The sequence below is a fragment of the Prosopis cineraria genome, unplaced genomic scaffold (genome assembly GCF_029017545.1).
Source record: "Prosopis cineraria cultivar Desert tree isolate PC_DT_omini unplaced genomic scaffold, ASM2901754v1 PC10, whole genome shotgun sequence".
NCBI lineage: Eukaryota > Viridiplantae > Streptophyta > Magnoliopsida > Fabales > Fabaceae > Prosopis > Prosopis cineraria.
In genome coordinates this window covers 24,813,358-24,885,446 of record NW_026555341.1, presented here as the reverse complement: position 1 = coordinate 24,885,446, position 72,089 = coordinate 24,813,358, and the positions used below count along the sequence as shown (strand labels likewise).

At 32.8% G+C, this 72,089-nt stretch overlaps 2 protein-coding genes across 5 annotated transcripts; one reads left to right on the top strand and one right to left on the bottom strand.

Moving 5' to 3' along the window:
* The first annotated feature begins 3,018 nt into the window (after positions 1–3,018).
* LOC129321410 (agamous-like MADS-box protein AGL30) lies at positions 3,019–8,533 on the top strand. Of its 4 annotated transcripts, none has more exons than XM_054967169.1 (12): positions 3,019–3,120; positions 3,969–4,154; positions 4,962–5,021; positions 5,118–5,136; positions 5,255–5,319; positions 5,427–5,442; positions 5,521–5,582; positions 5,895–5,991; positions 6,382–6,429; positions 6,511–6,632; positions 7,070–7,436; positions 8,210–8,533. In XM_054967169.1, exons 2-12 carry the CDS (start codon positions 3,970–3,972, stop codon positions 8,273–8,275), a joined length of 1,107 nt encoding a protein of 368 aa, XP_054823144.1. In that variant the 5' UTR covers positions 3,019–3,120; position 3,969; the 3' UTR covers positions 8,276–8,533. The 4 variants fall into 4 exon arrangements, with proteins under 4 accessions (XP_054823144.1, XP_054823143.1, XP_054823142.1 ...); XM_054967168.1 differs by having other exon boundaries at positions 3,023–3,446; XM_054967167.1 differs by having other exon boundaries at positions 3,023–3,446; positions 3,913–4,154.
* Positions 8,534–26,756: 18,223 nt separating this feature from the next.
* Positions 26,757–35,432, bottom strand: LOC129322928 (uncharacterized). Its single transcript, XM_054969398.1, has 5 exons — positions 34,917–35,432; positions 33,468–34,816; positions 30,555–30,959; positions 28,888–29,120; positions 26,757–27,269 (listed from the first exon to the last, which is right to left on the bottom strand). Exons 1-5 carry the CDS (start codon positions 35,084–35,086, stop codon positions 27,006–27,008), a joined length of 2,421 nt encoding a protein of 806 aa, XP_054825373.1. The 5' UTR covers positions 35,087–35,432; the 3' UTR covers positions 26,757–27,005.
* Positions 35,433–72,089: the final 36,657 nt, after the last annotated feature.

Here is a 72,089-nt window from a genome sequence, read left to right as displayed (position 1 = left end):
TTAGCATGTAGAACTAAATGTATATTCATGAGTACTAAACTACACGAGAGAGCAATAAGGTACCATGCGTTATTGAGCACACAAAACTGAATGGTTACTTAAAAGTGTAAACCATGCATGAGAAGACAAGGTGTTCACATGTGATTTGTCATATTTAGTTTTATGAAACTCCCTTAGTGTAAAATCACATGTGATTATACCAGTCACTCACAAGAAAATACACCAATGGATAGAATCACTATTTCAACAGTCTATCAACTTCTAAAAACTATATAAGTTATTCATTTTGACCCAAACCAGAGACTAATGATCTTTGAGCAAACAAATTATCATTTGTACATTTAAAAAGCTTTCAAATTTTGATTTTACACATTGCATTCATTCATTATTCTCGAAAAAAATTGTGAAAAGCTCTTAGAGTTTTATAAGCTTTCATTTGTATTCTTATCTCCTCTTTAAGAGAGTTCTCTGTAAAAAGCTTTTATTATCATCTCAGAAATCTTGAAAAGGAATTTTTTCAAGTGTTGTAATAACTTGTTGGATTGTAGCAAGGTGTGTTAAGTGAATCAAGATAAGATTAGTCTTGAGAGTTAGACTATGGTGGCAAGTACCCATTAAAGCTTGTGATTTTAGTTGAAAATCTCAAGTATGATCTTAAGGACTGGATGTAGGCCAATCTTATGGCTGAACCAGTATAAATCTCGAGTGTGTTGTCTTCTTAAAACATCCTATGACTTATGTCTTTTGATGTCTCTTTGTAACCTAAAATGAATTTGAATCTCAAACTTATTCTATTGATCTTAGGAAGGCAAAAGACACAAACTAAGCTAATGTTCCAAAAAAGCCCAAAAATTATCAAAATAACTAAAATATCCCTAAGTTAATAGTGAATCCTAATTGATTCCAAAGGCTTAGAAATGCCTAAGTATGCAAGATTTAAGCTTCCAAGAATGAAATAATGCAAGAATATCATCATAAAATGTATGCAAATAATGCAATATGTCACATAGTTATGTGTGTTGATCCTCGGCTAGACTTAAGAAGGTTTTCATAGTTATGGAACCTTATTAAGCATACTGAGAGTCACAGTTTTGGCAATAGAAGAGGGCTAGGAATATTGGCAATTCTAGACTTAATTAGGAATTGGAACTAAGACCATTAGTTGATGGAATTAGGGAAATGAACTAGTTAAGAAATCTAAGTTAGTTGACTTAGACATAAATTCATCCATTGAGAGAAATTAACAATAAACTCATAATTTAGATTTGGATTCCTCCATCTTCCAAACTCTAAGGCACCATACTCATTCATAAGGGTATCATATTCACTTTCACACACTTTATTGCTTTTCTAGTGACTTAGTTTAATATTAGCTTTGAATCACTACACTTTGTTAACTTGTAACACTTAAAATAATCTCATAATCAATTGGTTTAGCTCTTTGACAGAATGATCTAGGTTGCACCCTAGATTACATTTAGGTTATATTCTAGTATTTGATTTTGAAGCACAGTGACATTGCCTTTCACCTTGTGCATCACTTGGTTGGGCTTCTAACATTATTGCTTTTCTAGTGACTTAGTTTAATATTAGCTTTGAATCACTACACTTTGTTAACTTGTAACACTTAAAATAATCTCATAATCAATTGGTTTAGCTCTTTGACAAAATGATCTAGGTTGCACCCTAAATTACATTTAGGTTATATTCTAGTATTTGATTTTGAAGCAAAGTGACATTGTCTTTCACCTTGTGCATCACTTGGTTGGGCTTCTAACATTATAATATTCATTTTTAGACCTTTTAAATATATCTTCACAGCACTATTGCACGTTCATAAGCATGCATGGGCTATTCGAGCATCCATCTAGGTTTGAACAAGTTTCATTCAATTATAGAACTCCTATAGTCTATTACACAATGCATTTAGGCGCCCATTTAGCATATTAAGCTCTATTGGACTCCACCATATGTATATAATAGCATTGGGCCTTTAACTTATTAGAAATTGACCTGTGATGGTTTTAGGAGTGGCCTACCAAGCACTATGTCATAATCCACACATGTAATCATCCATGCAATCATCTATGTCATCCTTTTATGTTTTTGGGCCATTTATGGATTGTGGGGAACTTGGCCTTTTTGGGCTTGTTAACTTCAGGACTTACTTTATATTTTATATGAATTGCTTCAAGATTCATGAAAATTTTGATAAATAAATTATTTTAATTGTAAATAATTTCAAAATCTACTTTATATTTAATGTGATAATCTTCTCGATTCACTTTATATTATATGTGTATATTTTTAGAATTCACCTCATATTTTTTATGTGAATAATTTCAGAGTTCATTGTATATTAAATGTGGATAACTTTAAGATCCACTTTATATTATGTGTGGATAATTTTTAAATTCACTATTTTAAAATTAAACTGTGCCTTATACTTCTAGATGTAGCACAAAATAATTAATCCAGGGAAGAAGAAAATAATTGAAAAAATAAATTCAATAAATAACATTAATAACAAAAGTGCATAAATGATAGAGATTTGCTTAATATTCAACCGAGCATGCCTCCATCTCTATTAAATATGTTCATTAGTATGAGCATTATTCTCTAATCCAATAATTATAATGATACTCACCTAATGATGTCAAGAGTAAAGCAAGGGTGCTTATGAAAATAGAGATTGAGAAAATAAGAAAATAGAGAGCATAGAATATAATTGAGGTGTTTTTTATTTATAGATACCAATATATTAATTAAAGTAAATAAAATATATAAGGTAATATTAATAATAATGGAAAGATATTATAGTAACTGAAAGATATTGGAAAATATGAGATAATGAACATATATATAATATCCTAATATTCATAACATTTTTAAATTTTCATAATTATTTTTATTTTTATCTTTTATATACTTATGGGGATTAAATCTAGTTTAAATATCATTGTTCAAAGCGTTTTTCTTTTTTTCCTTAAAAAAAAAACAAAAACAAAAGAAGCTGAGGCAAAGATGGTGCGGGGAAGGGAGCGATGGTTGGTTATTGCACGGGGACGACGATGTGTATGGTTCGTAAGGGTTCAAAGGGCACCACGACAAGTAAAATGGGTTCGTTTCTTTGTTGATTGATTGGTTTGGGAATCTCTGACGCTTCCTTACTCCCCGATTCTCCCGCTTCCTTCCATCACCTATTTTCCCGCTCACCCCATCATCCCTACCCAACCTATATGTTATCTCACCCCTCTCTTTCTCTTCCTCTACACTCTGTTTTCTCCTTAGGATTCTCGCTATCTACTTACAAATTCCGACTTCATCTTCTGTGCAAGTTCATTTTCCTTTCCCTTGTTTAAATCTCTTTGTTTTTCTCTCACACCATCATCCCCTGTCACCCATCCCCAACTTACACTCTACCTTCGTTGATCATTCATTCAAAGGTATAATTTATGAATCTCGTGACTGTTTTCTTTGTTAATCTTCTGCCACTGGTGTCAGAAATTTTTAATCACTTGTCGGTTTTGGGAGGTCGATGTTTCTCTGGTTGCTTATTTATGCTCGTCATGTGCTTTATTTCCCTCATTTAATGCGTTTGGTGTTGATAATCCATCCCCCTGTTTTCTTCGCCAACACTAAACCATTATTCATAAAATGGTATATACATGAATTTCATTGTTGTTGTCATTGCTCTTTGATTGAACAGTTCTAGTTTCTCATAATGGTTCTATTTCGATGGCCCCATATTCTCTTTAAACTTCAAGCTCTTTTAAGCCTGTGATTTTCAATTATTTTGTAGGTTTTTGAGAGGTGGGGTTTTCTCTAACTGCTTGTTTATGTCCTCCTTTTGTTGGTATTTGTCTCAAAATGAATGCTTATGATGTGATGAGAGTTCTAATGTTGTGGCAGGCTCTATTTTTTGAATCGTGGAGTGATTCTGGGGGACTTTTGACTGTAACGTGCAGGATGGGCAGGGTAAAGCTAAAGATTAAGAGGCTGGAGAACACCAATGGTCGCCAGGCGACTTTTGCTAAAAGAAAGAATGGAATCATAAAGAAGGCTACTGAATTATCAATATTGTGCGATATAGATATCATACTGCTCATGTTCTCTCCATCTGGCAAGCCCTCATTGTGCAGAGGAAGACGCAGGTGAATATTTTGTTGAGTTAAACCAAAAGATCACTTACATTGATTACTTGTTCAGGACATATATTTAGGCCTATTGTTCAAGCTGATAGTGACTAGGCTTACATGAAAATGTTTTTCTTAACCTTAATTTTGATCTCTAACTTCATTCTCTGTTATTGAAGAAGCTATATGACAATGGGACCGTAAATTCTCCTGAATCTTAGAAGAAAGGGGCAAAAAAGCTTAAATGCTTTATTATGTGCTCCATTTCCTCCTCTTTACTTCATAAATGCCTGGTGTTTTGGAAATAGGAGCTGTTTAAGGGGATGGGTAGGATGGGTTTATGTGAGAGAGGTAAGCTACCCCTGTTTTGTCTATTATTATGAGATCCTGCGGCTACATTTGACAACCTTTGAAATATAGATAGTTTTGGGCATTCATTAATCAACAATCATTATTGTTGAATGTCTTTATGTACTTTTGTTAATTGTGTCAATAATTGTTGAATGCCCCTTAGGTATATAGACCTTTTACCTCTTTCATACAAAAGGGCAATACTTTTTCCATTGTGAAGATCATAGAAGCATGTGGTGCAGTATGGTTTTGATTCTCTATCCACAATTCTGCCTGAGGCCTGCATTTTTCCTGGCTTTCAAGGTCATAGAAAATAATATTTTTGTTTTGTCTTTTTAGTAAAGCTGCTCTGTTGAAACTTTTACTTATCTGTGGTCTTTCATATGTTCAAGCTATTAGTTGTAGATTACTTGTTTAAAAAATAAAAATTCTTTGCCTAATTATTTTCTCCCTCTCTATGGAGGGTGCATGTAGTAACATGGAGGAGGTTATTGCAAAGTTTGCCCAGTTAACTCCACAGGAAAGAGCAAAAAGGTATGGTTTAAATACTTTCAAATATAACTAACTATTGCCATTGTTGTGAAAACAAGACAGTGATTTCATTAAATGTTTTTCTATGGATTGGAACAGGAAGTTGGAGAGTTTGGAGGTATGTCAGTTCTTACATCTTAGTCTTCATTCAGAAAATCTCCCTTGCTTTTCTTGATTTGGGAATAAATGGTGCCTGAAGTTGTTTTTATTAACAAATTGAATGTATGAAACTTTAGGCACTGAAAAAAACATTTCGGAAGCTAGACCATGATGTCAATATACAAGAATTTCTGGGTACAAGGTACACCATGCTAATGCTAAATAGTGATTGTACTTTTGGTAGATTTAACCATTTATGTCAGTTTGTTGGGATACTGATTTCCCCCCTTTTCTTTTCATTTTTCACAGTAGTCAAACTATTGAGGTATGCATGCAGTTAAACCATCTTGCAACTTTATTTCTTGTGTTCATGTTATATCTTCTGCTAACTTACTCTGTGCAGGACCTAAGGAATCAATCCAGGTTATTACAAACTCAAATTTCTGAAATGCATAAAAGATTAAGGTAGGTCTTCTTGTCCCAACATTTGTTATCTTAGAAATATTTGACTAAACCTGTATTTTTTGGGAGAATTACATTGAAGTCCCACACAAAGAAATTAGTTACTGCTAGTTCCAGTGACAAATGAACTAAGGAGATTGACAACATGAACTTTATAAGGTCCAGTGACAAATGAATTAAGGAGATTGACAACATGAACTTAGTTCAGTTGTCACTGGATCTTGTAGTAATTAATTTTCTTGTGTGAGACCTAGATGTAATTCTCCCTATTTTTTCTTCATGCCATCCTTACTAATCTTATATTGTATTCTGTAGCTATTGGATGGATCCTGACAAAATAAACAATATGGAACAATTGGCACAAATGGAAAATTCAATCATGGAGTCTCTTAATCACATTCGAATATGCAAGGTATGGCCGAATTTCTCTATAAAGGATTGAGAATCTAAACTTCTGAAGTTGAGTGATAATATAATCTTGTTATGATCTTTTAATTCATGCATAGCAAGTTTATTTTCCCCTCTTAAAGTAACATACGGTTTTCTAGCAATGAATGCCACTTCAGTTTCTAATCTTGTCTGAAACTAGTTGCCTGAAAGGATTTGAAATAGAAGAGAGAATGATCAAAAAGTCAAATGGGTAAGAGCTAAACTGGAAGAAAAGGTACCAATATGAATGCAGATGTGCCTCAATAATGATATGCTTTGTATGTAACCAATTGTTGAAGAAAATAAACTATCTTCAATCCTTGCATTTAGTGCATATAGAGTTTGATGTCTTAAAGAATATCCCACTGTGCAGGAAAATGTACAGAAGCAACAACTTGCGAAATTGGAATGCACTAACCAGGTAAGAATTATTTAACTAGCATTTAATATGATCTTAAGGCTGTTTTTTTTTTTAATTGTTTAACTAGCATTTGTCTCCCAGTTCAATGAGATGCAGATTCCCTGCAGAATCAGTACTGATCAACATCTTCAATCACTTTCATGGATTCCTAACAATGACGGTCACCATATATTACCTGAGGACTCAGACTTGCTTCTTCACAAGTGAGCGCTTTTCTTGAAGTGAATCTATTGATTGTGGTTTAAACCTTGTTTTACACTGACTTAGCTTAACCTAGTTACATCATAAGTTATTGTGAGGAATCTTCTATCGCTAGAATAGCACAATACAGCCACATTCTAATGTATCGTTAATCCCTACAGGTTAATTAGAACAAAATAACATTGTTTTATGAGAATAATTTTCATGATCATATTCCTTCCCAGTCCAAATCCTCTACAAGAAATAAATAAATGAATTGATCCTATACACCCCCACTTCTTTCTATCAATCTCTCTTATAACACTAAAGTACTATTGCAGAGGATCCAAAGATTCCCTCCATATAAGATTTCACAATTCAACTCACAGGTGGTCCCATTATAGATAATTTGGCCAAACATAAGTGACTCTGTTCCCAAATTGATTTGTCTGTACTACAGAGAACTTGAGTGCTCTGCAAGCTCTTCCTTTGGGAGTTATGCCAGTTATCTTGGCTCAAGTGCAAAAACAGAAATGTCTAGTTCTGGGCAAGAAAATGGTGTCATCACTGAATTGACCAGTAATGCTCCCCTGAGACTTCAATTGAGCGGGCAGTTTCAATATGGACTTCCATACAATTTCAATTTACTGGATGATACGAAGTTCCAATCAGCTGTGGACATTATTCCACATGAAAACCCCTCAGATTATCACGTACATGGAAGCATTGAAGCGCCTCGACCTGGATGTGACAATAACCACCGTGGATGGGCTTCCACATCAGGGTCCAGTGCTATAACTATGTTTGATGAGCAATTGTATGCCCAGGCAAGTTCCTCTCAACTTCACTTTGGATTCTTGTAGCATTACCATCCCCGCTTTTGGCTTGCACAAGTTCCTTTTGACCTGCAGCATTGATAATCTACTGGAAATTTGAGTAATTTGTTACTGTGTTGCCAAGTCTCCAAAAACATTCAATAAATCTGTGTTCACTATAGCATATCAAGAGTTGTTTTGATGTTATTGAGACTTTGTATTGATTTCTCAAATGACTTTAGGAGGATGGAATTTACAGGATCTCTGTTGAGTTCATACTTTTATTGCAACCACCTTATGGAGTACTTTTAGAATACTGGAAAATACATTTTTTTTTTAATAACTAATTCTTGGACTGCTAGATTGTGCAAAGCGTCATTGGTAGTTAATAGGTTAAGCTTGTTTTGTGTGTAAGAATACTTCTCCATGTCCAACTTCAGTATTATGAATCTCACGTCCTGACAAAAACATGATCGTTTTGTGGATTGAACATCAGCAGTATTTGGAAGAGTTTTCATTGTATCACTTCCCTTAAATTCCCAAGGTTTAGTAACATATGAAACTATATTCTGAATGTTTTCTTCTTTGTGCGCTTTTTTTTTTCGTGTCTTAATTACTGACTTTGATAAATAAGCTTTATTATGAATAATGTGGTTGGCTATGGATTTTATATCGTATAACAATTTAATTCCAGGATTTTTCGTTTCTCTTGCTAATACCATAAACTGTGCCTCTGCTACTTGAAGCTTTCTAATTCCTATAAACTGTTCATTTTCTGGTTGCAGCAACCAAACTGGTCCCTCCAGGCATCCGCTAATGATGTTGCTAGAGAACTTCAGTCATGCTTGTGAAGCCTACACTTCCTGCAAAAAATAAAAAATAAAAAATAAATAAAAAAAAATCTCATTAGATGTTGGTTTTAGGTATTTTATCAAGTTTCTCTTATTAAGTGTAACAAGTGGATATTTTACGTTGTGAAGTAAGTACCACATAATTGGGTTTTAAAAAGAAGGAAAAAAAAATCAGGCTTAGGTGGCAGATCTCTTTTACATCTGAAGTTTGATGTATGATTTTCTAATTGAAATATAACAAGTATATAGTTTAGTTAAGGAACTACATATTTGTTTGCAAAAATATTTCTCATTTTATTATGTTATTGAAAAACTACATTTTATATATTTCAATAGTAGGATCATTAAGAATTGTAAATAATGTAAAAAATATCCTGCTCTTGTGATTTTAAAAATTTCTTGAAAATTGCATTTGAACAGGCTACAATATATATAATTTAGTGGGTGATTCAAATTGTATGAATCAAAGCACGCCATTGTATTACTTGAGAGCCATTTTTTTTTTTGGTTTAAATTTTACCTACAAAGATCCTAGTTTCCATTAAACACGGAACAAACGAAACAAAACATAGTTCAGCCATCAAAGGCATGTCCAAAGAAACTTTCAGAGAAAGAACTTACCAGAACCCCCCCCCCCCAAAAAAAAGTCTCTAATCCATTTTCAAATTATTAGATACCTTTTATTTTCATTTATTAGTATTTAAATAATTTATTTTTAAGATTTATGGCTATACATGAAACATTGAAAGAACTATTAGATGCATTAAAGGTTCACATTACTTTAGAGCACTTGGTGGGCATGATTTTTAGCCATTTAATTAATGTAAATGAGCCTCAAACTTAACAAAATAATCAGAATTTCGTGCATTAATGGCCCCGTCATTCATATTTTTTACTTATTTTTCACCTCGATTCATCTTAATCTTTTCTTTCAAGATGAACTGTAGAACCTCTTCCACCATATTTCTCCACCTTAAAACCCTCCATTTCATCATCCAAATACACCATTTAACTCCCCTCTAAGATTGAAATAAAACTCATAAATTAGATTATTGATTCCATTTCATTTTCATCTACACAATTTCTCTAGTGTTCTTCCATTGTGGTTTCCATTGATAGTTTTCAAGGAAGGGCCATAGAGGTTCGAATGAGAAGTGGCTGGGCTTGTTTTCTCTTCCTAGAATGTATGGATGAACTCTCTTTGAGTTCTTGAATTTTGGGAGTCTCTCTTATTTCTTACCTCTTCTTTAATTCCTCGAATTTTGATGTTTATGACATTGGAATGACAATGGTTCTTAGAATTAAACTTTATGATACCTAATTGAGTATTATATAAGATTATTATGTTGTTTATTTGCCAATTGAGGTGCTGTCATAGTGATTTTGGTGTTATCTAAATCTTTATTTAATTCAATCCTGTGTTGCATTAAATTTTTAGTCGCTTTTTGTGAGCTTGTAAGTCACGATTGCATATTAAGCACATTTAGGGTTGGCTAATCATGGTCTTAATCAATTTGAAATTATATTTGGTTAAGGCAAGGGCTGGAATTGATAATTAATTTCATAATCAATTAGTCATTTTTAAGTATAATTAGTTAAAGGGTTAATTTAGGGTCCTAGTTAATCTAAAGAATCTAAAAGTGCTAAATTTCTAGTATTTATGAGAATGATTTTAAAACCAATTGGGGTTAAGGTTAAGAAAAAAAATTAATTAGATAGATTTAGGACAAGAGAGGGAGTTTATGTGCCTAGGAAGACCATCGTTTTGCATTTTAATCACACATTTTTCAAACCTGTCCAAAATCTTGAAAATACCAATAAAAATTAGGGAGAATTGGTGAAAAGGACCAAGTTGAAAAAAAAAATTGTATCCAAGGACCAAGTTAAACCAATGAAATTGAAAAAAAAAAAAAAGACTGTACGTTCAACACGTGCACCCCAAACCAGATCCCTTGCACCCAAGTCATATCTTTTGCACCCAAGCTAGAAGTTTTGCACCCTGAGCCAAATCTTTGTACCTTTTAGCTATTGAGTTTACATGTAATCCTTGATAATTACATGTAATTAAGGGGTATTGAATTTTTTTGATGAAACTTTCCAACTATCTTTCACCTATCTTTTAGAGCTCTGGCAAATGCACCGTTAATTGTTGGAGGAGTGGCTAAAGCTCCTATAGCTAGAGGTCACCGAAGCACTAACAATTAGAGCTCTGATAACCAGATTTTGTGCCTTTTTCTTAACTTCTTTTTAGTTGACATAGAGGGGCATTTTGGTCTTTTAATATGGCTTAGGGCGTAAGGCTTTTGGCTTACGTGCAAGGGATTTATTTTAGGGTGAAGTCTTCTAAATTGGGTGCAAGAGATCTGACTTAGGGTGCAAGGCTTTTGGCTTTGGATGTAAGGCTTTTAGCTTGAGTGCAAGGCTTCTGGCTTGGGGTGTAAGGCTTTTGGCTTAGGGTGCATGTGTTTTAGCTTAGGGTGTAAGGCTTTTGGTTTGGGTGCAGACTATTTAGTTATCTCAATCCTTTTATCATAAAAAGGTTACCTGTAGTTTGTGTTCACCTCAATCCTTTAGAATTTAATTTATGTTTTGCATGCTAATTCACGACTCATTAACTAAGTTAATGTGTCATGCACTATGATAAAGCATGCACATGTTGCGGCACATGGCACAAAATGTGCCACAAATAATTTCTCTTCTAACTTGACCTTGATCGCTCTAAACTCTTTCCTATCCTGACTTGAAAGATGCCCAAAGGTTCAAAACACCAATTAGATATATGAAAACATGATTGATCAAATTAATTCACTTATTTACTAATTCTACTCTTAATTAGTAACTAATTCAAATTAAAAATTTTAGGATGTTATACCATATTGTAGAATTACATAACTGTAAAGGGGTTCTAAGGTAGGTTTATACATTACAGCCTTCCAAAACTCTGTCAAAGACCTCCTAGCTTTTACAAGAACATTAGACAGTTCAACCATGGCTTGCTTAAAAACCATATCACTTTGTTCTTTCTAAATTTATTAGACAATCAAATAAGAGAAATCACCCTCGTCTAGTGCAATCTTTCCAGTGAGTATGTAAACTAAACAATCTACAAAATTAGAAGTACCTTGTAAGTCAATTTGAATAGAGAGAGGGCTCTTGAACTAGATGTAGCGAACCCAACAATAGTTAAATAACAAATGCTATAAGGTTTTAGGTTGAGCTTTACAAATGGAACATAAATCAAAGGAACACATTTCTTTGCGTGCAGGGCTACTAGATTAGGTACTATATAGCATCCTAAAACATTAAAATATATTAATTAAATGGTTAAGTTGATTAATTTACATTGTAATCAGATTAACAAGAGTAATTGGATGACCATTAGGTCTATTAGACCTTATATTGTAGTTGATTTTGGACCCTAGTTGTAATCAGTCCACTTTAGGCTCAATTTAATAGGCTTAAGTGAGAGTATCTAAATTAGGTCATCTTCCATGGTGAAAGGTATAATTTTCCATGACAAATGTGTTGAATTTTAAAATCTAAGTTTTGCATCTCAGACAGAAGTAGAGGGAGAGTTTTGGGAGAGAAAACGTGAAAGGGACAATTAGGGCTTATAGGAGGTGAAGTTTGGATGCCTTTTTGAAGATCTAGATCAAGTGGGTAAAATTTTACACACTCTCTTCTCCCTTTCCATATCTTTTTCTTCATTGTTTTAGGGTTTCTCTTAAGTAGTCTAAAAATAGGGAGTAACCCCACTTATTTTCTAACTCCAATAGGCTTGATTAGTAATTATCTAAGTGTCTAAACATTGGGTTTTAATAATGAGAGTGATTTATGGTGTTAACAATGGATTTAAAATTAATCCTAACACAAAGTAATCAATTTTAAGCTAGTAAGTTAGTGTGACAATGAGGTTTAAGCCTATGGGAGATTAAATAATCTAATGAAAGCTAAAAATGGGGTTGTTTATGGTTAATGGCACTATTGGGGGTCTTAGGCCTTAAATATGATTAAGAACTATTTAATGACAATTAATCATTAATGATGTTTAATGATTCTAATTGTAGGTTTGAATACTCTTGGAGCTTGTGCTTAAGAGCTCCTTTGGAATCCAAAGTGTACTCTTAGAATGGTAACCTAAGAGTAGAGGTAATCAGGAGTTAAATTCTTGAGGACAATTGTTTGCAATTATGAGTTGCATGTTGTTGATTGTAATAAAATTGATTATATGAATATGTAAGCATGTGGGCATTGGTTGCTAAGAGTTATGTGATATGTGATCATGAGCTTGTTTGATGATGAAATCAAATGTTTGACTTGATTTAGGTTGTGTAATTATACCATGTTAAAATGTGATGAGGGGATGAGTCATATGGCATGATTTGATGAATTTAAATGTGGTTATTAAGAATAATGTGATGATGGAATTGTGACCATTACAAATTTAATGACCATGACTATGGGTATCTGAATAAATGAGCAGGTGATTGAGTTGTATTATGTGCTTAAGTGGATACTTGGTATCATGACAAGCATGAGCATAAAGTTTTGGCATGAGATTAAACATTAGTTTTTCTATTCTTGACTTGATAGCATGTGCTTGATTATGAGATAAGTTAATCACTTTTTATTATGACACGTCATTGAATAACATGAGTATACTGAATGATTAGGGATGGGTGAGAGTCTACCCAAGTAAGGGCGATATAGAATTTTTATGTGGTGTAGCTGTAAGGTTTCCCTTACTAAACCACAATTAACTCCATAATCGAGGTAATTAAGGGACTAAACCTTTAAAGGATTATCAATTTTGTAAAAATTATATAAATGTGAACAACCCTCAAATCATTTATAATGGGATCCCAAAATTCAATATTTTCAGTCTTAATCAAACACTTATTATACTCACATTAGAGTTTTAAAATAATGTGAAAGCTTAAAAATTGACTGGGACCCAAAACCTTGAGTTCCAAAACTCAAATTGTATTTTGTGTAGAACGTACATGTGCTGCAGCTAAAGACATATGTGCCACAGCTCCCTCACCTTTGTGCCATGTGCCGTGGTGTGAGGCACTATGCGACGCGGCTCATTGCACGAATTTGACAACAGCAGCTGCTGTCATTTGACAATAGTGGGAGCAAACTTCCGACACATCTTAAATATGTGTTTGACATTTGATTGAGATGGTTTTGGTGTCTATACAGAGCTTTCTCTTAGCTTTAGCTAATGGCACAAGTTTCACACTCAAATTGATTTTCTATAAAAAGTTGGACAACAAAACTCATTTTATCACTTTTCGCATTAAAACACATAATATTAATGTCCCAACTCAACCACAAGTGCCACAAGCCTACACTAACCCTCTGACAACACTCAATGAACATTATCGAACCCATGTAATGCACCATATAAAATACAAGGGGGAGGAAAACTTTTCTCAAAACCATCATTTTCATTTTAAATCATTCAAAATACACATGTTCCTACTTGCACAAGTATTTTAGCCCTATTCACGGGTTTACAACCAAAACTTACTAACCTAGGTACAAAATATAAAAGTTGTATGATACCATAATGCAAGTAGTGTAAAAAAACATGTGAATCCTTAATTGGCAATTTTACAACTTCTATACACATAAATAGAGTAAAAAGGCATAAAAATAGGATTTTTACCGTAATCCTACGCTCATAACGCTTTTCCTAGAATAGATCCAATGAGCTAGGCCTTGAAAATATTGAGAATTGAGGGGTGATTATAACTACTCAAAAATCAAGTTTCACCTAATCTATACAGTTGCATATCAATTGTAAATAAATGCAAATAGGCAAGAACACCCAATTACAACACATATGAAGGACTTGGCCATAGTTCACAATACTAACAATCATATGACCGGGCCTAAAAACATATATATATCCATATTAAAATACAATGCACAATATAAGGTCATAATAATACTAACCATGCATCTCTAACACATGTTAGACAACAATAATAATAACCATATGGTCAGATTCTAAATCCATGATCAAATGCCAAACTTATACCCTCTTGTTACCTTTGACATGAAACTAATAGCTATCAAGTGGTCGCATCCTTCACAGACTAATCTAGCCTTTCACTTGTGAGGAGCTACCGAGCTAAGGTCAACTCACTCACTTGATAATCTAGTTTCCTTAAATACTGACAACCATATGGTGTCGTACCCCTAATCTAGCCTCCTTATGAACTAATAAAGACTAGTTAGGCTTGAGTTTCTTATAAAATAAGTGGAACAGTCCTGAATCAACCATAGGACAAGGGCTACCTCCTAATTCTAACGGTTGGTGCTAAAGTGAGTTATTCCAACAGTCACTACCAATACCACATGGATTTAACCATGTACTCCTCTCCATAGATGAACTCCTATCAATGATCATGCTATACATGTATATCACATATTTATGCATTCTAATCCACAATGTATCTCACATGAAATCCATATCTAAAATCATGAAACCTATATATTCCACAAGTCAAACATCACATTTTCAGGAATTTCACAATGATTAGACATTTATCAAATCATTAATTTCAAGAGATGGATTGCTAAAGTTTTTTATTTTCAAAATCATGCCACAATTCACAAGTTCATCATTTTGCCAAACATTGCATGAATTTTTAAAATTATCAACCATCATTCAAACCAACCATTTCCAAACAAATAAGCAATTAATATTTAACTATATAGAATAGGCTTCCCCTAGTTACCTCAAACCTTTAAGAGGTTAAAGGTTTATCTCTTACAATACCAACTTTTAAAGCTTCTCACAAGCATGAATACTGCCAAATTAAACCACACTACAATCATAATATAAGGATATCATAATTGCCCCATTTTTAAGGATTTACCAATACCAAATTCACATTCTCTATTATATCAATTTATAAATTTACTACCCATTCATACTTAATAGGTTCACTAGATTTCATTGACCCACATTAACACTATTGAGTCATTAAACCATTATTAATAAGCCACCAACACTCCCAACAACCATATTAATTGTAAAATTTGCATAAAAATAACTCACCCTAACTAACTCTTGATAAAATCATCAATGTAGGGTTTAAATATCTCAAACCACTCCCATTTTATCCATTTTAACTAATAAAATCAGATCTACAACTCCTATGGAATGAAAATCAACCTTCCAACTAAAACCCTAACTTGTCTCTTCATAAATATGGTGAAGAAAGGAAGATGAGGGTATAAATTACTTATCTTGGGTGTTTGAGAGCCACAAAATGTCACCAAAGGGATCTAATGTTATGCCCTGGCAAAAATGTTTCCTTGCATAGACACGAACTAGATTTATCTAATTTTTAGCCATGTATTGCGGCGCATGATACATTTTGTAGCTGTGCATGGCACAGAGAGGCACATTAAATTTAAATCTACCTTTGTGTTCCACGATGGATTGACTACATGCCATGGCATGTGGCATAGAGGGCTTCTCCTTATTTTTTCTTCCTCTTTCCTTGCCCGGGTGGCCCGTGTTCATTTTGGATCCACTTCTAAGGTTGAAATCACAATTAATTACACCAATTAGGCCCTTTGGCCACACACCTTATCAACTCACTAATTATACTTATTAAATTAATTAATTATGATTAAATTTTGTAGATGTTACAATAGCCTCTACCAAGATTTACACATAGTGGTTGGCATAATAGATTACAATACATTTATGCCCATTATTGCTTGAGGATGGCATATGTGAGCACGCATGCCTAGGATCATAGGTTTCCTACAGGGGATGGCATGGGTCATGGAAACTTTGACACCCTAGTATTTGAGAAGGGGGAATCCTTAGTTTGAGAGTGAGGAGTAGGTACCTTGGCTAGGTAATCCCTCACAATTAGAGAGCAAGCCTAGTTTAATCACAAGGATTGGTCTTATATGATTTGGTAGCCTATGGATTCAATTACAAGATATAAGAAGATGAATAAGGATGGATTGCATATGATCATGTATAATTGTCATACATTGAATTATACATTGTGTTATTAATTAATAGTTTTATGATGCATATTGAGTACTAATAGTATGTAAAAAGTTATTGTTTGCCTTATGTGATTGTATTTGCCTCACCTTTATGTATTAGAATTTATGTGCCTTGGTTACTGAGATTGTATAATCTCACTCCTGTTTGTCAACATGTTTTAAGCAGATGTCAAGGCGAATGGAAAAGGGAAGCCTCTAAGGCCAAGGACTAGATTTTGTTGTTGTACAGCTTCTAGTTTTCTTTTAGTGCAATTGAATGCATATTTTGCCAACATAGGGGTTAATTTTAATAAATTAACTATTTATCATTGTAGCCTTTATTGTTACACTTGGGAAATTTTTGGTTATTGGGCCTTAGAATTGAGAAAGGCCATTATTACATATTTATTCTTATGATAGGAACTTCTTTTTTTTTTTTAGATTTACTTTGTAGGTTATTATGATTATGAGTATGTACAATTGTGAATCATTTATAAGTGGTAAATTATGATGGTTCAAAAGGGGCAGTGAGCTTGTAGCATTAAAAGATTGTTTTGTATTCAGTGTTCTAGGTTCCTCATATGGTACCATATTGAAGTTAAACCAAATCCATTAGGTAGATTTTTAGATTACCTCTATGTGAATATCTAGATTACCTAAATTGGTGATCTAGGCTATTTATTAGGTGATTTAGAAGTTATATTTTTAATGCTACATATTTCTATTCTATCAAGAGGCTTCTGCCGCAATGAAATATGCTATTAGTTGTGACCATCAGTCTCCGTACCATTGCCCACAGTGGATAGCGAGTAAGCCATGGCAAACATGCATTATTTTGTAGAAATTATTGTTTCATCCCTGTTTAATTTGTTTTTAAATGTTAAACTCTTATCCCATGTTTTTTTAGTCTTTTCTATTTTGATTTCAAGTATTTTCAAGTGTTATATTTTGTTGTTTGCTTTCAATAATTTTTTAGATCTTCTTGTTCTTAATGCTTTCAAAATCAATTGTTAAAATTTATAGTAGTAAAGTTGATCCTTAGTTTTAATGTCTTATTTAATTAAATGGGTTTAAGAAGGTTTAATGATGTAGGTTATTACAAATTTGGTATTAGGTTCCTGAGTTTTAAGAGTTAGTACTTGTGAGTCATGGCATTAAACATTGAGCAAATAGAAATGTTGGAAATATGTGTTCTTTACACTTATGTCACCTTTTAGTTTGTGTAACACCCTAAGAAAGGAAACCTAAGTGATAACCATAATCCTGAAGGTTAAGAAAGTTGATTTGGAGTTTGAGTGTCCTTAGGCTAAGGTAACGACCTTAGGATTGGACTTGAATTAAGTGGGATTAAACTGTAATACTCACCGAGGTGAGTGGCATAGCTCGCTAGGGTAAGAATGGAAGGACTCACTGTGGCAAGTGGGACATCTCGCCAAGGCGAGCAGTGCATTTTGGGAAATCTATAAATAGACATCTCAACTGAAAAATAAAACCACAACTCATTTTTAAAACTTTTGAAGGTGAAATTTTCAGTAGAGCTCCGCTAAGGTTAGTCTCTAGTAAACTAAAGAGCCTTGATTGAGTCAAGTTTCACTAAAGTAGGTTGTCTAGGACCAATCTACACCTTTTACAACTCTATTTTATAGATTTAATGTCTAGGGTCTTACCTTAGGGTTGAATCCTATATCTAATTTCTTAGAGTTTATCCATGTGAGTCTTAAAAAGAGTTCTAATTAGTTCAGTCATTGATATAAAACCTATCTATAGTGTGAGTTCATTCTAGAAACTACCAAGACCTAAGTACATTATAACTTAAGAGTGAGAGATTGATCCTTTGATCTCTTAAATGTTTGGGGTAATTGAAAACTTAAATTGATATATATTATAGTCTGTAACACTGTTGGGAAATTAATTGTGCTATTTAGAAATTGATTCTATGTGTATTACATCTGAATAGTAAAATCCAAATATGAATGAGAGGCATTGATTCAGTGAGATGCTTTGAAATTTATATGAACATGTGTAGTAGGCTTATTTGTTATATGGTATATTAGTAATTAATGAGATGTGTGGTATGTAACATCTTAAGTTTTCCAATTAGTAATTATCAGTGTTTCCAAGGCTAATTTGGTCAATTTAGATAAATTATTGATTAATGAGGTTTATGAAAGACTAATTTAGTTTTTGGATCCTTGAATAGCCTTAGAAGAAGGCTAGCTCGATGTTTAAGTGGGCTATAGCACGGAAGGAAGTTTAAATTTTTGTGAAACTTTCTGTGCCATGCGTTATGGCGAGTGTGTCAATGCACCACAGCGCACGTGCAAAATTTACAATTATTAGATCACGAATCAGACTAAAAATCAGAAGACTAGAAAGGGTGAACTCAAGAGTAGTGATGAAGAGAGACTTGTGGCTGCTAGGGCTTGCTTCCAATGTGATTTTTTAGGCCTTACAAGTTTCATACACATTGGGTAAGCTTTCCTTTCTTCTCCCTCTCCCTCATTATGCAAAAATCTTGACATTTAAGGTAATGGGAGCTTTGATCTCGATTTCGTTAGTTTTATACCAAACCCATTAGTCCATTTAAGGTCTTAGGGAGTTAAATCAAGCTTATAATCCTAAGTTTATGAGTTTTATGGTGATTGAAAATTTTTGTTGAAGGTTTGGACGAACCTTAAGTATAATTTGAAGCTTTTAAGACAATATAGAATATTGGTTAGTGATTTTGGTATATTGGGATGTTTAATAGGATGGTTAGAGTGTTTGAAAATGGTTGATGTTGTTAAAAAAGAAATTTGGTATTTTAGATACTTAGAACCTAGTGAATTTAGAGTTATCCAAAGTAATAATTGATGATTGTCACTTGATTGTATAGATTGAGTATTGCTCGAGCTATCTCGTGAGTATAGAATGTGTGGAGCTAACATTAAGCCACGGTAACCCTTTTGTGTGATAAAGGGTTGAGGTAATGGAATAATTTACACTAATTAATTATATTGCTTAACTATTTGTGAGTAGATTTGTTAATTTAAACTTGAGATTTGATAACCTTGTATATTGTGAAATGTGATTTTGTGCATGAAAAATCTATTTGCAAATGATAAGAATGATGAAAGATATATATGAATGGGTTTAGAAATTCAAAGTGTATATGTGTTATATACGATGAGTGTGAGCATGATCATGTTAGGGGGTGGGAGTTCACCCATAGGAAGGAGTAGTAAAAGTTCATATGGCATATATCTCCTTAGTGTCTAATAAGGCATGGTGGAGATTTTCTCCTCAATATCCATGCGAGATACAGTATTGGAGAGTGACACTCCTTAGCATCTATAATACGGTGTTGGAGTAATGAAACCCCGATTCATGTGTGATAAGAGGAAACCGTAGTTCGAAAGTGGGATAGGACACCTTTTGCTAGGTGATCCTACTACTGAAGTTGAGCTCGGATAATTGTGAATGTGCATTTAGTCCAAGAGCCTATGGTTCCAGTCAGGGTGATATAGAGGCTCAGATGGTAGAATAATCATACTAGTGGTAAATGATTTCTGTTGATGAAAAAGAGTATGTTATAATATACAAAAGTATATTTTGGTGTTTTAATAGCTTTACTCCCTAATGGTTGTGCATGTTAATTAATATTAGTGAATTATTCTGTTATTGAGATGTTTATCTCACCATGTGGCTATATTTTATAGATGAGGGCTTCGGTAGAGGCAAGGGGAAGGAAAGGGCATATGAAGAGTGAAGAGAGTAGTTGTATAGCTCTTTCGTTTCCTCTTTTTGGGTATTCTAACAAATATTGTTAATATAATGCCAACTTAGGAACATGATATTATTTTAGGATATCACTTATATGAATTTGTAATAAATGTGCGTATCTTGGTCCAAAGTAGATATTGTGTGTGCTTGGCCAAATTACAATTACAAGTGATATAATTGAAGTGATTTATGTGCCAAAATGACCAAGTTCATATATGTGTTAGATTTTATCCACCTTTTTATGTTGTTGGAATTTGGGGTTTTGGTGGTCATTTTGAGTGTGAATGCTTAATTATGTATTATGATTAAATTTTCATGTTGTGTGTAGTTCATTTGAGTGGTTAAAGTGTCTTTGGGGCTAATGGCATTCGGCATTGTGAGTTGGACACCTTTGGGTGTATTTTGAGGTGAAAACAAACCACTTTAAATTTGAGTGTTCATCTTTTAAGTAGATGATTGTTTGAGTAAGAGGCTAGTACCATTAACTAGAGGGCTCGAATAGCTTTATGTGGATACTTGAACCGCCTAAATCGGATGTCGGATGGCAAAATGGCGCACTCCAAAATTTCAAAGAGCTATTATGATAGCAATTTGCTATCATGACATTAGGTGTGCACCGCGACGCTTGGTTGTTGCACTGTAGTGCAAGCGGCCTTAAGGGACTTGTCCCTTTGTGCCATCCACCACGGCGGGCGTGGCTTACGCCGCAGCAAACGAGCTAGATTATTGTAAAATGGCTTATTTTAGCCTATTTTAAAGTGATTTAATTTTCATGCTTCCGTATTTGTTTTAAATTGATTTTTAATTATAGTTTGAGCTCAAAAAATATTTCAAAAAGGGTTTCTTGGGATCCTATTATTTTTAACTAATTATCTTTTAAAACTCTTGGGTTGTGATAACCTTTGCTTGGGATTTTATCTAATCCTGGTTATCACAACAACGTGTAAGCGTATTATTCTAGTAATGTTAAGGCAAACATTACATGGTGAATTGCTGTACGTTGAGAATTAGATTATATATATATATATATAAACTCTAAAATGAGAAACTATTCCAAATTATCTGCATATCTATAAGTTTGATGATCTAGATGCATGCATAATGGTAGGAGTTCACTTATAGGGGACTTGTAAATAATAGAGAAAATTCATGGTTTGTCGTATTAATGTTGCCCCTCTGTAGTGATTTATATGAATATGTGTGTGCATGCGCGCATGTGTACGCTAAGTTTCACTACTTAGATTGGTAGTGTTGGTTGGGTACTTGCTCAAGTTCACTGCTTGGATTGATAGTGATTGTTAGGCATATCATGACACCTCAAAGATTGAGTAAGGGGAGTCGTGGTCCAAACTAGTGTGAGGAAGCCTTTGGCCGAGTAACCCCTTTTGATTTGGAGAGCAAAATTGGTCTAGTAATGTTAACTAACTAGAACTATAGTAAGATGCCCATTAGTTCAGTCAAAGGTGATAAGGAGGTTATAAGAGTGAATTTGAGCATGCATGCATGCATCATCATCATCATCATATATATATATATATATATATATTCTATGAATTTCCATGAAAATAAGTGGTTGATATAAACTCTAAAATTTATTTCATGCATGATTTAAGATAAATAGGTGGATTTGAATTGTATATTACCACTATTTTATATGCTAATTTAAATATCTTTGTTATTGAGATTTTGTATGAAATCTCACCCTGTTATATATACTTATTTTTAGGAGAAGAAGAGGGAAAGAAGAAGGTTGAAGCTTCAAGAACCAGACACTAGAAATCTTTGGACTTGGGGTGATTTTTATAATGCATGGTTGTTTTGCAATTTTGCCAACTATATGAAATTTTAGTTGCATGTTTAATTACATTAAACTATGTATTTTGGCATTTGAAGTTTCTTATGCCTAAACTAGTTTAAAGGTTTACATTTATACTCATTATTTAAGAGATTTGAGCTAGGTTAGCTCTATTTTAATTGTCAAATTTTGATTTTAATAAAAAGCATGCTTGAAAATAGTTTTTGGAGAAGTTATGATTTTTGCAAATGATCTTATTAATTGTTACATATGGGTAGACATCGCTAAATATTATGAATGGATGATTTCAGGTGAGAGATACATGTTGGCTGCTGAGGCGAGTGGGTACATGCCTAAGTAAGGAGTTGACTTCTCGCCAAGGTGAGCAACATACTAGTAGAGGCGAGTAGGGTTGTCTTGCTGAGCAAGGTGATAAGCCACATTTATTATATATTTTTACTTATTATTATTGACCAAAAATCATGTTATATTTGCCCAAATTGTACACTTCTTGCTTTGATTGTTATATTTCGTGCATTAGGGCCATTTTGATCATAAAATTATACTTTTGAGAAAATTTGTCAAGATGAATTTTTAGTGTAAAAGAACAATGGTGATATTATATTTTTTAAATTCATTTTATATTGAGAGTAATTCATTTCACAAGTTAACTGTTTTGAAAAGTTAAAGTTTCAAGTTGACCTATTATCTTTCACTTCGGCTATATCATTTTTGTGCATGCATGGGCTTACATTGTTAGGGCTATAGGTCACGCCATTTACCCTCTTGTGTGATGTCATAATTGATTTTTATTATTTAATTGCATTGTTCTACATATTAGGAATTAATTTTAATTGAAAATAAAATTATTATCCATATGAATTTTGATCTTATGTGTCACATTTATTTGTGTAGGGTTACATACCTTGGATTTGGCACATGAAGACTATTGGATTGGAATAATTGATGAGTCAAGGGGCAAAACATTTGAGTTTTGAGGTGAAAGTACAAGTCTTACATGGTCATGCACACATTGTATCACACTTCGAATCCACTCACTCTCTTTCTCAATTTCCCATTACCTTTAGCTTTATTTAATTAAATTTTCTAACTTTTTTATCTGAATTTTTGTTCATTTTACCATGATAAATAATAAAATTACCCAAGCTTATTTTTTACCCATTTACTTAGCACTAGAGTTGGGCCTTTCTACCCTAAACTTAATTCAAACTACCCTAATTTCATTTTGAGCATTTATTCTTTCATTCAGTCTCATTTTTTCAACCTCCACCCTTTTCCATTCTCTCTCCATTGTTCTTCATGTTCTTCATCTCCATCTCAACTTCTCTCCTCCATATCCCATGATCCAACTATCAAAATTCTAATTCGACTCCACCATTCTTTTTCTTCCACCTCACTCTTCAAACCCTAAGCTTTCTTTTCTTAGTTTGGCTTCAAAATCTTCAAGGTGTTCTTGAGTATGGTTCAGCCATGGTGAAAGGACTATGGTTAAATGGGTTCCAAGATGACTAGAGGCTAAATTTACAAGGAGTGCTAGTAGGGAAGGATGCCAGAGGAGTCTTCAAGTGTCTCAAGAAAGGTTAAGGGTTATGGCCACTTTTCATTAAACATAAGTTGATGTAATCTTGTCCTTAAAATTAGGAGCATTTTTATATCTTGTTTTTATTGACCAAATTGGTATTTAACTCATTGGTTTAGTGTTTTTCCACTTGATTCTCCTTTGTGTAGTTGCTAAAAATTTTCTCCCATATATTATAATTCATATAAATATATGTTTTATGTAATGCCCTTTACTGACATTATCATGTGCTCCATTACAATTAATCCTAATCAATTCAAAATCATTTAACTTGTAAACTTTGACAACTTTGGGATCCCAATAAAAGATTTCCAGAAGTCATTTTATAAATCACTTGGGTTATAAAACCCCACACATAGTGAAAGCATTAAGTCTAAGTACATCAAAGATCAAGAAAACATGTGCAAATCAAGAAAATTAAGTGAAATTTAGCACTGTGTGTCGCAGCTCGTGCCACATATACTACAACATGTGGCACAAAGACTATAGCCATTTGCTCTGTGCCGTGTGCCGTGACATGCGGATACATGCACTACGCTAAACACACCTAATTTTGCTGTCATTTTGCAACTTTCTAGGACGAACTTCAAAAGTGTGCCATTTTCACATCTGATGTCCGATTAAGGTGATTCAATCGCCCACACGAAGCTTATTTTGAAATCTAACTAATGAAACTAATTCCATTTCAATCTGATTTTTCTATCAAAAATTGGACACCCAAATTCATTTTGACTATTTTTTGCCAAAATTTTTCACTTAAGTGTCACAATTCGAAACCAAATGTCATTAGCCACTTTTTGAGCCTTGACCACATTCAAATGGACAATACATACCTGATTAACCATACACATGTACAATATAACACATATACACACATTTGGCCTATAAGCTACCCATATTACTTTAGGCTAAAATTACATTTTCATTCTTTCAATCTCATATAAGGCCAAATCGTCACACATACACTTTAAGCATCTCATTTTCTCACACATATACATTTATTTACTAATCCACTCTATCATTTCACCATTTACATATATACAGGGGTTAGGAGACTCAAAATCATCAAGCATATCATAACTGTAACTTAATGCACATATACTGAATCCGATAGCAACTTATACACACTCTTAGCTAACAATTTACAAAATCATTATACCAATTCTTACGAAGACTTAGGCGAGCAATACTAACTCTGCCTATGTCCTTCCACTTTGACCTACTAGTGTCGGAACCTAAAAAATATAAATAACCATAGGTGAGATAAAAATCTCAGTAACTAATATAGTTCATTAAATGCCTATTACCACAAATAACCATGTTAAAGTAATAAAAATCATAATGCAGCATTTAGATGTAGTGTATCATAGCCAAATCACTACTTTTGCATATAAATCATGTTTCAAACACTTTTAAACCTTAGCATGATCATTTATCCACCGATCTTCTAAACCTTCCCGACATGAAACTATAAGCTCTCATGAATCAACCACTTATTGACCCGAACACACTTTCAGTGGTAGAAACACCTGGCCAAAGGTAATCTAACTCGCCTATGGACTATGGTTTTCCTCTTCATACACTTGTGATAAAGGCATCGTTGACTCTTAACCGTACCCTAACAGGCACTAGGGAGTTGCCAGATTGCCTGGATATCCTATGGTAACAATCCCATAATATGCTATACCAGATTACCTATGGTAACAGCTCATATAATGCTGTATCAAATGTCCCATGGTGTCAGCTCGACCATATAGATTTTTCACTCACTTCTCCACACACACATAACCCCATATATCCTAGATAAACTCTTACCCCCTATGATCATGCTCTTTTCACAATTTCCACTACTCATTCACATTTCCACAGCATTTAATGTCATATATATATATATATATTAATTAATTAAAATCAACAACCTTTCAAATCATTCCGCAAACCAATGTTCATACTAAAACCATTTTTCAATAACCAATTATGCATAAAAGCTCATAAAACAACAATTTCTCATTTTGTATTTATTTCTACACAATTATAATATTTAATAAACATAATAAACTATATAGTTACCTAAACTTTTTTATCTGATAGAAAGATTTACCCATGTCACTTCCCAACTCGAATCTCTCTCCTCTTATTTACTCGTCACACACTAAAATCTACACAAAATTGGCAAACCAATGTCAATCTTACTATTGACAAAAGTGCCAATTATCACAATTAAATACCTAATCACTATCATTTCCACAATTCATGCTTGATTACACACATTACCACTGATTACCCCTTATTACCAACTTTAACCTTTCTGGCCAAATTTTCTCTCACTACTCTCTCTCTAGATTAGGGCAAATATTGCCTATGACTTCAAAGCTTTATCGTTCCTATCCAAACTAATCACAAAGTACTAGTTTAGCTTTATAGAACCTTTCTATTTTATGAAAAGAGTCCGGAGACACTTAGATCATGTCATTTAAATGTCAAACGGAGATTTGGGGCATGTCAAAAGTTGCCCGATTCTGCTGTCAAACAACAAAAGAATCTACTATCAAAATGTGCTACACACCATAGCGCATTGGCACCTGAGCCAGGGCGCATTACTCTGTTTTTTAGCAAAATTGATATTTTTCAATTGTTTTCAATTTTGTTTTACACATCTAAGGTATCACATGCTCCCGTAACTTATCTTTACTCTGATTTAAGAGTTAATGAATGGTTTGAACTCATTTTAACTTATGAAAACTTGAGATCCCTTATTTTGAAATTTACAACTTGGTAATCCCTTAAGGGTTAATTCCTTGATTACCATGGATTTGAATTGTTAATTGGGTTGGTAAAGAAGATATTTCAACATACTATCAAAGTGTTTCAAAAATAAAGATAAGTCTAGCTGAAAGACTTCTCTTTAAATGAAATAAGATTAAGGACAAGTCTAAGGAAAGTCAAAAACTTAACCTAGAAAGAATCTCATAGAAGTAAGACTTAAAATTTCAAAAAATTCTAACTTATTTCAGAGTAGGTAAAAATGCTTGGGTATAAGGATAATGAGGAATTAGAATTCAACAGATACTAGACTAGTTATCCTTAAATGCCATTAAATTTCTTTGTGAAACAAAATCTTCTCTTATTTTGTGATTATCAAAACCAAGGCTCAACACCTCTTTTGGTAACCACCATTATTATTTAATTAAATAAATAATTATTTAACCTTAATTAGGCCTTTGCTCTCACTATGCCCAACCAGACAATTATTATTGTTATTGTTGTTGTTGTCGTTGTCGTTGGAGAATGAAACATACTCTAATATCTCTAATTAACATTTAAACTCGAGTATTTTTCATGAATCATTATTTAAACATTAAAATTTCAAATGTCTAACCTATTTTACATAGTAGTACTGTATATTGTATAAATATCATTGTTCTAAATGGGAATGAAAGAAACATATACAATTATACATTATCCATAGATATGGAAGTGTCTCTATACCTGATACCACATTAATTTATTCCTTTTAACTTAGATGAGTAGTCCAATGGAATAAATCAGCATGGGAATAGCAGGAAAGAAGGCTCCACCACAACCTTCTTCTTCTTCATCACAAACTTAATCCTCCTCAACTTCTCATTGCACCATATAATGTGTTCTTTTCTCAGTTTTGACATATTCAGTACCCTTGAAACCAGTTTCAGCTCAACCTGAGCAAGTAATTGCTCATGATTCAGTTGATCTTCTTGTTGCTGATGCTTCTGGAACTTTCTCACTATGCAGTTTCCACTTCTCACCAGGTCTTTCAACTTCTTCTCCTTCTGCAACATTTTTATCCCCAAATTCTTGTGTAAGCCTCACATTTCAATCATAAATTGCTTGACAGCAAATAATATTTCAAGATATACAACATCAATAATGTAGTTTATTTTTCAAATTTTGTGTAATACATGGAGTAATAATGTTTTTTTTAACCAACCTCAAATAAGAAAACTATCTAATACAAGTGGTATAATATCCTACTGATCTCTTCTCACATATGCACACTTCATTCTAATGTGGAGATTGAAAGTGTCACTTTAAATAATTTGGGGTCTAAAAATATCATATTAATTAGTAGAGTCATACGCGCGCGCACTTCAGATTTTGTAAAACTAGAAAAGAATCACTATGCATTGCACGGGACACTTGGAAATTATAAATGTTTCATTTAAATTTTATTTCTTACAATGAAATTGTAGAATAATAAAATATAGATTGTAAAATATTCTTATTAATAATATGCATAAATTAATAAAGAATGATGGAAAACATTATAAAAATAACAGAATGCAAATCAATCGGCAATATAATGGGAGAAGAGAATTAATATTAAATAGAGGAGTATATCTTATATATATATATATATATATATATAAGTATTCTCCTATACGAGACAATTTTGTTTGGGGATATCTTTTTAATTATTGAATTTTAAAAATGAATAAATCTTGAAAAGGCAATTATCAAATTGGTGAAATACCCTACTTATCTACACTTACATATGCACGCTTTTAGCTTTAGTTTTTACTAGCAGAAGGAGAATTTTGATTGTGAACTTGAAGGTGTTGAGCAGTTTAACAAGGAAACGTGCACTATGATACCAAATGGGGAAACCACCGGACACAAGTGATTTCCAAGCAATAGCCCCCTTTCAAAATTATGTCAAATCTAAGCTGTTCGTATCATATCTAAATTTAATACGAATCATCCAAATTTAATACAATTTTATTTTTATATTTTTAATAAATTATTATTTTAATAGGTACAAAATTTAAAGTAAAAATAAAAATATAACTTTAGATCCCTGTACTTTACTCGCATTTTGATAGTCCTTGTACATTTTTTTGGTATTTTAGATCCCCATACTTTTATTTTTTTATTGCTTTAAATCCCTCTATGAATAAAGTGTCTCACTTAAAACAATGAAAAGTAAAAGTGTGGGGATATAAAATACAAAAAAAAGTATAAGAATTAATAGTAAAACACAAGCAAAGTGTAGAGATTTAAAGTTATATTTTTTCAAGTAAAAATAATCTTATAATAGTAACTTTGTTATAAAATATTGAAAAAAAACATAACTTCAGGTCCCTTGATTTTACTCGAGTTTTGTTATAGATGCTTACACTTTTTTCGATGTTATAACACTGCTCATGGAAAAACCTAAAACACCCGGAAAAAAAGGGTGGAGACCTAGGATATGGAAAAAAAGTGTAGAGATCTATCGCAAAACTTGAGTAAAGTGCAGTAATTTAAAGTTATATTTTTTAAAAAATATTTATTTATATGACAAATTACAAGTTAAAAATTTTAAATCTGAATAAGTAAAACAGTTTTAAATGATCTAGATTTCACCACAGTAATTAATGTTCGCTATGTGAAGTATTGGTGAAAGCAAACCTTGTGAAGATGAGCTCTAATGTCTTTCACAAGATCAAAGATTGCAGGGTCTCTGCTAGGAACAGTTCGAGTTGGCTGGGAAACTTTGAGGATCAAATTCACGTCTTCTTTATCTGCTCTCACAAATTTCCAGAACAGCCGCATTGATTCCTTGATGATTTCTGCTAATCTTGCACTGGAAACTACATATTCTTGATCCCCTTTAGTAATATTCCTTTCTTTTGCACTATCATCTGCTAAAGCAAACATAACAGTGTTACTCTTGAGCTCATCGCATGCGCATGATTTAAAAGGTTAATCAAAAATTTAAAATAAATTAAATACACTAATTCAAATATATATGAAACCCTCGTAATTTGCGCATTTTGAAGTTTTATCTATCTTTCATATTGCTATATTTTTTATATTAAGTATGCTTAAGAATAATATATTTTATCAAAATAGTTTAAGTCATTTGATTAGATAATTGTTGAAATTATATGTTTATGATTTATTTTTTAATCTTTAAATATATAACTTTTTTTATATTTTAATATTTCCTCTATTACTTTTTTCTCTCCCTCTATTTTTTTTTATTTTTCTTCTTCTTCTTGCTTGAGCTTGTACTTTTTTTTTTGTTAGTCTCAAATACCTAAAATTTATTCAATTTCTTCTTATTTTCATTCTCTCATTCTCTCTTTTTTTTTTCCTTTTTTCTCTTTCTTTTTTTGTAAGCTTTGATACCATGTTAAATTTTATATATACCAATAATTTAAGCTATTTAGTGAGATACATATCTAAATTTTACCCTATTTTCTTCAGTAGACCAACCTTTTCTTTCTTCCATTGCATAAATCTCGTTAAAATGTATCAAAACAAGTGATCAAGCGTCTAAAATGATCAAGCAGTAACAGATGCAAGAATCAAATTCTCAAAATTTCTCAAATAATTAATTTGACTTGGCTTGATTTTAGCTGATTTTATTGATTTTTGAACTGTTGATTTATTTTTTAAAAGAAATTTTTTCTTAAGTTGATTGATCTTGAAACCTCAGCTAAAAATCAATTCATTCTTTTTTTTTTTTATCTAACTAGTCAATAGTCCGATTCAAGTCAAAGATATAAATAAAAATTTGGCCCAAAAAAGATATAAATAAAAAAAAAATCCATTAAAGCACTCTTTCATGAAGGTATAGGTAAGAATGGAAAAGTGAGGCCTACATGAGACCTTCATGTATTATCTGAAAATCACTTTGGAGCCCCAAAATAAATAATCAATGATAGTTAAGTTTTTGATAAAAAAAATTTTATAAAATAAAATATAAATATCTATTTAAATAATCTGAAATTCAAACTTGTAACTGTCTAAACCTTACTTATAACTCATTTTTTAAAATAATTTTGTCAATAACCTAACTATCATTAATTAAATTTTTAAAACTTTACTGTTATTCTCCGTAAGCTCTCTGAGTTCATCTCAGAATCACTCCTATTAACAATTTAGATTCCTCATATTATTAATCATAATAATACCACACCGGGGGGGGGGGAATTAGGGATCATGTAACTTACTTGTGGAAATTCTACGTGCTTGTATGAATAGCTTAGAATATGTCTCACAAAACACCCCCCCAACACACGCGCACACACACACACAACACACAAAAAGGATGATGTTTAATAATATACCTCTAATGGCAGGAACTTGGAGAAGATTGCGAATGACACAGCGGTTCTTGACAAAGTTAAGAGTTCTGGGGCCTTGAAACGCCTCATTCTCTACGAATCTCTGCAACAGAACCTGAAAGAGCTGAAACTCACCAGCAGCTACATTGAACTGAGGGGGAGCTACTTGTGATGAATGATTTTGAAACTGTTTGATGAGTTGTAGAGCTTTCTTGTGGAGCCAACACAGCATTTCCCATGAGAGGCAAACCTGTCCTACGTACACCACTTCAAGATCTCTCTGTAATTCTTGAACCAACTTCATCAGTGGACTACTTTTTGGCTCTTTTCTTGGCCATAGACTCTGTGAGATTAGCGGCTTCAATCCTTTGAAGCTTGATTTTGCAGAGTCTTTCAGTTGCAGAAGACCTGCGTGTATTCGCACCGAAGTGTGTAAGAAAGGAATGAGTTTGTGTGATCAACTTTGCACTTACATGCAAGCTTGTTTCGTTTTTTTTTTTTTTAGGGGGGGGGGGGGTGGGAACAAACATGCTTGTTTCGCTATATATACCACTTATACCACTTGAGATGTTAGAAGTTCTTTTTCACTGTATCATGTAAGATTGACATGTTTCTTCAGGCAAAGGACAATTTCATTCTTAAAATATAAATTCAGAATTGTCTTAAATCCTAAACTTATTTTTAATATAAAGTTTCCTTTCAACTTTACAAAAGTTAATTTTGATTGGTAGTTGATGTAAAAATTATAAAAAAATAACTTAAAAATTACAGAAAATGACCAAAACAAATGCAAAAAGACTTAAAAATTACAAATAAGAACCCTAAAAAGTTATAAGAAAGGACTAAAAAAATTTGTTGACTTTTTATATAATTTTTGAAGTCTTTTTTTATAATTATTTAGTCAACTAATGGTAAAAGTTAATATTTATTGATTGTAAGGGTAATGTTATACTGTTCTGAAATATTGAAGTCAAACATTGCACATAAAACGAGCAAGATCCTTAAAACTTTGGAATATGTAGTTTAGAGACAAATTTATCATTTAATCCTATTTTTTAAAAAAGCAAACTACATTTGTAAATGAACAAAAAATTCTTGCCAAATATTAATTCAACAAAAAATACAACTAAATAGTAAATAGTTGGGGAAAAAATTGATATTTTTGTAATGTGTTTGTTTAAAGTTTTTTTTTATATAATAAGTGTGTGATTTTGCAAATAATTATGTTATTTTGCCTGCATAGCAAAGTTGAGAGGGATGAATTTGTCTAATTTCAAACAATAAACTAAACAGCAATGAGTTTATATTGTCTTTCTAAAGATTTGGAATGGAGAACATCCGACATGTTTTAATGTCTTTGTTACTAAATAATAATAATAATAATAATAATAATAATAATAATAATAATAATAAATATTCTATAAATAAATATATGCTTTTTATATTTTAGTTTTATTTCATTGGTTTGGGGAAAAAATCATGCATGTCTTATTGAAAATAACTGTACAAAAGCTTGAATTTTTTGATAGATACGAAAACTTGTATTTTAATTAAAGCAAACATCTATCATGAAGATGCAGCGTCATATCATCATCACCATAATAATCTATTGGTATTCAATGGTGTATTGATTGCCATAATAATGACAATGATAAAACACCTGCTCAAATGAATAGTAAATTTACAGTGATAATTGATTTCATTTTAATACAGTATATTATAATTCATAATTCAAATTTAATTCAAAGATCAATCAAAGTCATATTAAAAGATTCAGACAAAAAATATTAACAAAAAATAGTTAAACTTATTTTTTTGTGCCAAGTTGGTAAAATTATTTGTTTGTTGAAAATTTATTAAGTAGACTAAATCTACTCGAATTAAGTAGGTAGCACATATTAAAGATGGAGTAACATTTGGCACATTTTTGGCCAAAAAAAAATTTATATTTTTCTTTTTATTCTACTTATTGAGGCAATCTTTAAATATAAAATAATGAAATTTATTTATATGTTTATTTACACAATATTTACATTTCCTTTGCTTGGAGCATAATTTATTAAGTTCAACTTAGTCAATGCTAAAGCAAGATATACAAATCCATCCATCATCATTATTGGAAACTTTCTACGCCAGAAACGGAGTAAACTTTAATTAATAAAAAAATACCTTTGAAAGCATATTTAATTAAAAATAGATTTTTTTTTAATTGAAAATAGATTATTGTGGTTAGAAAATCTGCTTTAAAATATGATTAGATAAATATTTTAAGTGCATAAAGTAGGCCTATGAGGTGAAAGAAAAAGATGTTGAGTGGAATTAAAATTCTGCCACTAGCAATAGCTTTTTCAGGAAGTGGGGAAGTATGAACAGAACAAAGGACATGAATATCTCTTTATGAGCACATGATTAGAAAAATATGGTGGGTGTAAAATTCATACAGGTCCACCCTGCAAAAGAGAATTGTACCCCATGAATGGCCTAAAATATACATTCAATTAAATTGACCTAACATTGACAATTAATAATAACAAAGACATGTCCTGAATTAAGTTATTGAATATCATTATTATTGTCATTATTATTTTAAAAATATCAATATAAAGCATAAATATGGTTCATTTGGGATTTATTCTAATTTAATCTAAAATAGAACTAATACTCAATCTTAAACTTATTTATAATTTATAAATATTGATTTAGAGTTTGAAAACTCAATAAATTAACAAATCAATATATATATATATATATATATATTAAAATTTATAGCAAGCCTTATAGTTATAGCTTATAATAAATGTGATTCATTTATTAAATTTTATATAATGTTTATTTTGAAAAAAGTTAATAGAAAAGTGCCAAAATGGTAATGCGAGAGATTAAAATTGGAAAGATTATTTGGTGTTGAGTTCTTACCTAGTCCATGCATGGTCTGGTAATTTAAGATATCCAGTTTCCTCATTTTCTCTTCATAGATCTGATAAACTTCCTCAAGTTCATCCATTTGATCCTTAAGTTCTTCGTTTTCTTGATTATTTTGAAGATTTTGATCTCCAACTTCTTCTGCATGCTCTGTTTCCCCTGTTTCTCCTTCTTCTTCCTCTTCTTCATCATCATCATCATCCTCTTCTTGTTCTTCAATAATTGTGGAAAGTCCACCTTGTCTTGCATTTCTCAACTCAATCTTAAGCTGTTCCACTACATCATCATGTTCCCATTCCATTCTCCACTCATTTCCCACCTCATGTTCCAATTGTTCCATCATCTTCCTCCATTCTTCAGCTTTATTTTCTCTATGAACCATTTGGTCTTGTTCTTCATATGATCTTTCTTTTTCCTCAGGCTTCCCAGATTCTTCAGATATTTCCCCTCTGGCTGCAATAAGACTTTCTGATTCAAGTCCTTTCTGAGAATTATTGTTGCAACCTAGAAGCTTATTTGCTTGGGTTTGCTCTGATGTTTCCTGTTTCTGGGAAATAATTTTAGCGTTATTATCAGAAATGACAGGAACATTTGGACCCACAAAAAATTCTTGGAAAGTGAATCTCATGGATGTAGGTTCCTCCAAGAACCCACTGATGTCTCTGTCTGACACGTATTGATATTTTTGTGTGGTCGTAGCAGAATTTGCCTCCATTAAAACACAGCTTGTTTCTCTTTCTTCGCCTTCAAGATGATGAGACTGAACCTCCATTAAAACAGAACTCTTTGATTCTTCTTTTCCCTCATTTTCTTCAATATCAAAGTGAGCCTCCATTGAAACAGGGCTCTCTATTTCTCCTTCTTTCTTATTTCCTGGTAAATCACAATGAACATTCAGTGAAATAGAGGATTCAGATTTTGTTTCTTTCTTCTTCCCATCTTCTGGTTGATCAAATTGAACTTCCTGTGAAACACATTTCTCTGCTTCATCAAAATGGTCTTCCGGAACAATGATTTCTGTTTCTGTTTTCTTTTCATTAATTTCATGTGAATCTGAGTGAACCTCCATTGAAACAGAACTCTCTGTTTCTTCTTCTTTCTTATTCTCCTGAAATTCACGGTAACCCTCCATTAAAAGTGTTCCTCCTTCAACTTTTTCCTTCTCATCATCAACATCAGAGAATATGTCCTCTATGAGTAAAGAGCTCTGAGTTTTCTCTCCACCAATTCCAAGATCTTCAAAGACATCTTCATGGTTCTGAAATAGAAAATTAGTGAGCTCTTCTCTGAACCCATCAATCTCACAATATCTCTCAGTCTTCCCATCTCCTCCCACATGAAAGCTGAAACCAAACGACGAAGGGAGGGTTATCCAGTAATAATCAATCAAATTCTCGGGAATCATAACAGCAACAATAATTCAATTTGGGAAAATCAGCATACCTGGAAACGAAATTGAGAATCACCCCAAACAAACAAACCACATAGTTACACAGGAACAATCGCAGAGAACCCAGAAGCCAAATCATGTTCTTGTGCAACAATTCCTTCAGAAACCAAGTATTGATCGAATCAAATTGGGTTTTAAACAGAAACACATTTTTGGTAGCCATTTCCAGAAAATCCTAACTAAGGCAGATAAATAGATGCAGAGAAATCGGAGGCAGAGTAAGATCTGGGAAGAATTTGATTTGGAGTCCCCGAGGCAACATAGTAGGAAAACAATAACTTGTGGGTGTTCTTAGATTTTCACAGAAGAGGACTAGAATCTGGTCTCAGGGAGAAAGAGAGGAGAAGAAAACAGAAGCAAACGATAATTTAACTGAAGAACTTTGCAGGACATGGTAGTGATGTGGTGGTGGTTTGTGAAGGTTCAGATATGTGAGGACTTGGGAGAGTGAAATGGGGGTGGTGAGGTGGAATCACCAGTTTGATTTGAGAGAGAGAGAGAGAGAGAGAGAGAGAGAGTGAGTTTCTTTTAGCATTATTTGATGTTTGTTTGTTTCGTTTGTAATTTAATTAGTCGGTGGTGTTTGGATTTCAGTGGAGAAGTGGGGTCATTTCTTGCACGTTTGGCAGCTCTCAAAACCCTTCTTTCTAGGGTTGCTAGAGTGCATTTTTTTCCCCCTTTTAGTGCAACAAGCCAAAGAAAAACCTTAAAATATATTATGACACAGCATGTTTTCTTTTATTTGAGATAACTTGTTTACGGTTTCGTTTGTTATCAGATGTGAATGCATTTTTTATTAGAAATTCAAACTTTGATTTTCATTAATTTCTTCTATTAAGCCAAACCAGCTTGCTAGTAACCATTTATATATGGATTTAGATTCATTGACTGGTAACAAATTTTTCACACAATGAATGTTTTACATGACATGATTCTAAGTTTCTCAATTAATAATTATCAGAATTTTCAAGCGTAAATTGGTCAATTTAGATATATTATTAATTAATGAGGTTTATGGGAAGCTAATATAGTTTTTGGATCTTTGGATAGTCTTAAAAGAGGGCTAGAGTTATGTTTGAGAGTTTGTCAAGAGTTTGTCAATGTGCCACGGCGCACATGCAAAATTAGCACTTATCAGTTTGCAAAACGCATCGAAAATAGAAGAGAGAAAGAAGGAAAACGAGAGAGCAACAGAGAAGAGCTTGTGATCTGCTAGGGCACGATCCCTAGGCTATTTTGGAGGCATTTGGAGCTTGAATCACCATTGGGTAAGTTGCACATTCCCTCTTCTCCCTCCTTATGTGAAAAATCTGGACATTTGGGGCAATGGGGGCTTTGATTTCAGTTTTTTTGGATTTTAGACTAAACCCATTGATTTATTTAAGGTCTTGGGGAGTTAAATCAAACCTATAATCTTAAGTTTATGAGTTTTATGGTGATTGAGAATTTTTGGTAAAGATTTGGATGAACTCTAAGTATAATTTGAGGATTTTGAGATAATGTGGGATATTGGTTAGTGAATTTGGTGTGTTGGAATGTTTAATGGGATGGTTAGAGTATTTGAGAATGGTTGGTGTTGTGAGAAAAGAAAATTAGGTATTATAGGCACTTAGAACCTAGTGAATTTGGAGCTAATCGAAGTGATAATTGATAATTGTCACTTGATTGTGTATATTGAGTGTTGCTCGAGCCTTATCATACATATAGAACGTGGGGAGCTAATGTTGAGCCACAGTAACCCTTTTTGTGTGACAAAGGGTAAAGGTAACCATATAGTTTATTGTGTTTATTAACTATTATAATTATGTAGAAGTAAATATGAATGATAAAGTTGTGGTTTTAAAGAGTTTTGTACAAAATTGATATTGTAAATGATTTTAGCATGAAAAATCAATTTGTAAATGGTTATTGCTTTTAATTGATATGTATATATTATGTACATAAATTTGTGATGAAAAGTAATGAAAATTATGAAAGAGCATAATCATAAGAGGTGGAAGTTCACCCGAGATATGTGGGGATGTGTGTGTATAGAGATATGTGAGTAAAAAATCTATATGGTCGAGCTAGCACCATGGGACATCTGGTGCAGCATTATATGGGACTGTTACCATGGGACATCCGGGCAATCTGACAACTCCCTAGTACCCATTGGGGTGTGGTTAGGATTCAACGATGCCTCTATAATAAGTGTGTGAAGAGGGAAAAATAATAGTCTTAAGTGGGTTAGATTACCTTTGGCTGGGTGTTTCTACCACCGAAAGTATGTTCAGATCAATAAATAGTTAACCCAGGAGAGCCTATAGTTTCATGTCAAGGAGCATTGGAGGTTCGGTGGTTAGATGATCATGTTAGTGTGAAAATTCTGTTTTGTTGTGAAAAGATACTCTTATCTTATAAATATGGTATATTTAAAATTACTGTAGTTTTACTACTTTATCATGGTTATTTGTGATAATAAAAATTTGATGAATTATATTTGTTTCTGAGATGATTATCGCACCCTGTGGTTATATTTTTAAGTGAGGGCTCCAGTAGGAGCAAGGGGAAGGAAGGAGCGTTTGAAGAGTGAAGAGCTTCGTTGTATAGCTCTTTCCTTTTTTTTCTTTTTTGGTATTATAACGAATATTGCCACTATATATTGCTAACTTAGAAACATGACATTATTTTAGATATCACTTGTATGAATTTATGATAAGTATGTATATCTTAGTCCAAGATTGATGTTGTGGATTGAGTGTGTGTGCTTGGCTAAGTTACACTCATGTGTGATATATATTTCAAGTATTTTGAGTGCCAAAATGACCAATTGATTTGTGTGCATAATTTTATTTACCCCTTTGAGTTATTGTCAAATGAGGGTTTGGTGGTTATTTTGAGTATGTTCGCTTAATTGTGTGATGTGAATTAATTGTCATGTTGTGTGTGCTTCATTTAAGGTGGTCAAGGTGTCTCTAGGGCTATGCCAATTGGTAATGTGAGTTGGATACCATTATATGTGTTTCGAGGTGAAAACGAACCATTTGGGGTTCGGGTGTCTATTTTTTAAATGGATGATTATTTGAGTGTAAAACTAGTGCCATTAGCTAGAGGGCTTAAAGAGCTTCGTGTGGACATTTAAATTGCCTAAATCGAAAGTCGGATAGCGAAATGGCGCACTCTGAAAGTTCATAGGGATGTCATGACAACAATATGCTGTTATGATAATGGGTGCGCGCCAAAGCGCAAAAGGCCGTTGACGGACTTGTCCCTCTGTGCCATCCGCTGTAGCGAACGGAGTAGAATTTACATAAGAATGTCATTTTTAGCCTAATTTTTACATGGTTTGTTGCCCATGCTTTCGTATTTGTTCTAAATTAATTTTTTTTCCATAGTTTAACCTCAAACAAGATTTTCAAAAGAGTTTTCTTAGGATCTCAATGTTTTAAACTAATTATCTTTAAATCTTTAGGTTGTGATAACTTCTTGATGGGATTTTATTTAATTTTAGTTATCACAATGGTATGTGAGTATTATCCTGGTAATGTCAATGCGGACATTACATGTTAGAATTTATCCACTCTTTTATGTTGTTATGAATTGGGGTTTTAATAGTCATTTTGAGTGTGAATGCTTAATTGTGTGTTATGATTGAATTATTATATTGTGTGTGGCCCATTTGAGGTGGACAAAGTGTTTCTGGGGCTAATTGCAATTGGCATTGTGAGTTGGATACCTTTGTGTGCATTTTGATGTGAAAACAAATCATTTTAGGTTCAGGTGTCTATCTTTTAAACGAATGATTATTTGAGTGTGAAATTAGTGCCATTAGCTAGAAGGTTCAAAGAGCTTCGTGTGGACACTTGAATCGCTCAAATCAGACATCGGATGATGAAACGAAATGCTCTGAAAGTCTGAAGTGATGTTATGACAGCAATATACTATCATGATAGTAGATGCACACCGTAGTGCATAGTTGTTGCGCTATGGCACAAGAGGCCTTTGAAGGACTTGTCCTTCTGTGCCATCTGCCATGGCGATCGCGGTTTGCGTCGTGGCAGATGAGCCAGAATTTTTGAAAAGTGGCTTGTTTTAGCCAAATTTTGATATGGTTTGATTCCATATTTTTGTATTTGCTCTTAATTGATTTTTAACCATAGTTTAAGCTCAAACACTATTTTAAAAAGGTTTTCTTGGGATCCCATTATTTCAACTTTTTATCTTTTAAATCCTTGGGTTGTGATAACTCCTTCTTAGAATTTAACTATTTATAGATCACAATGGCGTGTAAGAATATTGTCCTGGGTCAAGGCGAAATTACATAAATCATTGATTTAATTAAATGGCTAAAATGCACTGTAAATTGGATTCACATAGGTGATATTTTTGGTCAAACTTAAGTTATTGTCAACATTTTTAATAATCAATGTTGGGGTATTTAATGTTAGGAGAAAATTTAATACGTTTTAATTACTTTAGCGGCAAAATTAAAATGTTTTAATTGCTATATTTTTAGTACTTTTTAAAATTTTGATATCATTTTTTATCATTTTCTTATCAATTAACCGTCAACATTAACTCTTGTTAAAATAGAGACTAAATTACATTATTTTTAAAAGTTAAAGTGAAATATTGTATTAAAAATGAGTTTAAGATTCCAAATGCTCTTGGACCTATAATTTAAAGGAGGATTTGCTCTTTTATCCTTAAAAAAAATATAATTTTTAGTTTATAATTGATTTTCACATGTACTATGAGTATTTGTATATATTTTCATAAAATCATGATTTTATTTTATTTTTAATTCTAGTTTTTAAATATACTAAAAGCATATTCTATTAATTAATTTCATAAATCAATTACCATAAAAAACATTAATAATTATATTTAAAATCAACCATATAAATCAATTACTCCTATATCCATAATAACTTTTATTGAATGTATCCATAATAAATTTTAATTTAATGAATGTATTCAAAAAGGTCAAATCTTCAACTTTAAGCTAACTAATAAGGTAAATAATGAGTTGAAACAAAATTCCAATCAATGTTAAAATATTAAACCATATCTTCACGGAAGTTGCGTGAACACAAATTGTATCAAACGCATAGCGGGACCTACATGGGTACAAGCAAGAAAGGGGCAGAAGAAAACATCATTTTCAAAAGACTAAATATTACTAGTATCCAAAAAAATAAAAGAGATACCAGATTTAGGCTGGCTCCAATAGTAAAAATTTTGGTAATTGGAATTCGATTCACAATTTTTATGTATAAATAAGTTAATTTGTTTGGGAGGGGTTCTATCGTTGTCTCATATTCCAAGAGAAGATTAGTCTTTCTTATTAATGGAAGATAATTCAAACTCACTAAAAAAGAATACTTACATATATATATATAAAAATAAGAGGGTGAGCAAATAATATATAGATATATATATATATATTAAATTAAAAGGAATTGACCCCCCTTAAATAAAAGGGTTAAATGGAAAATTACTTCTCAAACTATAGGTTTAGGAGCATATGAGATTATAAACTTATTTTTTATGTAATATTTTCCTTCATTTTTTGAAAACATACAATATTGCTCCTAATGTTAACAAATATTAATTTTGATTATTAGTTAATTAAAAAATTCAACAGGACACCAGAAATTGGGTTAAGTGCATTTTTACTTTTAAATTTTTTTTTGAAGGAAAATTTTGCCCCTAAACTATTTTTTGGAGGAGTAAAAAATCGTTTCTACAGAATGCTAAGTGCTTCTCAAAAAAATAGTTTGGAGGTAAAATTGCACAGCTTATTAGTATAAGGGTAAATTTGCTCTTAAAAAAAAAGTTCAAAGTTAAAAATACACTTTAACAACTAAAAATTATTGAAAAATACAAGAAAATTTTCTTGGTATTTTTCCATAATTTGTTGGTTCCCTGTATGCAGTTTTGAGTCCTTGTCTATACTTTTTTTTTGGTTTGTTTCTATAATTTTTGAGGTCTTTTTTATAATTTTTTAATTAATTAACAGTTAAAATTAATTTTTATTAATGATAGAAGTGACATTATACCATTTTTAAAAGTTAAAAGAAAAAATTATATTAAAAATAAATTTAGAGTTTCAGAGGCTCCTAAACTTATAATTTTAGAGTGAAATTGCCTTTTATACCTAAATAAAATTGAGGATTCAGACTATACTAATGCAAAAAATAAAAAAATTGTGAAAATCTACTTTCGTAATAATATTCAAAAAGAAAAAAAAAACTTTGGGTGGAAACAGAGAGGTCATAGTCTCCATTACGCAGAGGATGTGACAAAGGGTCTGTCAGTAACTAGCTTTTCATGGCGTCAACAATTGTTAGGGTTTTATGGTCCATATCAACTTCATGACAAGTCTATCACAACTAAAATATTAATCAATTCGCTGTACAAGCATTTTTCTCCCATTTATTATTACGTTTCCTTAATTTAATTCGCGTGTTGTCTAACTAAGACGTAATTTAATTTAATTATGGGGTTGGCTTATTTTGATTTTGATTTGGTTATAACGTGATGTGAAAGTGGGGTTACATGCCCTTGTCACTTGCCATTCTTTCGGCTCATGAGTCACTATACAAGTATAAATGACATATTCCTTTCACGCTCCCCCTGTCTTTTTCATTCAATTAATTCCACGAATTAATTAATTAATTAATGTCTTGAGACAAAAAAAAGTGACATACCCTTTTTTTAATTTAAAATTTTAAAAATAAAAGTAAAATACTCTAACCTCCCTTTTGTTTTTCTAATTACAAATATATTCTTTCTATTTTTAAAACTTATAAGAACTTCCCCTATTATAAATAGTTAAAAGAAATATAGACATCCCCCTCTTTTTTTAAGATTTTATTTCCATTTATCTAATTATTGTTAATCCTCAAGTCATATATGCATTGGAAATTGTGCTATAGTCTAATCATTTTATTATGAACATTGTAATTGATAATACATTTTTCCTTTATTATCATAGTAATTGCACATTTACTATGGTAATTGTATCCTAGGATAAATCATACTCATTGTCTTAAATATCCTTGGTCGATCATCTTTATGGGAACAAAGATGAAGTAAGACTAATATGATTTTATTAATGTATGGAGACATGCTTGTAAGAGTACAAGGTATTAGACCGACTCACTATGAGAAAGCTGTATGGATCAAGTCATAAGTTTATCTTATATATAACTGCGTTACCAAGCCCTTTAACCTAAGGCTATCATGGATTCTTATAATGTCTGTCTTGACATTACCAAGACAACACTCACACATCATTGTGATAACTCGAATTAAATAAAATCCTCAAGAGAAGTTACCATAACTCAAGGATTTAAAGATAATTAGTTAAAATATTGAGATCCAAAGAAAACCCTTTTCAAAATGTAGTTTAAGCTCAAATCATGATTAAAAATTGATTAAAAGCAAATACAAAAGTATGGGAAACAAATTACAACAAAATCTTACTTAAATGCCATTTTCAGCAAATACTGTTCCGTTCGCTACGGCAGATAGCACAGAGGGACGAATCCCTCAAGGGCCTCTTGCACCGTGGCGCGTACCTGTTGCATGATAGCTGTCATGACTTTTTTTTTTGAACTTTCGAAGTGCGCCGTTTTGCCATCCGACATCCGATTTGAGCGATTCAAATGTCCACACAAAACTCTTTGAGCCCCCTAGTTAATAGCACTAGCCTTATAATCATACAATTATCCATTTAAAAGATGGACACCTGAACTCAAAATGGTTCATTTTCACAACAAAACACATACTATGGTGTCTAATTCACAAGACACAGTGCCATTAGCCCCGGAGACAACTTGACCACCTCAAATGGACTATACAACACATAAAAATCCATTCACATCACACAATTAAGCAATCACGCTCAAAATGACCACCCAACTCCCATTGGACAAAAACACAATAGGGTGGACAAAATCCAACACATCAATCAATTGGTCATTTTGACATTCAAAACATTTAATATATATATATATATATATATAAATCACTTGTAAGCAACTTCGCCAAGCACACAATTAATCCGTATTATCACTCTTGGACTAAGGTATACACACTTATCACAATTTCATACACGTGATATCCAAATAATGTCATGTTCTTAAGTTGGTAATAATTATCGACAATATTTGTTACCACACATAAAAAGAGAAAAGGGAAGAGCTATACTATGATACTCTTTACTCTTCAAATGCCCCTTCCTTTTCCTTACCCTTACTGGAGGCTTCACCTGTAAAATATAACCACGAGATGAGATAAACATTTTAGTAACCAATATAGCTCATTAAATGTTTATTACCATAAATAACCATGAAAAAGTATCAAAACCATAGTATTAACAAGCATACCATAATTATGAGATAAGCGTACCTTTTCTCAACAAAACACATGGTTTTACACTAGCATGATCATCCAACTACCAAACCTCTAATGCTCCTCGACATGAAACCATAGGCTCTCCTAGTTCAACCACTTATTGACCCGAGTATACTTTTGATGGTAGAAATACCCGGCCAAAGGTAATCTAGCCTGCTTATGGACTATGGTTTTTTCCCTCTTCACACACTTGTGATAGAGGTGTCGTTGACTCCTAACCATACTCTAACGGGTACTAGGGAGTTTTCAGATTGCTTGAATATCCTATAGAAACAATCCCATATAATGCTGCACTGGATGTCCCATTGTGTCAACCCGACCATATGGATTTTTCACTCACAAATCTCCACACATACATCTTTCCACATATCTCAGGTGAACTCCCACCCTCTATGATCATGCTCTTTCACAATTTTCATTACTTTTTATCACATTTCCATTTCACACTTATATACAAATATATATATATATATATATATTTCAATTAAAATCAATAACCATTTACAAAACACTTTTTTCATGCTAAAATCATTTACAATGTTAAATTATGCACAAAATTCTTCAAAACTACAACTTAATCATTTAGAATTACTTCTATACAGTTATAATAGTTAATAAACACAATAAACTATATGGTTACCTCAACCCTTTTGTCACATAAAAAGGTTACCATGGCTCAATGTTAGGTTCACACGTTCTTTACGCATAATATGGCTCGAGCAATGCTCAATCTACACCAATAAGTGACAATCGTCAATTATCACCCTGGATAACTCTAAATTCACTAGGTACTAAATGCTTAAAATGCTTAAATATCTTTTCTAACAATACCAACCATTCCCACACACTCTAACCATCCTATTACACATTCCAACACACCAAATTCACTAATCAATGTTCCACATTGTTTCAAAATCCTCAAATTATATTTAGGATTCGTCCAAATCCTTACCAAAAATTCTCAATCACAACAAAACTCATAAGCTTAAGGTTGGAAGCTTGATTTAACTCCCCAAGATCTTAAATAAACTAATAGGTTCAATTTAAACCCAAAGGAACTGAAATCAAAGCCCCCATTATTTAGATTTTTGCATAAAAGAGGGAGAAGAGAGAATGTACAACTTACCCAATGGTGAATCAAACTCCAAAACAGCCTCAAAGTAGCCTATAGATTGTGCTCTAGCAGACCAAAAGCTCTCCTCCATTGCTTTCTCATTTTCTCTCTTTATCTCTTCTGTTTTTGATTTGCTTTTCACGTCTGATAAGTGTAAATTTTGCCCGTGCATCGTGATGAACGGACTCACACGCCGTGGCACATGTCACAGAAAGCTCCACAAAATTTTAAACTCTTCCGTGCCATGGCCTGTTTGAACCTCGACCTAGTCCTCTTTTAAGGCTATCCAAGGATCCAAAAATCATATTAGCCTCCATAAACCTCGCTAAATAACAATTTATCTAAATTGACTAAATTACCCCTTGAAAACACTAATAACTACTAATGAGAAAACTTAGGATGTTACAATTCTTACATGAGCATTGTTAAGCTTTGACTTAGTCAAAAGTCACGTTTGACTGAGTGATCATAAAAGCTATAATCGAGTTTTACAAATTTCATGTAGAGGAATGTGAATAGGTTGAGATGGAATTTGTCCCTTACATTAGTAGAGAGATGATATTGAGCCCTTCAATGAGTGAGATTGAGAAATGCATGGCCATGTTACAATGAAAAAGGGTTTCCATTTCTATTATCAGTCTCCTTAGGTATTAAGAAAGCAATGGTCACATAAAGGAGGATGATATTTTCATACCTCATACTTGACTGAAATATCATGTGATAAAAGGGATTTGACATGGTTGTATTATAGGTTGTATCGAATCACTGAGCCCTATATGATTTGGATATTTGTAATATCTTGCTATATGCCACTTGCAAACTTGTGAACTAATGATGCTATTGGCCCACTGCCAACTTTATATAGGCCTACAAGGTCGCACACAAAAATGATCCAAATTGAGCTATAATATCTAAATTCATTAAATCTAATTTGTGTCTAGATTTAACGAATATAACATTTTTATTTAGGATAAATAGATTTTATATTTGTGTGTATGATAAATATTTATATGTATATATAATATAAAATTCAACTTTAATATTATACAATGTATATTATATATTATAATATAATCTTATATTATAGTAGCATTAAATTTATTTCTATAAGATAGAATAAATTTGATAACTAATATGATATGGAAAGATATCATATAAGTTTTGAAATTTGAATTTATGAGATAAAGTCAAGTTAAAAAAATTCTTATAAGATATGATAACTTAAATTTAATTTATGAAAATAAATTAAATTGTTTTTGGTCGGCTATTAAATGAATTAAATAAAATAGTTTAAATTAATCTATTGGATAGATCTAAATTTAAACTCTACTATTTAATTTAATTTTGAAATTGATAAGGAGTAATGAAGAAGTCAAATCTTCAAAATTAATCTTTATTAAATTCAAATATCACTTTAGAAATTAAATAACTAACCTCTATAAGATAGAGGCTAGGGTTTTTAAGAAAGGCTAATGAAAAGTAGAGAGAGCTTCCCTCACCTTAAGAGAGAAAAAGGAGACGCCGTATGAGAAACAAATGAGATTGTTACTTCTTTAAGCTTGGTGATAGGCAAACAAACATTTGAAGTTTGAAGCCCTAGTATGTTGTTTGAGTAGAAAAACTATTCATGTGGATACTGATAAAGGGAGCTAGTCATGAAGATTTAGTTCCTTGGGTTCTAATGAAAAGATCCTTAAGGTTACAAGTATAAAGGTAAAGTTATATCTACTCTAACTTAAACGACGTCATTCGATTTGTAAACAAAGTTGAAAATTTTAAAATTTTAATTATTTCTTTGCATGCCCAATTCCAACAATATATTTGACTAAAATATCATTTTTTAAATAAAAATATTATTTAAAAATCATTCAAGCTAAAAAATAATAATGTATATATTTTTAATTTTTATTCATATTTAATTTTCTAATTATGTAAATGTATTTATTTAGTAATTTTACAAATTTAAATGTATAAATTGGAAAAAACTAATATTTGAATACACAATTAAAAATTTTCTGAAATAAGAATTTAATATAAAAAATTAACCAATGTAATTAATGTTTTTTTTAAATTTCATTAATTTTAACACAAAATTTAAAATATTTATTTAAATATTGACATACTCCCCCTAGTCCTTATTGTAAGATACTTTCAACCCTTTTATGTATATTAAAAAAAGTTAGTTTTTTTAATATAAAAAATGAAGTGTGTTTTCATTTTTATCCTTGATTTTAAATAATGATACAACTACATTAAATAACTTCATGCTAATTAAGAAAGGGTAAACTTGAAAAAATAATTTAATTATCATAAAGTGTTTTGCATTTTGGGCTAAAAATTACTTCTAGAAGATGTCCTATAAACAGAACAGAAAGAGAGTATTTAATTATTTAAATTTTTAAAATTGTGAGAGAGTGGACACTTAGATCATAAGGGCAAATTAATAATTTTAAAATTTTGAGTTAAGGATCATTTTTTCCCCTCAACTTTACTTGAAAGATTAAGTTTATCCCTAAATTTAATTGTGAATCAATTCTATCCCTTAACATTAAGTATTTGTTGCCCCATCACCCTTCCATTTTTTTCATTTGTTGGTGTTAGTTGGCCTCACAATTTATTTTTTTAATATTTTTTATTATAAGATATTAACTCTCTTTCCCTCCATCTCTTTCTTTCCTCGCTCTCCTTCCCCACTTTCTCTCTCTCCCTTCCCCTCCGTTCTCTCTCCTCCCTTCATTCTCCCTCCCTCCCTCTCTATCTCTTTATGGCATCTATCTCACTTTCATATGAAAAACCACCAGTACAAATTATGTAATATACATTGGACATTTTATAGCAATTGGTAGGCAAACAATGTAAAAAGTTTAGGTGGTGGCATTTTCATAATATTTGCAGTTTATGATTTACTTTCTACATCAAGTAAAGGAAAATCACTATAAAAAATGAACTTTCTACATCAATTAAACCAATGTAGAAAGTTTTTCAAAAAAGTGAAAAAAAATTAAACTTCCTACATTTGTTATACACCTAATGTGAAAAAGTTATTGTTTATATCAATTATACAACTGATGTAAAGAGTCTTTGACTTGCTACATCCCCTTTGTCAATATCGTCTTCGAAATCGATGTAAAAAGTGTTTTTAAACTACTGTAAAAAGCCTTTTCTATTCTCGTGAACTCTTTCATCTTTACCTTACAACTCTAGAACTCTAGTCCCTTGACCAATAGGATAGACTTATTTTGCAGCTACTTGATCTTAAAATCATCAATTCTCTCCGCTGCATGCAATAAGTGAGGTTTTCTTGCAGTTGAAGCTCCTCTGGTTCAATAATATGCGACAAATCTAGGTTTATACTTTTTCAATTGCAAAACATAAAACACATTGCAAATCTTGACAAATACGGTAGTAAGGCAACTTAGTAGGCAACAAGCCCTTCCCATTCCTAGAATGTAAATTCTCACTCCCCTAAACACAATTAATATTAAAACTCATGGTAATCAAAAGATTAATACATAAAAATGATTACCAAACTTTAGTTTAAATTCAAGGGATCCCAAGTTTTGAAATAACAATGACTTTACATTAATCAAAATCCTTGATATTAGAGTAAAAATAAGTTTTGGAAGCATGGGATATCTCAAAGGAGTGAAAGAATTCAAAGACAGCTGAAAAACAAAACACATGTTGTGATACAGGCAATGCGCCGTGGCTCGTGCATGCTACATCGTGATGTGTTACTCTCTGTGCCATGCACTGTGAGTCAAGTGCCATGCGTCACGGTGTGTTGCATAAAAATTCAGTAGAATATGCTATCATTTATAGTAGAATTGGGGAATTTCCAACGTGCCCTGATTCTTCGTCCGATGTTTAAATGACATGATCTAGGTGTCTATGAAAAGCTTTTTACATGAATTAGCTATTAGTATTGGTTTCACTTCCAAAACACGTTACACTAGAAAGTTGGACACCCAAACACAATTTGATCACTTTTAACAACTTTTATATAAAAAAGGTGTCCAAAACCCTCAAAAAGTGCCAAAGACCTTCTTAACACTTGGACTATGTCCATTAAACCTAGGACTATTAGTATAACATGTCTCACACACTTAAACAACAATAGAACAAAAATTCACTCCTCAACCTCATTTCACTAAAACAAAAGGGGAGGCAATTTTCCATTTCATTACACCCAAATTAATTAAAACATGTTCAAATTATCATTTTTATATTTGCGCTAGTATTTTGGCCCTAGAAACTTATATATCTAAACATACACAAATAGTTAGGGCCCAAAATACAAATCAAACATTTGCAACAATAAATTAGTGCAAATGAGATGGCATGCAACCTAGAATTAACAAAAATATACTATTACACAAATAAATCTAAACTAGAGGCATACAGTATGAATATGCTAATTCCTAGCCTCCTAAGTCTTCTCCCTCTCAATACCAGAGTTAGAGCATGAAAAGTATTAAATTAAAAGGGTGAGTCTAGCCACTCAGTAATTAAGGTAAAACTACCCTATACAGTTATATATCAATTATAAAACAAACACATGCATATGAACCAAGCACTTAAAACATACTCACACATATCATAACTCATCATTTCTCATTTAGTAACTTCTTTAAATGAAAAGGGTGAGTTTAGCCACTTAGTAACTAAGGTAAAACTTATCCTATGCAGTTATATATCAATTATAAAACAAGCACATGCATATAAAACCAAGCACTTAAAACATACTCACACATATCATAACTCATCATTTCTTATTTAGTAACTTCTTTATCTCATATATACTAGGTGCATTGTCACCATATTCTTAGATATGTGACATGACCCCTTAGTCACATGACTTGACACAACTCAACATGTGTGACACATCATATATTTGTATAAGTAATGATCAACTAACCTTATAACCTCCTTATTTCTTCAGACTGAAACCATAGGCTATAACATTGAATAGACTTCTATCCGTGTGACTGGACTACCTAAGCTCACCAATCATGAGGTGTGACTCGGCTAAAGATCACATGACTCACTGTTAGACTATAGCTTCCCCCATTCTCGAATCTCTAAGGTGTCTCATACCTTAGACTATTCTCCTTATAGAACTAGTAGAGAAAGCTAGGTTCTAGTCCTTCAATAAACTATGGGATAGTTTCTTGACAAACTGTAGGACAAGGCTATACCCCCGTGTACTGGAGGGTAGCCTAAATACCATATAGATTTTTCTCTACTCTTAATCCATAGGGGAACTCCTGCCCACTAATCATGCTATAAACATACTTACTTATCTCTAGATTTTCACTTACTCAAAATCAATTAACACATTAGCCTCACGATCGTGCGCTACCCAAGTGAGCAAAAATTCTCATTTTTCCATTATAACACATCCTCTTTAACATATTCATCATCAATCACTCATTCACAATATATTAGAAAGGGAAATTCTTTTTGAACACCACATTTACCACTTCAAAACTCATTTAGAAGCCACTTTTACATGTTTAATACACATCACACAATTACCAGAATACCAATTTCAATACATGTAACCTAATTTTTACAAATCATAATTTTCATAATAAACACATAAATGCACATTACAATTAACATTCAACTACTTAAAGTAAGGTTTCCTTGGTTACCTCAAACCTTTAAGAGGTCAAAGATTTACCCCTCAATATAAGAGCTTCTAAACTTAAATTCCAAGCCAAATAGGTGACTAAGAGCCAAAAACTACAATCAACCAAGTTGAATTTCATCAATATTACCATCTCAAGCATTAAACCCTCAATCCTCTACTTCTAAATTGCCTAATGTTCACTCTACATGAGTGTGTGCCTATCTATTAGGTTTATTATCCCTCCTTAGTCCCCAATAATATTAATGAGCCATTAAACTCCCATTAATGGCATCATACTCTTCCAACCACCTATATAAAAGCAAATTTTAGGTATTAATGGAGCTCATCTTCCAACCACCACCAAAATCTTTAATATTAGGTTTAAGTACTCTAAACAACTCTCATTAACTCATTTGAGTCAATGGGTTGGACCCATACTCCATATGGACTGAAAATCCACTTCCACTATCAACCCTAACTTAAATCCTTGAGAAAATTGAAGAGAAAAGGAGAAAAATAGTTAAGGATCTTACTTTGAATGATTTTAGAGCTTTAAACTTTTTCAAATTCTCCTATAGATCATGCCCTAGTAGAGAAAATGTATGTCTCTTCTGTTTTCCTTTTCTTCCCTTCTATTTTTTTTGTATTAAATTATGTATTATTTCTATAAAATTCACACCATGCACTGCGACGCATGTCCCCACGCACCGCAACATATGGTACAGAGAAGGAAGTTCTCACTTGATAGCCTTATGCACCGCGACGCACCGCGCACGCGTCGTGGTATATGCATAGAGGCTTTTCAACTTGTTTTTTCTCTACTGTTTGGTCCATAAGTGATCCAATTTCATTTTGTACCAAATTCATACCTAAAATTTCAACTAAAAACACTTATTATTCTCCTCTAACCATACACTACATAAACTTACTTAATTATATTTATTAATCTTAGTAATTCAAGGAATTAAAAATTGAGATGCTACATATAACATCAAACAAACCCAAAAATCTAGGTGTCAATTTCTTTGTTCTAATGGATCAACTAATCCCAGTTATCAGGGTCACTCTTAAAAAAATGTGATCCCTTATCATAAACTTAAGAGACCACCACCTCTTATTAGCATAACTTTTTTGTCTACTATGAGCAACTAATAGCTTCTACTTGATCATCTCAATCTTCTCCATAGTCTCATTCATGATATCTAGCCTTAAAAAACCTTCTCTCACTCAACTTTATCTAGCACAAAGGCGATCTGCACTTCCTACCATACATCACCTCATATAAAGCCATTTGAATGCTCGAATGTTAGCTATTATTGTAATAAATTCAACCAAAGGCAAATATCACTCTTAACTACCCCCAATTCTAAAGCACAAGTTCATAACATATCCTCAATAGTTTGAATGGTCCTCCTAGACTGTCTGTCATTTTGTAGTTATACGCAGTGCTAAAGTTCAACTAGGTACCTAAGGCCTCATACAATGCTCCCTAAAGATTAAAAGTAAACCTAGGTTCCCTATAAAAAATAGTACTCTTAGAGATCCCATGCAATCTGACTATTTGCCTCAAGTTGATCTCTGTAAACTGTTCTATAGTGAGCGTCATCCTCACAATTAGGAAATGGGCTGACTTGGTGAGTCTTTTCTCAATTACCCATACCAAGTCATTCCTAGATTGTGTCTAAGTAATCTAGAGATAAATTGACAGTGTCCAAGTAATCCAGAGATAAAATTTATTATAGTATGATCCCACTTTTGCTCTGGTAGTTCCATACATTACAACAACCCTGTTAGCTTCTGATACTCAATCTTAACTTTTTAATAGGTCAAACATTTTGAGACAAACTATATTGCTCCCCTCTTCATATCAAGTCGTGGTACATCTTAATGGCACTAAGGTGAATAGTATACTCGCTCCTTTAAACTTCTTCCATAATGGTTGTCCTTAACTCTGGGTCATTTGGTACATAAGCTCAGTCTTGATAAGTCACAAATCCATTATTGTATAACCTAAAATCTGCTGTAATACCATTCTCAACTTCTTCCCTCATTTTAGTTATGAATCCATCTCGCAACTACACTTCCCTCAACTCTTTTTAGAAATCATCAATAATTTCAAGAATCATTAGTGTGGCATGTAACATCCTAAGTTTTTGACATAGAAATTTGAGTGTTTAAAAGGGTAATTTAGTTAAAAGAAGTTATTTATAAATTAATGATGTTTTTAAACCTTTGGACAGCTTTAGAGGTAAGCTAAAATGGTATAAAGGTCAATTGGTCTCAAGTGGGCTACCTAATTGGCACATGGCACTTGTTACGCCTTGAACCGCAATGTATGAGACATTTAGACATAAACAAAAAAGAAAGAAAACGTGAGGAGTGATGGAGAAAGAGATCATGGGTGCTAGGGAAAACGTGAGGAGTGATGATCATGGGTGCTAGGGCTTGATCTTGGGATTTGGAGGAATTTAGGGCAAGATTTATCCTTAGGTATGCTTCCTATATCTCTGCCTTCCCTATTATGCAAAATCTCTAAATGTTTGGGGTAATGTGAAACTCAATTTCATATTTCATTAGGTTTGACCCAACCCATTGGCTTAGTTAAGTATTTGAAGAGTTAAATCAAGCTTCTAAACCTAAATTTATGGATTTTGTAGCGATTTAAGATTTTTAGCTAGGGTTTGGATGAACCCTAAGTAGAATTTGGGAGTTTTTGAACAATATGGGTGGATGAATGGTGTTATTAATATGTTTAAGTGTTAAATGGAGCTTATTGAATGCAATGGAAGTGTTGAGGGTGTTAAAGTAAGACTTTAGGTATTGTAGGTACTCGAAATGTAGTGATTTAAGGGGGTTATTTGAGTGGAAATTGATGTTAAATGTTTAATCTTATAGATTAATATTTATCAGGCATTTATACACTAGTGGACACTTGTGGAGCTAAGTTTTGGCCACGATAACCCTTTTTTGATAAAAGAGTTGAGGTAATCAGATTATCTAAACTCTCTTACAAAAGTTAATATTATGTTTTTGGACTAGTATAATATTAATATGAAAAATGAGTATGATTTAAAATTTTATGTGAAGTGGAGGCCCCAGTGCATAGTTTTATATCTTTGTGAAAGTCCCAGTATTATTTTAGGTAGATTAGACATATGACACCTTGGGTATTCATAGAAAGGGAGAATTTGTAGGCCATAATGGGTGAAGGCACCTTAGCTAGGGTTGCCTCCCATGATTGGTGAACTTGAGTTGATCCAGTCACATGGATTTAGTTCTATCAAATTGTCAGTCTACAGCTTCAGTCAGAAGAAATAAGGAGGATATAAAGTAGTGTGTTAATCATCATATGTCTATTGTATAGTCATATGTATGTATGTGTATGTAACTTGTTATATATGTTTAAATGCCACTTCACATACTCACTACTTGTTTTCACACATGAGTAGTTTGTTTATATTATTTGGTTACTGAGTCCTTGACTCACCTTATGGTTACTTTTTTATAGTTGAAGGCTTTCGATAGGGGCAAAAGGAAGGAAGGTGCTATAGAGAATTGAAACTTGTATTATATATTTCTCCTTCTCTCTATTTGTGGTTGTTGAAATAAATCTTATTAGATTTTCATGCTACCTTAGGGATATGTTTTTTTATAGTTACTTGCATAATATTGTGTATTTGTGTGTATCTTAGTTTGAGACATTGAAATGATAGTGAAATTGTTGTGAGAGATCGGGATACCAGTGCAAGTATTATTTTGTGTTGATTATATGCTAGAATGGCTATAGGGAAGATTATTGTGAATTGTTGTTATCCCTTGAATTTATGTTGAATTTGGAGTTTTGATGGCCAATTCTTGTGTGGAATGTTATTATTGTTGTTTACTATGCAATCAAGTTTTTTATAGTCCATTTGAGTTAGTTCAAGTAGTTTCAAGGTTATTGGCACTAGTTTTGTGGGTTTAGACACCCTTATGGTTGTTTTGAAAGGAAAATGGATCATTTTGTGTCCAAGTGTCCAACTTTCAAATGGTTTAGTGTTTGGGTGTAAGACTAGTACTAATAGCTTGATGGCTCAAAGAGCTACATGTGGATGTTTGAAATACTCAAATTAGACATCAGACAGCAAAATGACACGCTCTAGAAGTTGGTCGTGAAGTACTGCCATGATAGCTATTTGCTCTCATGACAAGAGTGTGCCCTGGTGTAATGCATAGAGAGGGACATGGTTTCTTTATGCCATTCCTTATGGTGGGTGATGCTTGCACTGTGGTGGATGGTGCATTTCTAGATAATTTCAAGAATGCCCTTTTTAAGGTGTTTAGGAGTTATACGTAGTTTTCCATGCTTTTGCTATCTTATGTAATTTGTTTTAAACTACAGTTTGAGGTCAAATGTTTTTTCAAAAAGGGTTTTCTTGAGATTCTAATTTTAAACTAGTTTTCTAAACCCTTGTGTACTATTAACCTTATATAATGAATTTAATTAATCCTAGTTATCATAATGCTATCTTATATATTTAGTAATATTAGAAAGGACATTACAATTTGGTATTAGTTCCACACATTCTGAGATTGGTTACCATGATTGATGTGTTTGATTGTACTATGTGTTGCATTCATGTGTAGAAGTTAGCACATATATTTGTTATACTTACATTCCCTTTATATAGTTGTTTAACGGTCCACTCACTCTTTATGTGGTTACTTCCATCCTTAGGAAGAGAGAGAGGATGGCAAGAAGATGATCTGCTAGAACTACTATCGATGGTAACCCTTCTAATATGGATGTGGTACTAGAGATAAATGAGCTACCACCAAAGAACCATATTCCTATTGGTCAAAATTTAGAGCAACCAAGGAATAAGCCACACGGCAATGAGGCTTTACTGCCCAAAATGAAGAATTTGATGTAAGAAATCCATAACAAGGTGATGGGACAAGGTACAATATCCTAAATTCTTAATTCTTGCTTTAATGCTAATTAAGGGATGAATTAGTAATTTAATACGAGATTAGGATTTTGAATGGTGGAATGTTATTTTGACTCTTTGGGGTGTTATATGAATAGATTTAAGTAGGAGAATATTGTTGTGAAGCAGAGTGTGTGAGCACGGTAATGAGTTTTCTCACTGTGCCACATGCCGTGGCTAGTGGTGGATACGCCATGGCACATGGCACAAAATTATGATAAATTAGGACATGTTAAACTCATGAAAACATAAGAGAGAAAAGAGGGAGAGTGGAGAAGAAGGAAACCACTACAAGGGCAATAAGTTTCAAGAGCAAGGTCAAAATTTGTGAACTGTTACTTATCGGGTTAGTCTTGTACTGCCTTAACCTCCGATTCTACCCTATTTTCTCTTAGTTTAAACTATTAAGAAATTGAATTCAAAAGTTTTAAGGAGTTGGTTTCTTACCCAATAGTAATAGAAAAGTTCTCTGGGACTAAATTAGGACTTTATCACTGGTTTGAGTTGGAACAATAAAGCTTTAAAGTTATAGGCATAAATTAACCTAATTTAGAGAGAGAGTAATGGAAGAAGTTTGACAGTGAGTGCGATAATGATTAGATTGAGTGATAACTGATCGCGACATGTGTGAATGAACATGAATAAGGGAAGTGATAGCAATTAGGTGCTTAATTGCTATAATTAGCACTGTTAGTTAATAAGATAATTGACTTTGGTTGTCAATTCTATATAGATTTTCATGTGTGATGTGTTGTAATAGCGAGAAGGAGTCTGAATTAAAGTTGAAGAACATGGGTAACCCTTTATTGCGAACAGAATTGTTGAGGTAACCATATAGTTTATTATGTTAACTATCTATTATAATTGTGTAGAAGTAAATGCATGATATATGTTTTCAATGGTTGTAAGTTTTTTGCATGGTTTTGCATTGCAAACAATTTTGGCATGCAAGGTTTATTGAATTGCCATAGGATTTTAAATTGTCATGGATACATATAATATATATGTATATATATATATATATGTATATATATTATCTAGTATGAAATGTGAAAAGCGAAGAACTATATCTGAAAAGCATGATCATAAAAGGTGGCAGTTCACCCAAGGTATATATGGATGTGTGTATATGTGGAGATGGGAGTGAATAAATCTATATAGTCGGGCTAGTACTATGGGACATTTAGTGCAACATTATTTTTAGGCTGGTATCATAGGATATCCAGCATAGCCTATAATAGGATTGTTACCATTGGACATCCGAGCAGTCTGGCAACTCCCTAGTGCCTGTGAGGGTGCAGTTAGGAGTCAATGACACCTCTATCACAAGTTTGTGAAATGAGGGAGACCATAGTCTTAAGGTGAGAAAGATTACCTTTGGCCAAGTGTTTCTACCACTAAAGATGTTCTCAGGTCAATATATGATTGATACAGTATAGCTTATGGTTTCATGTTAGGGAGCTTTAAAGACTTGGTGGATAGATGATCATGCTATTCATTTTGATTGTGTGGAAATACTTTGAAAAGAGAAAATTCTATATTTGCTTTGGTATATAAACCATCACTTTGGTTTTTGTTACTTTAACATGGTTATTTGTATTAATGAACATTAAATGAACTATATTGGTTACTGAGATTTTTATTTCACCCCTAGTTATTTACATTTTCTAGGTTCTGGTAGTGGTGGTGCAAAGGGAAAGGATTTCGATCGGGAGTAGAGATTTCTCTATAACATCTATTGTAAGATGGTGTAATGAATTCATATATTGGTAGTTATGAATGTGTATATAAGTTTTCACAGGAATGGTTAGTTGTGCATAATCATTTTGGTTTTAAATATGAACATAATTTTAGTATCCTAGCCCATTGTGTGTATATATATGTATATGATGAAAATGACCATGTGGGTTAGTGGATGAGTATATATGTGTGTAGAAATGAATTGTGTATGTTGTGTAAAGTTGGCTAGTTTGGTGGATTGAAATGAAAAAATGGAATTTATGCCAAATGTGTGAAAAGGGCATTTTGTAGACCAAATGTGTGTATGTGTATGGCATTGCATATTGACTTGTTCAATCATGTGTGAATTGTCCATTTAGATGTGGTAAAGGCCCTAGAAGTGGCCAATGACTTATAGTTTCAAATAGTGATGTTCAAGTGATGAATTTTGACTTAATATAGTCAAAATGCACTTAGATGTCCAACTTTTAAACAGAGTATTGGATTTGAATGAAATTAGTGTCATTAGTTACATACTCATTGCATATTGACTTGTTCAATCATGTGTGGTGCACTTGAATCACCCTAATAAGACATCAGATGCAAAAATGGCGCACATGATAGAACATATTTGTTACATACTTTTATTTGTTAATTGGGACCCTTTTATTAATGATTTATCACCTCAGAGTGCATACATTGCATTAGATTTGAAATTTTGCCTAAGTTTCTAGGTTTAGTGCACTAAGGGCATTTTGGTCCAAAAAATAAAATCTTGAGAAAATGTACAAGAAAAATTAAGAAAGTGAATTTTATGTCCAGTTGATAAGTAGTCAAATTAGATTTTTAAAATTCATTTTAGTTTGAGAGTAATTAAATAAAAAGTCAATAGTTTTTGAAGTCTTTTAGTTTGACCTAGTTTTCAGTTTGCCTTTGTGTGAAAATTCTTATATAATTTTGTGCAACTTGTAAGGTCTCCCTTACTTAACCATGGTTAACACCAAAATCATGGTAATCAAGAGATGAACCCTCAAAGGATTACCAAAGGTATAAAGTTTTATAAAAGAAGGAATTTCTTAAATCCTTTAAAATGAAATTCTAAATTCAACATCTCAAATCTCAAATAATAGTTAATAAACTCAAATTAGAGTTTGAAAAATAGTGTGGAAGCTTAGAAATCAAATGGGACCCAAAACAATGAGTTTGCAAACTCAAAACTAATATTTGTGCAGAAAACAACTCATATGCCATGGCATACGACATATGTGTTGTAGCTCATCCTTCTCTGTTCCATATGCCACAATGTGATGTGCCACGCACCACGACGCATTACACGAATTTGATAGCATTAGTGCCGTCATTTGATAGCACAAGGAGCAAACTTCTTATGTGTCTTAAATCTTTGTTTGATGTCCGATTGAGTTGGTTTCGGTGTTTACGCAAAGCTTTCTTGTAGCTCTAGCTAATGGCACCAATTTCACGCTCAAATTCTTTTTCTATAAAAAGTTGGACACCAAAACTCATTTTGACTACTTTTCACAAAAATCTCCCAACTTTGGTCTCCCAACTTAACCTCACGTGCCAATAGCGTATACTGGCCATTCGACTATATTCAATGAACTCTAACATACCTATATAATGCACCACACACAATCAAAAACACATATATCATGAAATTATCACTCAACCCAAAATTTCACAAACACAAGGGGGAGGAAAATATTGCTCAAAATCATCATTTTCATTTCAAATCTTTTAAAACATACATGTTCTTACTTGCACAAGTATTTTAGCCCTAACCACGAGTTTACAACTAAGACTCATTAACCGAGGGTACAAAATACATAAGTTATACACTAAGCTAATGCAAGTAATACAAAAACAATAACATGTGATCCTAGTTGACAATTACATTAACAAATACACATGGAAATAATAAGAAGAGGTATACAGAGGATTACTGTAACATCCCAAAAATTTTAAGACTCGAATTTATTTTAAAAAAAATAAAATAAAATATCTATAATTAAATTAAAATTTAGAATAATTTAATAGAGGTCCAGAGTTTGAATTTTTCTCAGCAAAAGTTTGGTTTTATTTGATTTTTAACTATGGGAAAAATTACCAAAGTTGACCTGGGCTTTTGTGCTATAATAAAAAATATTGGGCCCTTTCTTGTAATTTTCCTCAAACTTTTAGATCAGCTTTTATAAGGGGAAAACAGACGTAGAAATGCAGAGAAAGGAAAGGATAGGAAATGCACGAGAGGGAGAGAGGAAGAAGAGAAGAGAAAGAGAGGGAGTTAGGCTTGGATCTAGGAGTCTTTGCGACCGTTGCGAGCTCGGCTACACGATAGGTAAACTCCCTACTTCAATCGTCTTCCCTTTCTCTTGATTTTCTTCAATTTATGGAAGAGGAAATTCTTGAATTTTGATCCCAAAGGCTTTATTCTTGTAAACTTTTGTTTCTTTGGATCCTAGGGAGGATGTTTTGAATTTCTATATAGTGATATAATATTTCGAGTGGATAATTGGATGAAAAGAGGTGTTTTGGGCATAAATTAAACCCTGAGAGATTGGGTTTTACTCTTCAATGGTTTAAGCTTATTGATTTAGTTATAATTTTGCTATTTGAGCCCAATAAGATTTAAATTAAGGTTTGGTTTTCATTATAAGGGCTAATGGTGAAAGTTGGTGGCACTAAGTAAAGGTTTTTAATTAATAAAAAAATTATATAAATTGGAAATTAGCCTAATAATGGCTAATAAATGGTTTTGGTAGTTAAGTGATACTATGTGAATAGTTGGTTTAATATATGGACCATTAGGATGGATTATGACTCAGTGACCCAAGTTGTGTGGTATGAGTTATAGTCTTCATTAATACTATTTGTCATGATAAGTGATGTGGATCACTTATATGTTGTAGGGATTGTTGGTGGAATTTGTTCGGAAGTTAAGGAACAAGCCAAGTTCTATTTTATACAAAAGGAACCCTTTTGGTACCAAAGGGTTGAGGTAACAGGGGAATTTATATTTCTTATTACTTTGTTTTAGCTATTTTGAATAAATATTACTAGCTATCATGTATTACATGTTTTAAAAGATTAAATATGCTTTATAAGGGGTTATAGGGTACTACTTTGATTATAGTGCAAATATGTTTTCTAATTGTTTAATAACAATGTTTTTATGGAAACAAGATCTATAAATGTTATACTACTTTAGAGTGTTGAATGGTCAATACTCAAGAAAGGTAGACAAGAGTAAAAGGCATGATCTTAGTGGGAGTTCACCAATGAGAAGGTGTGGATTTTTAATATTCTATGGCATACTGTCAGTACTCAATGTTGTCTTATGTATTATGGGCTTAGTGCACTAAAGTGGTTAGTGTATTGAGTGTTCGACACCTCTCAGTGGGGAAGAAATCTGATATATGAAGTGTGAGGTTGAGTGCCTAGGCCAAGGTAGCCCTCACATGGAGAGTAAGTCGGGCTGGCTCTAGGAGAGAGTTAGCTTTGACTGTTTAGGATTCACGTTGAAGGGGCATAGGAGGTTCGGTGGATTAGATCATGTCTTAGATTTTGTTTTGTACCTGTGGAGGTACAAGTAGGTATAATGTTTACCTGTGAGTTAAAGATGCCAGGGGCATTCTGTTGGTCATGAAAGGCCATACCAGCCTATGTCATGCATTCATACATTTTAAATGGCTAAATTATATACTATGTTGAATTTATTATTCGTTTATTTGATTATGGCTTACTTTGTAATAATCAATGTAGATTTCTCTGTTACAAAGACTGTGGTTGTCTCACCTCTTTCTTTTCAATATTTCCAAGTCCAGGCGAAGGATCCAATGGTGGATGGGAAAAAGAGTAAAGCTAGGGGTTTGCTTGTGATTTGTAAAGAACTACAACCCCTTTCTTTTCAGAAAATATATTGTAATGTATTTAGGATTAGGGTGCTAGTAGGATATGATTATGTATGAGTGTGTGAAAATGTATGGATTGTGTGCTTGTGTATGAATTTTGTCTGTTTGTAGACTTGTGGCTAGGAAACTTGGTTATGGTGTGTGGTTTGATGGATTTACTTAATAAACCAAGTTTCTATTACAAGCAGATACTTATTTTGATATATATATGTGATTCTATAAGCAAATGCAAAGTGGTTGTATTGCAAATGGTGTGCTGTGGGCAAGCATACACCTTGGATAGAGAGAGTAGGTGCATGGGCCCCACAAGGAGCTCTGAGCCAAGTGAAAATGTTTAGCATATGTATTTATATAAATACATGGTATTTGGATTGATTTGTGACCACTCTTGTATGATTTGTGCATTTTGGGGGTTTAGGGTCTATTTTGGGAAATGGCACCTGGGTGGTCAAATTTTGATATATGGGGGTTTTCTATCATTTGAATGTTCTATCAAGTTTTTAGTCTTATTTGACGTGTCCAAAGTATTCCCACAAGTTTGTGACCATTAGGATGAGATTTGGACAATTTTGAAAATGGTTTTTACCAAAAAGCTGCACTTTTGCATCTGGGTATCCAAATCTTAATCCGACCATTGGATTTCTCTAAAATTTGGGTCACAAGTAAAACCTTTTATAAGCTTCATGTGGGATTTGAAATCATGTTGATCGGATATTGAATGGAGAAATGGCGTACTCCGGAGTACACATGTATTCTTTTAGGACCTAACATGTTAAAATTTTAATCCGACCGTTGGATCTTTTTGAAATTTGGTACACTTATAGTACCCTTTGAATGTGACGTGTAATTTTTAAAATTTCTTTGATTGAAGATAGGAAGACAGAATGGTGCCTCCCTAAAGTTGACTCAGGAGGGCTATCATGACAGCAATTTAATGCTGTCATGACAACATATTTTTACCCTTCTTTCGCCTAACTTGCTTCTATGCGCTATAGGTAGAACCTATACATTTTTTTAAAAGGCTTTAAATATTTACTTTGCAATTGTGTATTTGTTTATTGATTTAAATGGTTTGTTTCCTAAGTTAGTTTAGGATTAATTCCTTAACCACACTTAGCTTATTTAAATTGTGTGATTTTTGGATAACACTCAGGGCAAGTGTTACAATCACACCACAATCCTAGGCCTTTGTGTGTTTTTTCCGACTCGAATCTAATGAGCTAGGTCTTGAAATATTGAGAATTGAGGGGTGAGTACAACCACTCAGTGACTAAGGTTTACCTAACATATACAGTTGCATATCAATTGTAAATAGATATATGCAAATAGGCAAACACATGAAATGCCACATATGAGATATTTGGCCACAGTTTACAAAATGTGATTGGGCCTAAAACACATAATATCATGTTATTTGCAAAATGTAACACGGGGTCACAATAATAACAACCATGTGCCCTCAACATATGCTGAACTATAAAACTAACAATCATGTGGCCGGACTTATATGCATAATCATGTGCTAACCTTATATCCTCTTATTACCTCTGACATGAAATCGATGGCTATCACATGGCTATGTCCTTCACAGTCTAACCTGGCCTTGCACTTGTAAGGAGCTACTGAGCCACAGTTAACTTACTCACTTATGTAATCCGTTTCCCTTAATACTAACAACCATAGAGTGTCGTACCCCTAATCTAACCACCCCCTCATGAACCGGTGGAGATTAGTTAAGTTTGAGTCCCTCGTAGAACAAGTGTGATGGTCCTGAATTAACTATAAAACTAGGGCTACCTATCAATTCCAACGGTCACTACCAGTACCACGTGAATTTAAATCAATCTACTCCTCTCCCTATGTGAACTCTCATTAATGATCATGCTATACGCATTTCTCACATAATATGTATTCTATACAATCAATTCATGGCAAATAATCCATCATACTCATATTTACATACTCCACATTCTCAACACATTACTCATCACAATTTTTCACCCACAATAACATGCCATAGTAAATTCATGAATACATGTGTGGAATAATCAAATTTTTCTTTTTCAAAAACCATTTCATAAATTTTAACACATTGCCAATATGTATCATGAATTTAAATCATCCATTATATTTGACAAAAATAATTAACATTCAATAATAAAAATTAGGTTTCCCCCAATTACCTCAAACCTTTGAGAGGCTAAAGGTTTACCCCTCACACAAAAATACTTCCAAAGCTTCTCCTAAGCTTGAATGGTGCCATTTTAACTCACACTACAATCAAAATCAAGAATATCATCATTATCCCAATTTTAAAGATTCATCAATACCAAACTCCACATATCTATTCTACCAATCCATAAATTTCTACCCATTCATATCCAATAGGCTCTTTAGCTTTCATTAATACACATTATCATTAAAAACACTTCAAACAACCATTAATGGACATAAACCTCTCCCAACTATCTCATAAATGTCAAGTTTTAGGTATTTACTACCCTCATGGACCTACCACTTCAACAATCATCAATGTGGTGTTCCAATACTTAAATAACTCCCATTATACTCATTTTAATCAATAAGATTGGACCCATAATCCTATCAACCAAAAATGAACTCTCCAACTCAAACCCTATCATAAATCTCCATTAATGAGAGAGACAAAGGATGAAGGCATAATAAACTTACCTTGGGTGTCTGAGAGCTTTAATCTATCCACCAAAGTCTAAATGTGTGTGCCCTAGTAGAGCTTCAATGCCTCTTTATGTTTCTCTCTTCCTCTCTTCTATTTTCTTGCATAAAATGTGAACTGATTTATCAAAAATTTTGCGCATAGCATAGAGAGGCTCATTATATTCAAATCTACCCTTGTGCACTGTGGTGAATTGAACACGCACTGTGGCATATGGCACAAAGGGAAAACCTTCCTTCTTTTTTCCTCTTTCCTTGCCCGAGTAGCTTGCCATCTATCTAAACCCTCTTCTAGGGCTAAAATCGCAACAATTACACCAAATTAGGCCATCTAGCCATACACCTCATTAACTTACTAATCACAAATTAGGTTAATTAATCACGATTAAATTTTTTTGATGTTACAAAACTTGGAACTTGGTTATTTTAATAAATTCTTTCTTTTAATTATGAATTTAATTCTAGACATTAATTATATTTTATTATGTCACATGTTATTTAATTGAATTATGTGATTTATGTGATATAAGTAGTATGTGACTTATACATCAATTGGGCAATTGAGGTCAACACTCCTTGAGGTTAATGGATGAGTACTTAGGGCATGATTTCTTATTCATTTAAGGTATTAAATCAGCCTTAATGATGTGGATGACACATGAAAAATTAGGCATATATTGAAATCATCTACCAACAAATAGGAGGGTGCCACCTTGCAAGTGTAACAAGGCTCTCATTTTCTTTTTAATTTCCTTTCTTATTTTTAATTAAGCTTTAGCTGAAGGAAAACTCATAATTCACACCATTTCACTCCTCAATTCAGATTGAACACCCATTCATTTCATCTTCCACATTATCTCTCTCTCTCTCTTATTCTTGGTATTCTTTATTTTCTCCTCCTTCTCTCTACACATCAAGCATGTCCAGCCCCTATTTCTCTATCATTTCCACTCAAATCTTTCACCATTCTCCTCCCCTATCATGGTCAACCTTACCCAAGCATCTAGAAGAAGAATTGAAACTCAATTCATTAAGATTTATGGAGCAACCAACACGACCAGCATGTGTTCATGTAAGAAACAAGATGCTGTTGATATTTTCTAGCTAGATTCTTCATGGAATCATAGGGGAGGGTTGATGGAAGAGGAGTCTTGAAGTCTTCACTTGGTGAAGCTTAACTATGTCTTCATCTTGTTTCAATTTCATTAGAATACTATAACTATTATTGATTGTGGTTCAATTTGACTTTAGATTCATGGTTATTTGTAATTTGTAATGTTGAAACAAGATTATTTAGTTAAATTTCAAGTTCTTCATGTTGCTAGAATTTTGGCCTCTTAGTGTTTTTGCATGGTAATATGTGATTTTACTTGGAGAATGTCTTGTACTAATGTGACATCTAATTGTGTGGTGAATACTTGATGAATTGCTTAAGTTTCATAGTGTTGAGCTTAGGCACAGCTTTGGATAGTGGTATTTAGAAATGAATTTTAACTAAACACTTAGTTAATTTTAGAGCTAAGCTAGTGAGGTTACCTAGGGGGCTTGTAATAGCACTTAGGGAATTAAATTAGTGAAGCTAGCATACTTGAGATAGTTATCTTAAGTAAATACATTTTTCATTCGAGGAAGAGGAGTTGAGTAAGCTACCATAATTAATTAAAGGCTAAGAATCTTTCATTAATAATACCCTAAGGTTCCTACTTTAATTGGTAAGCCACTTCATTCACAATTAGGTTTAGTTCGCTAGTCTAATTCACTAGATAGTTAGATTAAGAAATATAATCAATTTCAAATTTTGCGTGATTTATTCCGCTAGATAACTTTAATTAGATTTAAAACTATTCCCTCAGAGATAACCTAGGGCTGGCCCTATATTACTTTAAGGTTAGCTTTAGTTTAATTTTGAGGGCAAGTGACAATTCCTATCAACATGTTCAAAGTTCACACCAAAAAACTATTATTTAATAGTAGAATCTGGTGTGTATGCTGTGGCACATGGCACAGAGTGTGATGCCAGTGACTCTGTGCCATATACCGTGACGCATGGCTTACATTTTTAGTCAACTTTATTGTTTTAAATTAATTATCTTTTGGAGTTTCTTGTACATGTTTGAATGCTTCTACTGTGTTCTATTTTTAACAAATCAAGAGTTTTGGAAATGATTTTCAAATCCTTTGTGTTAGGATCCCAACCCTTCAAATAAAATGGTTTAAAATTGATTGGTAGACTATATGGAAGGTTGAATGATAATGTCAGTAAGGGCATTACATAAGGTATACTAAAAAATGAAAGGGCAAGAAGAGATAGTTTAACTATTGAGAATGAGGAAGAAATGTATAAGGAGGAAGATAAGGTATATAAGGAAAGTACACCTAACCAACTAGCGGCTATGGATGGCAGTAGTTCATAGAACTTCATGGATTGAGCTTAAAAGAGCTTTTCACAATTTCATCCACCTACTTTTGACAGGATAATTAAGGCAAGAGAAGTAAAGGAGTAGATTGAGAAGATTAAGACTATCTTTGAGATGGTGTCATGCTTGGAGGAACATAAGGTAATTTTGGCTTTGGTGTTGTTCATGAAAGAAGCCAAGCATGGGTGAAAGTCGGTGAGGCTAACAGGTAGAGTAAAGTAGACTTAGGATGGGTTTAAAGTTAGATTCTTTAATTTATACTTCCTAGTGGCCTTCATAGCTGAAAAGGATGCTGAATTTTATAAGTTTAAGCAAGGAAACTATATAGGAATGATGATGATTCGAAGTGAAAAGTAGAGACATTACTCAAGAAAATGTGTAACATCCTAAGTTTCTAAATTAGGAATTATCAGTGTTTCTAAGGGTATTTTATTTAAATTAGATTAATTATTGATTAATGATGTTTATAGGAGACTAATATAGTTTTTAGATCTTTGGATAGCCTTAGAAGAAGGCTAAGTTAAATTTCAACTGGGCCATGGCACGGAGGAAGGTTTAAATTGATAAGGGACTCTCTATGCTATGTGCTATGACGGACATCTCAATGTGCTGCGGCACACGTGTAAAATCTATACTTATCAGATTCACAAACCAGATTAAACATCAGAAAAGAAGAAAGGGTGGATGCAAGAAGAGTGACAGAAAGGAGCTTATGGCTGCTAGGACTTACTTCTAATGTGATTTTGGAGGCCTTATAAGTTTAACATATATTAGGTAAGCTTCCCTTTCTTCCCCCTCTCCATTTTGTGCAAAAATTTTGACTTTTGGGGCAATGGGGGCTTTAATCTTGATTTTCTTGGGTTTAGACCGAATCCATTGACTTATCTAAGGTCTTGGGGAGTTAAACAAGCCTCTAATCCTAGGTTTATGAGTTTTACAGTGATTTGAAATTTTTATTGAGGGTTTAGACGAACCTTAGGCATAATTTAAGAATTTTTAGATAATCTAGATAATTGGATGGTGATTTTGGTATGTTGGGATATTTAATAGGAGGATTAGAGTATTTGGTAAATGGTTGATGTTGTTAGATAAGGAATTTGAGTGTTATGGGTATTTAGAACCTAATGAATTTGGGGTTTATTCAAAGTGATAATTGATAATTGTCACTTGATTGTATAGATTGAGTGTTTCTTGAGCTTTATCATGCATATAAAACGTGTGAAACTAATGTTGAACTATGGTAACCCTTTTGTGACAAAGGGTTGAGGTAATGGAATAATTTACACTAATTGATTATATTACTTAACTTTTTGTGAGTAGATAAGTATATTTGTTTACATGTGTTTTGAAAGCTTGGCATGTTGCAAAAGATTATTTTCCTTGTGCATTAAAAACTGCTCTAAAAATGATAAAGATTTTTGAGTCCTTATGTGAAAAAGATAGTGATTTTTCACAAGTGTGTGAAATGTATAGAAAGAATGAGCATGATTATGTTAAGGGTTGGGAGTTCACCCATATGAAGGAGTAGTGAAAGTCCATATAGCATATATCTCCTTAGTGTCTAATAAGGCATGGTGTTGGAGACTTTCTCCTTAGTATTTATGTAAGATATGACGTTGAAGAGTGATGCTCCTTAGTATAAATGATATGGTGTTGGAATAATGACACTCTGGTTCATGTACGATAGGACACCTTTGGTCGGGTGATCCTACCATTGAAGGTGACCTCAGACCATTGTGAATGTGTACTTGGTTCAGTAGCCTATGGTTTTAATCAGGGTGATATGGAGGCTCAGATGATAGAATGGTCATGTTAGTGGTAAATGACTTGTGTTTATGGAAAAGATTTATTGAATATGCTAAAGTGACAATATACATTTACTATAAAAAATGTTATGTTGTAATATGTTAAAAATATGTTTTAATGCTTAATAGCTTTACTCCTACATGGTTGTGCATCTTAATTAATAATAGTGAATTATTCTATTACTGGTATGTTTATCTCACCTCGTGGTTATATTTTACAGGTAAGGGCTCTAGTAGGAGAAATGAAAAGGAAGGGGCAATTAAAGAGTGAAGACCTCATTTGTATAGCTCTTCTCCTTGTTATTTTGGTTTGTAATGGATATACTAAAAATATTATGCCAACTTAAGAGCATTTTATGATTTTGTTATCACTTATATAAGAATATGTGAAGTATGTGCATCTTGGCGCAAGCTTGATATTATTGTGATTAAAGGAGTGTGTTTGGCCAAGCTCTAATTACAAGTGACATATTTGAAAGGATTTATATGTCAAAATGACCAAAATAATATTTGTATTAAGTTTTATCCACCCCTTTGTGTTGTCGTGAATTAAGGGTTTAATGGTCATTTTGAGTATGAATGCTTATTTATGTGATATGATTGGCTTGTCATGTTATGTATGATCTATTTGAGATGGTCAAAGTGATTTTAGAGTTAATGGCATTTGGTAGTGTTTTGTCCACCTTTGAAAGTGTTTTGAGGTGAAAACGAACCATTTTGGGTCGAGTGTCCATCTTTTTAATGGATGATTATTTGAGTGTGAGACTAGGCCATTAGTTAGAGGGCTTGAAGATCTTTATGTAGACACTTGGACTGCTCAAATCGAACCTCGAATGGTGAAACGGCTCACTTCAGAAATTTAGAGTGTTGTCATGACAGCAATTTGCTATCATAACAGTAGGTGCGAGCCACAGTGCATAGCAGTTGCGCCGCGACATAAATACTCTCTAAGGGACTCGTCCCTTTGTGCCATCCACCATGATAGATGTGGCCTACACCACGGCGAACGAGCTAGATTTCAAAAAATTTCTAGATTGTTTCAGCTTGTTTCTAAGTAATGTTTGATTTCTATGCTTTTGGTATATTTAATTGATTTTAAACTTTGGTTTAAGCTCAAACAAATTTTAAAAAGGTTTTCTTGGAATCTCATTGTTTTAAACTAATTACCTTTTAAACCCTTAGGTTGTGATAACTTTTACTTGAGATTCTATCTAATCCTGGTTATCACAACAGCGTGTAAGAATGTTGTTCTGGTAATGTCAAGGTGAACATTATAAGATGAGGCCAGAATATATAGGCAATAGTTGAAATTGTTTGAGATCACCTCATATGGTTAAATATGCAAAAAGATGAGAATAGCAGTGAGAAGGGGTAGAGAGGCAAAGTCAGAGAAGAGAAGGGATAGCCAAGGCATGTTCTCATAGTATCTTGGCCTTACTAATGGAGTTAGTAAGAGGTTTGGTTTTAGCTTTTGTAGTTTTGGGAGCTTTAGGAAGAAGAGGACGTTTCAAAAGGGATCTCAATCACAAGGTTCATTTCAAAGGAACAATGGACTTAAGAACAGTGTTGGAGGTTTTACAACCATCTTAGTAGCCTTCTACTACGCCTATCCCTACTCCAAGCACTACAAGGATACTTTAGTGCACCATGTAATACCCTTACTAACATTGCCATACGATCCTCCACTTAACCTACTAATCAATTTAAAGTCTTTTATTTTGAAAACTTTGAGATCCTGAATAAAATATTTCCAAATTCATATAATAATAAAACCAATTGTAAAATAATACAAAACGGAAGCGCTATGCAATAGCACCTAAAGGTCAACAAGAAAACATGTGCAATTCCATCAAACTAAATCAAAATAGGGGCTACGCGTCATGGCTCATGCTACATATGCTGCAACATATGGCACAAAGACCACAGCTACCCACTCTGTGCCATGCACCACTGCAGCGCACACACTTGATTTTGTTGTTACTTAGCAGTTTCTAGTGTGAATTTTAAATGTGTGCCATTTTCACTTCTAATGTTCGATTACGGTGATTCAAGCGCACACACGAAGCTTGGTTCATAATTTAACTAATGACACTGATTTCATTTCAATTCGATATCTCATTTAGAAATTGGACACCTAAGTGCATTTTAACCGTTTTATGCCAAAATTTGCCACTTGAGTATCACTAATTGAAACTGTATTTCATTAGCCACTTTTAGGGCCTTGACCATGTCCAAATAGACAATATACACCTGATTAACGAATCAGATAGACAATATAAGACACATACACACATTTAACCTGTAAATCACTCATGTCACATATTTTGACAAAATCTAATTTCTCATTCTAAATCACAGACAAAGCCAAATATTTTTCATACACATCAAACAATCATCATATCCATACCTAGTACCATCCATCCACTAGCCCATATTCTTTTTCATCAAATGTGCACATGTACACAATTAATAGGCTAGAATTTCAAAACCATACATATACACAGAATTCACATGTTTATGCACTAGATAACCATTCTTATGGCAACTTATATACAAAATTACTACTATACATTCAAATTCATTACACCAATTCTTACAAAAAGGCTTAAGTGAGAGATATCTACTCAGCCTATATCTTTTCCCTTTGCACCACTACTACTAAAACCTAAAAAATGTAATAACCACGAGTGAGATAAAAATCTTAGTAACCAATATAGTTCATACATGTTCATTAACACTAGCAACCATGTCAAAATATTAAGAACCCAAGTATAGCATATATATATATATATATATATTTATCAAACATACCTTAACTTATAACTTTCACATATAAACTACTTCCACATATTTTCACACATTAGCATGATCATCTATCCACTAATCCTCCAAAGCTCTCTAACATGAAACCATAGACTCTATTGGATCAATCACTCATTAACTCAAGCACACTTTCAATGGTAGATACACTCAGCCAAAGGTAATCCAACCCACCTACGGGCTATAGCTTCCCTCATCTCACACACTTGTGATAGTGGCATTGTTGACTTCTAATCATACCCTAATGGGCACCAGGGAATTGCCAGATTGCTCGAATGTCCTATGGTAACAATTCCATAATATGTTGTATTAGATTACCTATGATACTAGCCCATATAATGCTACACCAGATGTTCCACAGTGCTAGCCTGACCATATGGATTTTTTACTTCCATCTCCATACACACACAACTCCACATATCTTGGGTGAAGTCCCATTCCCTTATGATCATGCTTTTTTATATAAGTTTCAATGCTCATTCACATTTCCACATCATACACTTTTATACACAACATATATAAATATATATATATATATATATATCAATTGAAACCAATAACCTTTCAAATTTCATTTCACAAATTAATTTTCATGCTAAAATCATTTACAATGTCAAATCATGCACAAAACTCAAAACAACAAATTCTCCATTTCATATTTACTTCTACAGAGTTATAATAGTAATAAATATAATAAACGATATAGTTATCTCAACCCTTCTATTCACAAGAAAGGTTACCTGTGTACTCAAAACCTTAATTTACACCTTTCCACAATTTCAACACGTCACACACAATAATCTACACAATAGTGCACCTAAAGTCAATTTTACTATTAACAAAAAGTGCCAATTATGGTAATCAAGTACCTAATCACCTTCATTTCCTTTATTCACATTTATTTGCATGCACTATACCAATTTTCACTCACAAAATGCATTAACTTCCTCACAATCAAATTTTCTCTCACTACTCTCTTTAGATTAAGGCAAATTGTGCCTATAGCTCTAAAGCTTTATCGTTCTGACTTAAATCAGTCACAAAGTACTAGTTTAGTCTCAGAGAACCTTTCTATTATTATAAGGTAAGAAATCGTCTCCTAAAAACTTCTGAATTTAATTTCTCACTAGTTAAAATGAAGAGAAAATAAGGTAGAATCAGACGCTAAAGCAATATGAGACTTACTGATAAGTAAAAGGTCAGAAACTTCATCCTTTTTCTCGAAATTGCTTGCCCTAGGAAATCTTGGCTTTCCTCTCCACACTTGACCTCTCTTCACTTGATCTCCCTTTCTACTTTCATGCTTAAGACATGCCCTACTTAAACAAGTTTCTGCACCATGTGCTGCAACGCATCTATCCTCTGTCACAATGCGTGGTAACAATAAGGAAAGTCCTTACTATAGTCACATGCTCTACACCAAGACCTCATTATTCCACTCATATTTATTCATATAACATCCTAAAGAGTTAATATAACATTCCACTACCCAGAACACTAATCTCACGTTAAATTACTAATTCATTATATAATTAATCATTAATGTAGGATTAGAAGTTTAGGATGTCACACACCAAATGTGAAAGATATCACATGAGCAAATACTGGACTTGCTCCAAGTGTGGCAAGATGGGGCATATAGCCAAATATTGTGCAAAGG

What these genes read in the sequence shown, in the direction of transcription:
- LOC129321410 (XM_054967169.1), top strand. Translation starts at nt 3,970, where the DNA reads ATGGGCAGGGTAAAGCTAAAGATTAAGAGGCTGGAGAACACCAATGGT. An exon ending in AATTGGAATGCACTAACCAG is followed by an intron (nt 6,430 to 6,510) that starts GTAAGAATTATT and finishes TTTGTCTCCCAG; the next exon opens with TTCAATGAGATGCAGATTCC. An exon ending in TCAGACTTGCTTCTTCACAA is followed by an intron (nt 6,633 to 7,069) that starts GTGAGCGCTTTT and finishes TCTGTACTACAG; the next exon opens with AGAACTTGAGTGCTCTGCAA.
- LOC129322928 (XM_054969398.1), bottom strand. Translation starts at nt 35,086, where the DNA reads ATGGCTACCAAAAATGTGTTTCTGTTTAAAACCCAATTTGATTCGATC. An exon ending in CCAAGTTCCTGCCATTAGAG is followed by an intron (nt 29,121 to 30,554) that starts GTATATTATTAA and finishes TTGCTTTAGCAG; the next exon opens with ATGATAGTGCAAAAGAAAGG. An exon ending in TTAGAGCTCATCTTCACAAG is followed by an intron (nt 27,270 to 28,887) that starts GTTTGCTTTCAC and finishes AAAATGTTGCAG; the next exon opens with AAGGAGAAGAAGTTGAAAGA.